Source organism: Lithobates pipiens, unplaced genomic scaffold (assembly GCF_037356315.1).
Source record: "Lithobates pipiens isolate NorthernLeopardFrog02 unplaced genomic scaffold, aLitPip1_a1.2 Scaffold_27, whole genome shotgun sequence".
Taxonomy (NCBI): domain Eukaryota; kingdom Metazoa; phylum Chordata; class Amphibia; order Anura; family Ranidae; genus Lithobates; species Lithobates pipiens.
Window position 1 is genome coordinate 190,311,383 of NW_027507788.1, and position 63,652 is coordinate 190,375,034.

Here is a 63,652-nt window from a genome sequence, read left to right on the forward strand (position 1 = left end):
CATCACATACAAACTAAATAAAACTCGAAGTGGGCTTTGGTTTATATCACAAGAATGTCTAGTGGTGTTGGGGCAAACAGTTCGAGCCAACCAAAAGTTCGGCCTGAACATTGGCTGTTCGCCAGTTCGGTGAACACCCAAATTGGCAGGGCATTTGACCGTTTGTTCAGTCCGCCGAATGCCCCACAATGCACTGCACACCGCACAATGCTTTCTAAGCCCTGATTGGGTGAAGCAATTAAGTCTTTGCCCAATCAGGGCACAGAGCACTGTCAGAGCCATGATTGGAGAAAGTCATGATGACTTTGCCCAATCATGGCTCATGGTTCATAGACCCACCCCACACTATAAAAGCTTCCTTCCCAGAGGAGCCATTTGCAATATGATGATGGAGTGGAGATAGATAGAACAGGGCTCTGTTCATTGCTACTAGCTAGTTAATGTGCCATAGTGTGGTACTGTGATTCTATTGTGAGTGTAGAGTGTCAGTGTAGTGTGAATATAGTGATAGTGCAATGTTAGTGTAGTGTGTCCACGCAGTTTTACTGTAGTGTCAGTGTAGTGTGTCAGGGCAGTTTTTTCTTCAGTATATTGAAGTGTTTCAGGGCAGTTTTACTGCATTATATTGTAGTTCCTCAGTGCAGTTTTACTGCAGTATATTGTAGTGCATCAGTGCAGCTTTACTGCAGTATATTGAAGTGTATCAGTGTAGTGTGTCAGTGCAGTTTTACTGTAGTATATTAAAGTGCGTCAATGCAATTTTACTGCAGTATATTGAAGTGTGTCAGTGTAGTTTTACTGCAGTATATTTAGTGTGTCAGTGCAGTTTTACTGCAGTATATTGAAGTGCGTCAGTGCAGTTTAACTGCAGTATATTTAGTGCGTCAGTGCAGTTTTACTGCAGTATATTGTAAGGTGTCAGTGGAGGGTATCTGTGTAGTGCAGTGTTTTGCACCTTATTACATAACATTTAGTGCTGTATACAGTGCTGTATACCTCCTTCTATTTTTTTTATCCCGTGCCTGCCCCCTTTTTTGAAATTGTGAGCCCCAGTTTTTCTGACTGCGTTGCTGTTGTTCCCCTTTTTTATTTTTTTAAAGAAAGCTTGAGTCAGTTTTGCTGCAGCAGGTTCTATACATGGTACAGATGCGCCACTTTACAGGCAGACTAAGGGAATCCCCGGGCACTATATTTAAAGGAATTTTTCATTATTATTGTTTCAATTTAAGCATCATTAAATCACTGCTCATTTGAAAATTATATTTTTAAAAAACTTTTTTTGCATTAATACATGTCCCACATGGCAGTATACCATTCTATACCCTTTGTATGCCTTCAAAATGGGCACTTTTGATTTTTCCAGTTTGGGTCCCATTGACTTTAATGGGGTTCGTTGTTCGGCTCTGAACTTTTGTGATGTTCTAAAGTTCTGTCACAAACTGAACCGGGGGGTGTTCAGCCAGGGGCGGACTGACTATTTGGCCAGTCGGGCACTGCCCGAGGGCCCCGGGCCACTAGGGGGCCCCATCAGGGTTGCCAGCCTCAGTAAAACCAGGGACAGTATGTAAAAATCTGTTGTTTTTTTACATCTTTCTCTGAAATGTCCCTTACCGACATCATTTTGGTCTAAAAATCCTGAGATTATAGCTGCCCCACCTCTCCAGTACCTTCTCAGCCAATAGAAACACATGTATGTGTATACTGTGTGATTGTATACTGTGTGGCCCTATAATCTCTGATTGCCTGGGGCACCGATAATCTCCTATTGCCCGGGGGCCCCATGAGTTGTCAGTCTGCCCCTGTGTTCAGCCCATCTCTAATGTCTAGATTATCTCTGTTATCAGCTGGGTGGGCCAAAGACTGTAATCCAAGAAGAATTCGGTCATCACCAGTACACTGTAAAATGAGCTATGGGGTTCCGTATGTGCTGTTTCCAGTACATTGGCCTTGGGTTTTCCTCTTTTATAACAGATGAGATGCAGACAGAAACCTGAATTCTCAAAGCTGATAGAAGGAGGTAATGACTATGAACCAAGCCCTGGCTGGATAAGGCAGCATTTTTGTGTATTGTAATGATATAAATAAGCAGGGTTTTGGGTGGCAACTAAATATTACCATGAGAAAACTGCCCACGATTAGGACAGGTGACAGACAGATGAAGAAATCTAAAGCTAAAGGTCAAAATCTGGAGCAGAAAATTATCAGAACCAAAGGGCAAAAAGCATTGAGAGGACCCTTTTATTCTGGCACCATATCAGTGCACTGCTACTGTTAGCCCTTATACACATGGTCGGATATTCCGACAACAAAATCCATAGGATTTTGTCTGACGGATTCTGTCCGAAACTGGTGTTGCATACACACGGTCGGACAAAGTTGTGGTAGGTAGTGGTAGGTAGTGATGGACGAACTTCCGACGGGACGTTTCGCGAACGCGAAACGCGAACGGACACAAACGTTCGCGAAAACGACCGTTCGCCGCGGGCTCCATTGACTTCAATGGGAGGCGAATTTCGCAAACCTTTAGGTCGAATTTGCGGCCACGGGGTAATTATTAGGGGGTAGCACGTAGTCCCACCACCTGGACAATAGCATAATACATGTATGAGGTGAATTTGGGATCGATAACTACAAGCATTTTTTTTTTATTTGGGAAATTGTTCTGACAATTCAGGACTATGGAGCTAATGAAGGCAATGGAGGAGAGGGAAGGTCAGGGACCAGGGTAGGCAAACAAGAGGGTGCAGGAGATACAGAGCACTGACAGCAGCACCGTAATACAGAGCACTGACATCAGCACCGTGACATACAGCGCTGACAGCAGCTCCGTGACATACAGCGCTGACAGCAGCTCCGTGACATACAGCGCTGACAGCAGCTCCGTGACATACAGCGCTGACAGCAGCTCCGTGACATACAGCGCTGACAGCAGCTCCGTGACATACAGCGCTGACAGCAGCACCGTGACATACAGCGCTGACAGCAGCTCCGTGACATACAGCGCTGACAGCAGCTCCGTGACATACAGCGCTGACAGCAGCTCCGTGACATACAGCACTGACAGCAGCTCCGTGACATACAGCGCTGACAGCAGCTCCGTGACATACAGCGCTGACAGCAGCTCCGTGACATACAGCGCTGACAGCAGCTCCGTGACATACAGCACTGACAGCAGCTCCGTGACATACAGCGCTGACAGCAGCTCCGTGACATACAGCGCTGACAGCAGCACCGTGACATACAGCGCTGACAGCAGCTCCGTGACATACAGCGCTGACAGCAGCTCCGTGACATACAGCGCTGACAGCAGCTCCGTGACATACAGCGCTGACAGCAGCTCCGTGACATACAGCGCTGACAGCAGCTCCGTGACATACAGCGCTGACAGCAGCTCCGTGACATACAGCGCTGACAGCAGCTCCGTGACATACAGCGCTGACAGCAGCACCGTAAGCAGCCCCAGGAGGAAGTCAGCACAGCACAGGGATGGTGTGATCCCCTCATAATAAGAACCCCCAGGAGGAAGTCAGCACAGCACAGGGATGGTGGGAACCCCTCATAATAAGCAGCCCCAGTAGAAATATGACACCGCTCAACCTCTTCAAAGAGGAGGGTAGGGGCATATAGTACGGTGTGCTTTTTTGGGTCAGGGAAGTGAGCCAAATGAATTAAGAAGGTCTGTGTGCTTGATTCCAAAAATTGTTTATAGACATATACATGGTCTACTGATCACATGTGTTGAATTCCTCCGAGATCCATGCCTCATTCATTTTTAGAAATGTGAGGTAGTTAACACTGTCGTGAGCTAGGCGAGTACGCTTATCGGTCACAATCCCCCCTGCTGCGCTGAACGTCCTTTCGGACAGGACACTGGATGAGGGGCAAGCCAACAGTTCGATTGCAAATTGGGCAAGCTCTGGCCAGAGGTCAAGCCTGCCCACCCAGTAGTCTAGGGGTTCATCACTCCTCAGAGCGTCCACATCGGCCGTTAACCCAATGTAGTCGGACACCTGACGGTCTAGGCGTTCCCTGATGCTGGATCCGGATGACACCTGTCGATGGGTCGGCTGAAAGAATGACCTCATATCCGAAGTCACCAACACATCTTCAAACCGGCCTCTTCTTGCAGGCGCTGTTGGATTGGTACCCGCAAATCCTTCTCTGGGAGTGGGAATTGCTCCTCTGCCAGCGCACGCAAAAGCAGAATGCAGCATTTCTCGAAGCAAGGCCTGGAAGTGCTGCATTCTGACAGCCCTCTGCGACGGCGGTAACATTTCCGCCATTTTGTGTTTGTACCGGGGATCTAAGTACGTTGCCACCCAGTACTGGTCCTTGACCCTCATGCTTTTTATACGGGGGTCCCTATTAAAACACTGGAGCATGAAGGCCCCCATTTGCACTCAAGCGGAAGGTATGTGGTGGTGGTGGTGTTGTTGGTGGTAGTGTCTTTGGGGGTGCACATAGCAGAGAGTGAAGAAGAGGGTGCAGATCGAGAGGATGAGGAGGGTGCAGAAGAATAAGGCTGAGTGAGCCACTCAACCAAGTCTGGTGCGTCCTTTAAAGTAATTGAACGCACCTTCTGCAACTTCCCACTTTGGCTCAAGGCTGTTGCTCCTGCCCTACCCCTACCACCCCTGCGGAAGGGCCTGCCTCTTCCTCTGCCTGTCATTTTTTAAATCACCCTGTGACAAAACTCTTAGTCCCTATACCGCTGAAGGACTGCTGCAGTATAGGGCAGCGGTCAGCAGTAGTGCACGTCAACCCTATGTATTGTGGACCGATAGCGGTCCTTACAGAACAGCAGACTGTACTGCACTCAGGCCTATGTACCGTAGCACCCTATACCAAGTTACCAGTCCTTATAAAAACTTTTGTGGACCAAGCAGGTTGTGTGTTAGTGTTTAGCAGACTGTGCGTCAGTCCCTATACCGCTGAAGGACTGCTGCAGTATAGGGCAGCGGTCAGCAGTAGTGCACGGCAACCCTATGTATTGTGGACCGATAGCGGTCCTTACAGAACAGCAGACTGTACTGCACTCAGGCCTATGTACCGTAGCACCCTATACCAAGTTACCAGTCCTTATAAAAACTTTTGTGGACCAAGCAGGTTGTGTGTTAGTGTTTAGCAGACTGTGCGTCAGTCCCTATACCGCTGAAGGACTGCTGCAGTATAGGGCAGCGGTCAGCAGTAGTGCACGTCAACCCTATGTATTGTGGACCGATAGCAGTCCTTACAGAACAGCAGACTGTACTGCACTCAGGCCTATGTACCGTAGCACCCTATACCAAGTTACCAGTCCTTATAAAAACTTTTGTGGACCAAGCAGGTTGTGTGTTAGTGTTTAGCAGACTGTGCGTCAGTCCCTATACCGCTGAAGGACTGCTGCAGTATAGGGCAGCGGTCAGCAGTAGTGCACGTCAACCCTATGTATTGTGGACCGATAGCGGTCCTTACAGAACAGCAGACTGTAACGCACTCAGGCCTATGTACCGTAGCACCCTATACCAAGTTACCAGTCCTTATAAGAACTTTTGTGGACCAAGCAGGTTGTGTATTAGTGTTTAGCAGACTGTGCGTCAGTCCCTATACCGCTGAAGGACTGCTGCAGTATAGGGCAGCGGTCAGCAGTAGTGCACGTCAACCCTATGTATTGTGGACCGATAGCGGTCCTTACAGAACAGCAGACTGTAACGCACTCAGGCCTATGTACCGTAGCACCCTATACCAAGTTACCAGTCCTTATAAGAACTTTTGTGGACCAAGCAGGTTGTGTATTAGTGTTTAGCAGACTGTGCGTCAGTCCCTATACCGCTGAAGGACTGCTGCAGTATAGGGCAGCGGTCAGCAGTAGTGCACGGCAACCCTATGTATTGTGGACCGATAGCAGTCCTTACAGAACAGCAGACTGTACTGCACTCAGGCCTATGTACCGTAGCACCCTATACCAAGTTACCAGTCCTTATAAAAACTTTTGTGGACCAAGCAGGTTGTGTGTTAGTGTTTAGCAGACTGTGCGTCAGTCCCTATACCGCTGAAGGACTGCTGCAGTATAGGGCAGCGGTCAGCAGTAGTGCACGTCAACCCTATGTATTGTGGACCGATAGCGGTCCTTACAGAACAGCAGACTGTAACGCACTCAGGCCTATGTACCGTAGCACCCTATACCAAGTTACCAGTCCTTATAAGAACTTTTGTGGACCAAGCAGGTTGTGTATTAGTGTTTAGCAGACTGTGCGTCAGTCCCTATACCGCTGAAGGACTGCTGCAGTATAGGGCAGCGGTCAGCAGTAGTGCACGGCAACCCTATGTATTGTGGACCGATAGCGGTCCTTACAGAACAGCAGACTGTACCGCACCCAAGCCTATGTACCGTAGCACCCTAGACAGACCAAGTTACCAGTCCTGATAAAGAGCTTTGTGGAACAAGTGAGTTGTGAATGATTAGCAGACTGCAGCAGAAGGGCAGCAGTCAAGTATAATATTCTTTCTATATTTGGAAGAAAGAATATTATACGTGTACAAGCCTATTACCGTACCACTGATACCAGTCCTGAAAAGAACCTTTGTGGAACTAATAGTAACAGCAAGTCTTTAAAATTATCCTCACTGCCTGACACACTGCTTCCTGCCTGTCCCTATACAAATTGGCAAAAAAGAGTAGGCTGGAACGATTAGCTGGAATAGCTCTTTTGTGGACCTGATAGTAACAGCTAATGATGATGATGATGATGATGATGAAGAAAGACTAATCTGGCTGAGCTGTCCCTAAAATAGCAGCATACAGCGCTCTGTCCCTTTATCTAAACTGACAAAAGAAACTCAGGCTGCTGACCTAACACCTATACCAGTCCTGAAAAGAACTTTTGTGTACCAAATAGCTAGCGTTTTCTCTGTCCCTACTCCACACAGGATCCTTTCCCTACAGTGACAGAAGAAAGAATGTAAAATGGCCACCGGATCGGGTGTATTTATAGGTTAGGGGGAATGTCCAAGTGTCCATGAGCTGTCATGTCTCAATTGGTTGTCCTGTAACACATGATAAACGTGTCACGAAAGGTTAAAGTTCTTGTATACATTAAACACGTAAGTCCGCCGGGGCGAACGACGGAAAAAGGCGTTCGAACCCGCGGACGGCGAAAGTCGGAAATTCGCCGCGAAACGACCGCCGGGCGAAACGTTCGTCCATCACTAGTGGTAGGTTGAAGGACCTTAACTTTGCTGTTGCTTGAATAGTTTTGGAGAGGTAACATACTGTTGTACTTTTTACACATCTTCTTTTATGCTCTTTTCCACAGTAAACAATTTAATTTCAGAATTACAGACCAGCATGCTGACTGTGCAAATTTTGTTGCGTGCCAGACGAGTTTGGGAAGTTTTTTTTAGTCTATGTGAAACTAACCATCAAGATGTTTTAACAGCAGGGACAAACATTATAAAATATTAATCACTGAAAAGGCACTGAATAAAGCCAAAAGCAGTGGTGAGACTTGCATAACCACTAAGTGTAGTATTAGGAACAATTTATTATAGCCCCCATATTGGGTTACTCGCAAGAGGTAGGTATAATACAAGCTCTTAATTAAGGTAATGGCTGGGGGGTCTGTCCGTGTTCTGCTCGTGCATTGGGTAGACTGGATGTCTCACGCTGTGGGGAAACGCAGCTTGTGAATGGAGGAAGCCCTCTAAAACCCTCTAGCAGTTTTGGGATCAAGAATGGACCGCAGCATAGCGCGGATGGTACGATAGGTGCTGACATCACAGGTCCCAGGATGCTGTGTGAGCATGCACACTCCTTTGTCAAGCTAAAGATAGAACGGGGAGCCTGGTGTTTATAGTTATGTTGTTCCACTCAAGTTAATTGCAGCACATCAAGAAACACAATATTAATAAATAAAATAATGTATGCATATAGAAATTAAATTAAAGGGAAAAAAGTATATATGTATATATATATTGTGGCAGCAGGCAGGTAAAATCACCTGGTTGTATCCAGGATGGAAAATATGTATGCCCTAGATTCAGGCTTTATGCGGACTTGTACAACTAGAGGGGAGTGCTGGGAGTCCTATAGGGGAAGAGTTAATGAGCCCAGCGGAAGTAAGTGGGCTCATTAAGACCTCTACAAAAAAAACCAGCATGCTTAGGGAGATGCTCCATCCTGGAACCAGTTTTGTGTTTGTATAGACTGGGGAGTGTGACACCTGTTCTGTGCGGTGAGTTAACTCCTGTGTGGCAAACCTCTACAACAGAGACAGGGACTGGTGCAGCACAAGGCTGCACTCAGTTGTTAGACAGGGAATCTATGTGTGTAATTAGAGGTCAAGCTGACCAGGATTTATTTTCATGTTTTGTTTTTTTGGGGTTTTTTTTGTGTTTGGTTGTTATATTTTTCACTGCATGTAGCATAAATAAACCGCACCTTTTGTTTTTTCCACCTACAACGCTGTCTGCTGTGCCTGATTTTGTGTTGTGAACCCATCCAGGGGGGTCACACACACCCGCTGCCGAGCTAACCCCTCACAGTTGTTAGAGAATGCGGGCAGTTTTTTTTTTAAGGCCAGCATGGAGGAGATACTAAGACAGCTGGCTCTAGCAAATGCAAATCAGCAGCAAACAAATGCGGGTTTACAAAAGAGCCTTGCAGCCCAGCAGCAGACAAATGCAAGCTTGCAGCAGAGTCTGGAAGCTCAGCAACAAGCCCAGCAGCAATCTGAAGCCCGCTTCATAGACCTGTTGCAGAAGCAAGAGCAGAGTTTTCAACAGCAAATATAGACATTAATACAGCAACGTCTGCAGATCAATGAGGCAAGTGGTTACACTAATACCGCATCCTTTGGTGTGAGCCGTTTACTGACAAAAATGACTGGAGAGGATGATCCGGAGGTGTTTTTGACCACATTTTAAAGGACTGCTGAAAGGGAAAAGTGGCCTAAGGAGCAGTGGGCTGGACTGGTGGCCCCTCTGTTAACTGGGGAATCGCAGAAAGCTTATTATGACCAAGCCTGACCAAGCAAAAGACTATGTGGTGCTAAAAAAAGAAATATTGGCACGGCTGGGTGTCACCCTGGCCGTCCGGGCTCAGCGTGTGCATACTTGGACTTTTCAGGTTGGAAAACCCCCCAGGTCTCAAATGTATGATCTCATTCACCTGAGCAGGAAGTGGCTGCAGCCAGAGACTTTGACCGCATCAAACATTGTGGAACGTGTTGTTATGGATCGTTTCCTGAGAGCTCTTCCTACTGCCATCCAAAAATGGGTAAGCCATGGAGACCCAGAAAATGCAGATAAACTTGTGGATCTGGTTGAGAGGTACTTAGCTACAGAGAACCTGACCACCTCTTCCAGGGACTCACGGACTTTCCACCCAGGCTGCAAGAGGCAGCGAAAAAGATTATTTGCTACCGCTGCCGGCAAGAGGGACATATTGCAGCCAATTGCCCAGTTGTGGATGAGCCTATGCAATGTGACTTTATAAGGGAGAGACGTCAGTCGCTGTTTGCGATAGTTGCATGCACTGCCATTCGGGGACCTGAGAAACATTTAAGTAAAATGTGTATTAATGGTAGAAATGTTGATGTGTTGCTGGATTCAAGTAGCCTGGTAACATTGATAAAAGCTGAATTAGTTACTACAGAGGTCTCTGGGAAGAACAAGGTGGCTGTTATTTGTGTGCATGGGGACACCCGAGAGTAGCCTGTAACTTCAGTGTTTTTTGAGACCCCCAAAGGTAACCTCTCTCATCAGGTGGGGTTAGTGTCTTACTTACCACATGATGCTATTGTGGGAAGGGATTTTCCAAAGTTCTGGGAACTCTGGGATTGTCCTGAGCCCCTCACTGGTGCCCCTATAGACCAGGAAGATGACCAGTATTCCTCTGGGAGTGATGAGGACTCTCCTGAATTTCCCTTGTCGGTATTGGCGGGGGAAACTCGAGAAACTGGGGAGGAGCCAACATCCTCAGATGAAAACATGCCATCTGTGGAGTTTTCGGATCTTGAGGTTCACAGGGAAAATTTTGCCACAGAACAGTTAAAAGACCCCACCCTAATAAAGGCACGGGAAAATGTGGTGAAAATAGATGGCGAGTTAGTGAACCCAGATAAGATTTGCACTTACCCGTACTTCACTATAGAAAGGGACCTGCTGTATCGAGTGGCTCAAAGGGCAGAAGAAACCATTGAGCAACTTGTGGTGCCCAAACCTTACAGAAGGTTGGTGTTAGAATTGGCCCATGGGCACATTCTGGGAGGTCATCTGGGGACCAAGAAAACCAGAGAGAGGGTATTGCAGAGATTCTATTGGCCTGGGGTCATAAAGGAAACAGAAAATTATTGTTCCTCCTGCCCTGTGTGTCAGAAGTCGGCACCTATGCCACATTTCCGTAACCCGCTGGTACCTCTTCCTATCATTGAGGTCCCCTTTGAGAGGATCGCAATGGATTTGGTAGGTCTGATAATGAAGTCCGCTAGGGGGCATCAGTACATTTTGGTTATATTGGACTATGCCACCTGTTATCCGGGAAGCAATTCCTCTTCGAAATACCTCGGCCAAAACCATAGCCAAAGAGCTATCTCTTGTTTTTAGCCATGTGGGTATTTGTAAGGAACTGCTTACGGATCAAGGTACACCCTTTATGTCCCGGGTTATGAAAGAACTATGCAAGTTGTTCAAAGTGACACAATTGCGTACATCTGTGTATCACCCCCAAACAGATGGGTTGGTTGAAAGATTAAAAAAAAACCTAAAACAAATGTTAAAGAAGGTGGTGGATAGAGATGGAAAGAATTGGGACTGTCTAATACCCTATCTGATGTTTGCCATTAGGGAGGTACCCCAATCCTCTACGGGTTTCTCACCCTTCGAGTTGCTCTATGGGAGACAACCAAGAGGGCTGCTGGATATCGCCAAGGAAACTTGGGAAAATTAGAGTTCTCCTCACAGGAGTGTGATTGAGCATGTCGCCCTGATGCAAGATAGAATTGCACAGGTAATGCCAATTGTAAAGGAACATTTGACCCAAGCGCAGTTAGCACAGCAGAGAGTGTACAACCGTGGGGCCAAGACCCGTACTTTTTCCCCGGGGGATAGGGTCTTGGTGCTAGTCCTTACGGTTGAAAGCAAATTTCTGGCCAAATGGCAAGGTCCATACGAAGTAATTGAAAAAATTAGTGAGGTGAACTACAGGGTTAGACAGCCAGGAAGGCGAAAGCCGGAACAGATCTATCACGTCAATCTGCTGAAAGCCTGGAGGGATAGGGAATCCCTAGTCGCAGAGACTTGGTCACAAGCCCAGTCTGATTGCTTAGTTCCTGAGGTTGGAATAGCAGTCACCTTATCGAAACCCCAACAACAGGAGGTTAAAGAGTTTGTACTTCGTAACAAAGAGATTTTCTCTGAGCTGCCGGGACAAACATCTGGTGTAGAGCATGACATTATCACCCCGCCAGGAGAAAGGGTAAAACTAAAGCCTTATAGAATACCAGAGGCCCGACGGGAGGCAATACGTGGGGAGGTTCAAAGGATGCTGGAATTGGGTGTGATAGAGGAGTCCCAGAGTGACTGGTCCAGTCCTATCGTACTAGTGCCCAAACCTGATGGGAGCTGGCGGTTTTGTAACGATTTTCGACAATTGAATAAAGTTACAAAATTTGACACCTACCCCATGCCGCGTATAGATGAATTGATTGACTGTCTGGGAACAGCCCGATATATGACAACTCTTGATCTCACCAAAGGGTATTGGCAAATTCCCCTGGCCAAGTTGGCCAAGGAGAAAACTGCGTTTGTAACCCCAGATGGGGCATTCCAATATAAGAGAATGCCGTTTGGGTTACAGAATGCACCGGCAACATTCCAGCGGAAAATGGATACGATTCTGAGGCCCCATCAGAAATATGCTGCAGCTTACCTGGATGATGTGATTATCCATAGCACAGACTGGGTCTCACATTTGCCAAAAGTACAAGCAGTCCTAGACTCTATCCGGGCAGCTGGGTTTACGGCCAATCCAAAGAAGTGTACCATTGGACAGGAGGAGGCCAAATATCTTGGGTACACTATTGGGAGGGGGGTGATAAAACCCCAAGTCAATAAAGTCGAGGCCATACAGAGTTGGCCACGTCCCAACAGCAAGAAACAGGTACGAGCCTTTCTGGGAATCGCTGGCTATTATCGACGATTCATTCCCCATTTTGCTTCTCAGGCTGTGCCCCTCACCAACCTGACAAAAGGGAAAGAGTCTGTCATGGTTAAATGGTCCCCAGAGGCTGAAGAAGCATTTCAGTCCTTAAAAACAGCCTTATGTAGCCAGCCAGTGTTGTACTCACCAGACTTCTCTAAGGACTTCGTTGTACAAACTGATGCATCAGACGTTGGGTTAGGAGCAGTGTTATCCCAGGTCTGGAACGGGAAAGAGCACCCAGTCATTTACCTCAGCAGGAAGTTGAAGTCCCATGAGGTAAATTACGCCACGATTGAGAAGGAATGTTTAGCAGTGAAGTGGGCTCTAGATTCCCTTCGGTACTATCTGCTAGGTAGGCACTTTGACCTGGTGACTGATCACGCTCCTTTAAAGTGGATGGCTCAAAACAAGGAGACCAATAGAAGGGTAAATAGGTGGTTCCTGGCCCTACAGGAATTTAACTTTACAGTTAAGCATCGCCCTGGTGTTAAAATGGGGAATGTGAATGCTTTGTCTCGGATACATGCGTGTCTGACTTCTTGTGTTACAACCCCAAGGTTGAAACAAGAGGGGGGGGGGGGTATGTGGCAGCAGGCAGGTAAAATCACCTGGTTGTATCCAGTATGTAAAATATGTATGCCCTAGATTCAGGCTTTATGTGGACTTGTACAACTAGAGGGGAGTGCTGGGAGTCTTATAGGGGAAGAGTTAATGAGCCCAGCTGAAGTAAGTGGGCTCATTAAGACCTCTACAAAAAACCCCAGCATGCTTAGGGAGATGCTCCATCCTGGAACCAGTTTTGTGTTTGTATAGACTGGGGAGTGTGACACCTGTTCTGTGTGGTGAGTTAACGCCTGTGTGGCAAACCTCTACAACAGAGACAGGGACTGGTGCAGCACAAGGCTGCACTCAGTTGTTAGACAGGGAATCTATGTGTGTAATTAGAGGTCAAGCTGACCAGGATTTATTTTCATGGGTTTTTTTTATTTTTTTTTGTTTCAAACATTTTATTAAAGTATAAGAAGTATCACATTACAATATCAGCCAGGTTCATGCATTACTGATACAATACAATATGCCAAGTACAATCACAGTCGGGAATATCATCCATCAGATAATAACATCAAGTTTGTAAAGAAATACAATCGGAGTCAAACAGTATCATTATCAGAAGCATTTATATGTTTATATCTTCATCAACTGAGTCATATAAGTCAGGTTAAGGTGGGATGTGGAGTAGGGGGTCAAGGGTAACAACACGGGGCGAATTAACTAAAGAAGGTCTCGGGAACCTGATTACCACTGGGAGTATTATGTGTATCTTTCAACCATCCACCCCTTATGGGAACTCGCTGTGGATGGGAAAGACACACTGTAGGAGACCTATCGGAGGTAGGACAGGATTGTTGAACATCACTGCATGGAGTCATAAACCGCTTATTTCGTGTTATGAAGGATTAGGTACAGAGAGGTTGGAATAAGCAAAAAGTTTTTAACTTAGGGGTTATGAGGGAGAAGTAGGAGGAGAGGGCAGGTGAGGAAGATAAAAGGGGTGTTTAAAGTGCCAGGGGTGACGGAGTCACGGAGGTGTAGGATGTCCCTGGTCAGAATGAGAAGGAGATGTAGTAGAAGTTGATCGAAAGTGTATCCAGCAAGACCAAATTTGGGTAAATTTATCATGTTTGTCATGTGATTGAAAAATGAGTCTTTCCATTTCTTCAGTCCTATTAATCTGTCGGTACCAGTCTTCCAAAGTGGGGGTTAATTTTGACTTCCACCATCTGGGAATGCACTGTGTAGCTGCGTTAATCAAATGTAGAATTAGTGAGCGTTTATAGCTGCGGAAAGGAATGGGAGTGTGATGTAAGAGGTATTGGGCTGGGGAGAATTCTAGTTGATAAGTCGTTATTTGAGTGATTTGGTCGTGAACTTTTTTCCAAAATGTTTGTATTGCCGGGCAGTCCCACCAGATGTGGAGAAAGGAGCCTACCGCTGAGTCACATCGCCAACACACTGGGGATACATCTGGGAATATCTTATGTACCTTATCTGGGGTGCGGTACCATCTCGAGCATAGTTTGTATCTGTTTTCCTGTGTGGAAACACTAAGGGATCCCTTATGTGTGTGGTAGTAAATAGATTCCCAGTCTTTATTGGACCAATTAGCACAAAGTTCAGTCTCCCACAATTGTCGAGTGGGGGCGTGTGACACACTGTCTGTAGTGAGTAGAGCCACAATCCGAAAGATAATATGCGTTTGGGGTTCCTGACTATTGCATAAATTCTCAAAAGGGGTTAAGTCTCTGCACCAACTCGAAAGAGGCCTAGCGGAATAGAAAAAGTGTCGGATTTGTAAATATTTAAAAAAAGGTAAATGTAATTCTGGAAATTCAGCTGTCATCTCCGGGTAAGAGAGCAACATTTTACGTTTAAAAAATTGGAATGCTCTATAAGAAGGTTGGGGCTGTGGAGTTGAGGGGTCGGTAGACATAACACCCGGTGGAAAGGCCGGGTTGGTAGACAAAGGAGTCATTGGACCATTAGGAAGGTGTAAGCCAAGAGTATTGGAGGTTTGGTGAACTGCCCTAAGCGAGGGTCCAATCAAAGGGTGTTTTGTGCATGATTCGGGGATACAAGATTTGGAAATCCATGGTAGATTAATCAATGGGAGCGGACTCAGTGCTTGTTCTAATCGGACCCATGCTTTGGAATCCAGGTGCAAATGCCAATCTATTATTCTCTGTAGGAGGTTGGCGTGGTAATAAGTGTGAATGTCTGGCAATCCTAGGCCTCCTTTTGTTTTAGGAAGAATTAGCTTCGCTCAACTTAGACGAGGGGATCTATGAGACCATATAAAGGCTCTGCACATCTGTTTGTAAGCGTTGAAGAATCTTTTGGGGAGATCAATGGGTATAGCCTGTAAAAGATACAACAACCTCGGGAGCATATTCATTTTTAAAATAGCAATCCTCCCATACCACGAAAAGGACATCCTGTGCCATTTCAGGAGGTCCTCTTGGATGTTTAGAAGAGCTGAATCGAAATTACAGTCATATAATTGGGAGAGCGTATTTGGGAGTTTAATTCCCAAGTATGTCAATGTGTTACGTTCCCATTGGAAAGGGTAGTTACCTTTACATTGTGTTACAAGGCGTTCCGACAGGGTGACCGGTAATGCTTTAGATTTGTCAAAGTTGATTTTCAAATTGGATATGATATGATAAGAGTCCAAGTCTCGTAGGAGGTTGGGGATCGATATGACCGGGTTGGAGAGAAAGAGCAGAATATCATCCGCGTAGGCGGCTAGTTTGTATGTATGATTGTTAATCGATATCCCCATTATGTTTTGATTGTCTCTGAGCATGTTAAGGAGTGGCTCCAGGGTGAGCACAAAGATGAGTGGGGAAAGAGGGCAACCTTGGCGTGTGCCATTGGTGATAGAGAAGGCGTTCGACAGGTGGCCATTATCTTTAACCCTCGCAAGACGGAGCTGAGTATAAAAGCTGTATCATTTGTAGTAGTCTATGAGGGATTCCAATATACTGCAAAGTGGAGATCATATAATCCCAGGCCACCCTGTCGAACGCCTTCTCAGCATCTAGGGATAGAAAAAAGCCTTCCGATTGGGACGTGGTGAGCCAGTGGTGAATATTAATTGCTTTAATGGTATTGTCCCTGGCCTCTCTACCAGGGACAAAGCCTACTTGGTCATTGGATATCAGATCAGGGAGTAGGGGCGATAGGCGATTCGCTAAAATTTTGGCGTATATTTTCAAATCTACATTAAGTAAAGAAATAGGGCGATAATTAGTGACTAAGGAAGGATCTTTACCTGGTTTGGGAATTAAGGTAATATGTGCTTCTAGGAGGTCCGAATTATTTCTCGTGGATTGTGGAAGGGCATTAAGGGTCTCAGCTAAGTGTGGGGACAACAGATCAAGGAAGGATTTATAGTATGCCGTCGTTAATCCGTCCGGGCCCGGGCTCTTCCCGGACTTCAAGTGCTTAATGGTTTCCTTAATTTCTAGCAGCGAGATAGGGGCCTCTAGGGAGGAGATGTCTATGGTATTCAAGGGGGACGGGGCATATTTCGATAGAAAGTCATGAATCATGTCAGCCCGGGGCGCGGGGTCAGCAGTATAGGAAGCTCGAGGCAGATTATATAAAGATTGAAAATAGTCAACAAAGTGTTTAGCTATGGCATCAGGTGCGACAACAGGAGTCCCTGTGGGGGTCACAATCTTATGTATAGTATATAGCATTCTCTTATTCTTTAGAGCTTTCGCTAAAAATTTGCCAGCCTTGTTTCCGAATTCATAAAACATTTTGTGTGTGAGAGCAAATTTACGTTTAACTGACAATTGTAATTCCTCTAAAAGCTCTTCCCTGGCTTTGGTAAGTTCGGTGAGACTGGAGGACGCAAGGGTGCGTTTATGTGTCCGCTCCAACGTGCGTATGCGACGATGTAACTCTGCGATACGAGCTTCTCTAAATTTTTCCGTTTAGCAGCTAAAGAGATGAACAGTCCCCTCACTACACATTTGTGCGCAGCCCATATGGTTTCCATAGAGGAATCAGCACCGGAGTTGTCTGAAAAGTAGTTTTGTAAGCATTCCAGGATGGCTTGTTTGTGGTCAAGATCTAGGAGTAATGAGTCATCGAGTCTCCATATCAGCGGACGTTGGGGTGTAGTCGTCAGGTTAAGAGTGATAGTAATCGGATTGTGATCTGAGAGAAATGCTGGTTCTATGGTGGCTTGCATCAAGCAGCCTACATCGGTTTGTGTAAGAAAAAAATGGTCTATGCGTGAATATTTATTATGAGGTGGGGAGAAAAATGTGAAGTCTTTAGTGCTTGGGTGTAACATACGCCAGGTGTCATGTAGCGTAAGAGATTGGAGTTCCATTTTGATGGCCCGCAATGCTCTGTAAGTGATACAAGAGGTACCGTTAGACGTATCGATGTCTGGGGAAAGCGGGATATTAAAGTCTCCCCCCAAGACGAGCATCCCATGGTGGAAAGTGGTGAGTTGAGAGAGTGCATCTCGGAAGAATGGTACATGTCTAGAATTTGGAGCATAAATGTTAGCTATAGTAACAGGTCTATTGTACAGGTATCCTTTGAGGAAGATATATTGGCCCATCGGGTCCGACAGGACTTCTGTGACAGTGAGGGGGCAATGTTTAGAAACTAAGATAGAGACTCCTTTAGATTTCGATTCAGCCGTCGTGGCGTGATATACCGTCGGATAATTTGTGTCATGTAGTTTGGGTATAGAATTAGTCCTAAAATGCATCTCTTGGACAAGAGCTATTTGTGCGTGTGCTCTATGTAAAGCAAGAAGAAATTTTGATCTCTTTTCGGGAGTGTTTAAACCTCTAATATTGATCGAGTAAAATTTAGTACCGGCTGTGAGGTCAGGTGGAGAAGTACGGTCGTCCCGAGAAGAACGTGCTTCCGACATGTTCAGAGAGGTGCAAGTAGATCAAAGCAATGGGAATTGGGGGGGAGGGAAGCTAGGAGGGTGAGCACAGTCCGATAAGTAGTTAGAACGGTTCTGAGTGCAAAGGGGCTAATTGTTAATGCTGCGGAAAGAGGAAGGGCGTGTGTGGGGAGGGAATGAGTGGGGGAGAGGGGGGGGAGGGCAGAGAGAGTCAGACCACTTGTTCGGTGGTACGAGAAAAAAAAAGAAGGGTAGGATGAGGCAGGGAGTCCCCAACACTATACGAAGGGGGTCCCAGACGACACCCTACAGTGGGGTTGGCCAAGTCTCAGCCCAACAACGGATCACAGAAAATTCATCGAGTGGACGTCCACACGGCATCCCAGGACTGTGAGATGTGCGTGATGGGAGCAGGTCTACAATATGAGTGGTGTGCACTGAAATGAACTAACGAAGGGAGACCAGTTAACAGAGGGTCCTGATGTGCGAATAAACTAAGTAAATGCGTGTCTTTGCATAACACAGTTCGCACCAGAGGATCATTTAATTACACACATATATAAAGTTGAGGATAAACAAACTCAAGTTATAAAGGTACGACCGTATATTCAACATTCATAAGAAACCCCAAGATGTTCGTTGAGCACGTCCGAATCCGCAGGCGACGTAGGAACAAATAGTCGCCTTCCGGAGTCGATCGCAGAGAATGGTAAAGTAGAGAGAATAAGCTCGTGAAACACAACAACATTACCGCAATATAACAACAACAAATCAGGATAATAATACTTATCCACTGGAGAATCTGTGAAAGAAATAAGAAGTCCAGTCTTATGCGACGAGTGTATAGTGGGGACTATTGTGGGTAGAAATCTTCTTCAATCCGGCATTGTCACTGAGGGAAGCTTAAACGAGTGGGTTCGGGAACTGACGAAAGATTCCAGGATATGTAGCAGTCAGCAGTTCTGCGAGGAAGACATTACGATTAGTCTGCTTAGGGCACATATGGCAGACAGCATAGGGAGAGATGTACAGAATGATATCGTGTAAACATCCAAAGTGGGATGGCAGGGAACAGACTCGTCGGTAACCTGTAACGAACGGTGTCCCGAAGGAAGGCAGGATCCAAAAGTTCCTCTTGTAGAATACGAGCTGTCGCACGATTCTATATCCTGAAAGCAATACAAATCGGAGGGTATTGCGAAGAAGTAGCACAGATCGCTTTGTCATAAACAGAGTAGTGACTAAAAAGGGACATGGGGACCAAGTCTGTACCCGATCTAGGGTAGGTGATCTGCAGGACTAAAAGTGTTCGTATACCGCCAACGTGCTGAAGCAAAGAGCATAACAGGGAAAAAAATAACAAAAACCGATGCATCATGAACGTAAGGTAACAAGCAACTCACTGCGGACAGTCACGAGTAGAGAAGACAGTTCGTTCTGGCGGGAAAGTAACAGATAACATAACTATGTGTAAAAGTCCGACCAGAAAGAAAAAGTGAAGAGTAAAGGACGGCAACTCATTCAGTATTCTCTTCTCGCCCGACGGGCGCGTGGAGAGGAGGAGGGACTGTGATCCCCGCGGGCGATATCAGGTGGACGCCGACCCCTCGGTCCCGAGGGGGATCTTCGTCTGCGGAAAGAGGCATCGTGAGTATCCATCGGATCCGCGTGTTGTCTGGGCGCTTTAGGTATCATCGGGCGGAAGGAGGCGTACCAGTTAGGGAGCTCTACCATGGGGATATTCAGAATAGAGCAAAAGTTCGGTAAGTCTTCCGGCACCTTAAGGTGTGCAGTACGGCCGGAGTCAGAAGCTGCGAGGCAAAAAGGGAACTTCCACTTGTACTGTATGCCGTGAGTCTTCAGAACGTCCAGCAGGGGGCGCAAATCTCTGCGGTGTTGTAAAGTTATACCAGAGAGATCCTGAAAAATCTGAATAGGGGTAGAGCCAAAAGTTATGGTTTGTCTTGTTCTGGCAGCTTTTAAAATGTCCTCTTTGAGGTGGTAGTTGACCAGGCAACAAACTATATCCCTTGGAGGATCATTGTCTCTTCCCTTCAGTCTTAAAGCGCGGTGAATACGTTCAAATTCAATGTTAGATTGAGGCTGTCTTCCCAGAATATCATTAAAGATGGAGGTGACTGCTGAGGTGATTTGTTCAGCTTCAACTGATTCAGGGAGGCCTCTAACCCTCAGGTTGTGACGCCTCCCCCTGTTGTCCAAATCTTCCAAATGTCGCTGAATATCTCTCATTTGTAGAGTGTGTGAGTCCAGCTTCCTTGTGGTCTTGCGGAGCGATATTTCATGTTGGTCTGTAATCTGTTCCACAGTATGCATACGATCCGAAAGGCCTCTAATGTCTACCCTGAGTTCTTTTTTTTTTTGTTTGGTTGTTATATTTTTCACTGCATGTGGCATAAATAAACCGCACCTTTTGATTTTTCCACCTACAGCGCTCTCTGCTGTGCCTGATTTTGTGTTGTGAACCCATCCAGGGGGTCACACACACCCGCTGCCGAGCTAACCCCTCACAATAAATATATATATATGTATATACACAGTGCCTTGCGAATGTATTCGGCCCCCCAATCTATTGGATATTTTAAACTTTTTTAGCAAATAAAAAACTGAAAGGTGGTGCGTGCAAAATTATTCGGCCCCTTTACTTTCAGTGCAGCAAACTCACTCCAGAAGTTCAGCGAGGATCTCTGAATGATCCAATGTTGTCCTAAATGACTGATGGTGATAAATAGAATCCACCTGTGTGTAATCAAGTCTCTGTATAAATGCACCTGCTCTGTGATAGTCTCAGGGTTCTGTTGAAAGCGCAGAGAGCATCATGAAGACCAAGGAACACCCCAGGCAGGTCCGTAATACTGTTGTGGAGAAGTTTAAAGCCGGATTTGGATACAAAAAGATTTCCCAAGCTTTAAACATCCCAAGGAGCACTGTGCAAGTGATCATTTTGAAATGGAAGGAGTATCAGACCACTGCAAACCCTACCAAGACCTGGCCGTCCCTCTAAACTTTCAGCTGAGGTGGGAGAGTCTGTCCATAGGACAACAATCAGTCGTACACTGCACAAATCTGGCCTTTATGGCCTTTATGGAAGAGTGGCAAGAAGAAAGGCATTTCTCAAAGATATCCATAAAAAGTCTCGTCTAAAGTTTGCCACAAGCCACCTGGGAGACACACCAAACATGTGGAAGAAGGTGCTCTGGTCAGATGAAACCACAATGCAAAACGATATGTTTGGCGTAAAAGCAACACAGCTCATCACCCTCAACACACCATCCCCACTGTCAAACATGGTGGTGGCAGCATCATGGTGTGGGCCTGCTTTTCTTCAGCAGGGACAGGGAAGATGGTTAAAATTGAGGGGAAGATGGATGCAGCCAAATACAGGACCATTCTGGATGAAAAAATGTTGGATTCTGCAAAAGACCTGAAACTGGGATGGAGATTTATCTTCCAACAAGACAATGATCCCAAACATACAGCAAAATCTACAAAGGAATGGTTCACAAATAAACGTATCCAGGTGTTAGAATGGCCAAGTCAAAGTCCAGACCTGAATCCAATCGAGAATCTGTGGAAAGAGCTGAAAACTGCTGTTCACAAACGCTCTCCATCCAACCTCACTAAGCTCGAGCTGTTTTGCAAGGAAGAATGGGCAAGAATTTCAGTCTCTCGATGTGCAAAACTGATAAAGACATACCCCAAGCGACTTGCAGCTGTAATCGCAGCAAAAGGTGGCTCTACAAAGTATTAACGCAAGGGGGCCGAATAATTTTGCACGCCCCACTTTTCATTTTTTTATTAGTTAAAAAAGTTTCAAAAATCCAATAGATTTCGTTCCACTTCACAATTGTGTCCCACTTGTTGGTGATTCTTCACGAAAAATAAAAATTTTATATCTTTATGTTTGAAGCCTGAAATGTGGCAAAAGGTTGAAAAGTTCAAGGGGGCCGAATACTTTCGCAAGGCACTGTGTATATATATATATATATATATATATATATATATATATATATATATATATATAATAAATGGCAAATAAAAATATAAAGAAATATATATATAATATTATAAGCCACCCTGATACTATCCAATAGTTGTGTGGGGCCAAGTGTACAGTAGTACATATCTATATGTTGGAGCAACTCAAACACTATACATATGGGTGTTTTTAATACCATATATTACCATATATTATACCAAATATAATACCAAATATTATTTTGGGGATATAAAACACCCTATGAGGAAAATTATTAATTATGAGCACCAATTAGTGTTATATTTCAATATTTAATTAATAAAAATGTATAACTAAATACTCAACTAAAAACCTAAATATAACATAAAAATAATTAGATGTAATAAAAAATGAATTGTAATAAAATGTATTTATCAGCAAAAAACAGCTACTAGATCATTATGGGATATATTTTTATCATTATCAATTTACTTACTGGTATCGAGGTCCCGACCACCCCCAAATACAATTTTATGCGTATATATAAAAAAATAGAATAATTCTTGTGGGTTGGGAAAGAAAAATGAAAGATTGGTCACAGGGCATGTATATTATATTACAGCTTAGTGTGTGTATATCTCTCTAGAGAGAGAGAGAGAGAGAGAGAGAGATAGCGCTCAGCCAGGCCTCAAAGGTTACTCGCCACCAGTGCCTCACTCAATCCCTACCCTGCCCCACCCCTAATTCTGCCCCTAGAGACGCCCTCATAAATTTTCTCATGAAATGACACTTAAATGTTTTATACAAAAATAAGTTACAAAAAATATTATAAATATTAACAACAACTTTATCAGTGCAGCCTCATCTGTGCCCACCATTGCAGCCTCACTGTGCCCACCATTGCAGCCTCACTGTGCCCACCATTGCAGCCTCACTGTGCCCACCATTGCAGCCTCACTGTGCCCACTATTGCAGCCTCACTGTGCCCCTTGCAGCCTCACTGTGCCCCTTGAAGCCTCACTGTGCCCGTTGCAGCCACACTGTGCCCATTGCAGCCACACTGTACCCATTGTAGCCACACTGTACCCATTGCAGCCACACTGTGCCCAATGTAGCCCCACTGTGCCCATTGCAGCCTCGTCTGGGCAGAGGAATGCATGGCTGGAAGAAGAGGAGAGCCGTGGGGTTGCATGCTGTTACCAGTGCTTACATTATTATTCTCACTGCTCTGCACGACACAGCCCTGCCTCCTCCTGACCTGCGCCTGTGATAGATAGAATGCATCACAGCATTGGATCGGCATTCTGTCTATCACAGGCGCAGGTCAGGAGGAGACGGGGCTGTGTCGAGCAGACAATTGTAATGTCGAGTGACAATTATAATGTAAGCACCGGTAACAGCGTGCTATCCCACGGCTCTCCTCTTCCTCCCCGGGGCGATCACTGAGAGAATGGCTCCCGATCAACCCCGCCGGTGGTATCAAAAGTAAATGTCCAGAAGGCCTTCCTTTGGCAGAGCTTGCGAAAATGCTCTGCTTCGAGGAGATGCCTGGACGTGGCCTCCACTATCCAGTAGATTTATTATGGAAATTAAGAAAGTTCGTGGAACACTATGGGGGTTATTTACTAAAGGAAAATCCACTTTGCACTGCAAGTGCACTTGGAAGTAAAGTCGCTGTAGATCCGAGGGGGACATGCAAGGAAAATTAAAAACAGCATTTTAGCTTGCACATGATTAGATGATAAAATCAGCAGAGCTTCCACTCATTTCAGATCGAATAGAACTAGTTCCCCCACAAACGGGGTTTTTAGGCAGCAAGAGACAGTAATAGAAGCCAATAGAAGTAGTATAAAAGGTATTTTAATAATAATAATTGGTAAAAACAAACATGAGCTTCACCTGAGCACTTGGATAACAGACAAAATCATGTATATAAAGTACATATAATGTCACATGGAAGTAAAATAACAGACACAACTATGTTACACTGTATGAGTAGATAACAGTGAGAGCATAAAGCTAACGCGTTTCGACCCCAAAGGGGGTCTTCTTCAGAGATGGTGGTCTGTTAAAAGAAAAACAAGATTACACTGAATAAATAAATCCGGTGTTATACATATAAGGGATACCCAATATTAATTTAAAAATGGTTTACCCCATAATGTACTTCCAGGTAGGTAAGATGGATTGTAGTGCTTCAGAAGAAAGGTTCTCCCATAAGGCAATGTCTCAATTTCCTTTACGCATCTTGAGTGGTACCTGGTCCGTATGTATTGCCAAGATGCCAGATGGAAGAAGAGGCAGTGTCACACACCCACTGGCGTGACTCACGGGAGGTCACACTATTGCCTTGCCCCCCAGAAGAGGAAACTCCGGGGGGTAGGTACGAGTAAGGGTACACCGAAGATATGGCGGGTCACACCTGCAGCAAGATCCCAACAATGGCAAAAAATTAATTGATTAAATAATTGAAAGCGAGGATTATTTAATGTTGGAAACATGGAGTGCATACATGATATGGGGATAATGATATCATATCCCCATTATGTATGCCAAAGGTTGTGCACATGTACACATATACATATACACACTTGCACCCCCAATTGTCCAAATATCCATATAACATGCTTTCTAAAACCCGGACAAAGAAAGAGAGGAAAAGGGGGGAAAAGGAACCACGCCTGGGAGTCCAAGGAGCCTAGGAAAGAGGGGAACGAAGGAAGAAATAGCCTGGAATGAGTAGGTGTGCAACTGTGTGTCGGTGTGTCAGCCATGATACGCAGAAGAAGGGGGACGGGAGAAAAGAAAATAGGGAAAAAGGAGAAATAAAGGTGATGGGAGGTGGGCTATGTGAAGACGGTGTGAGTATACGTTTAAACAAAGAAAGAAAAAGTGCGCAAAGGAATGGTGAAAAAGTGAAAACATGAATAAATGATGATATATGCGGGTCATATAACAAACAAACAAGAAAACACCACATGTGAAAGTGTGCAAAAACAAGATGCGCTAAGCTAGGTGACAGTGGTGGGGGACATAATCAATAAAAGTGTCAAGTGCATGATGATATATACATATAAGAAAAGTGTGTAAATGTGGTGTGTGAGAAAATACCACACCGGTGTATTAGCGTCATTGGAATAGCCAGGCAAGTGGTGAGATTATTACCTGAATTGTAAGACCTAATGGGAAACTGTTCCAGAAGGTAAAGATGAGGGACGGCGACTTAGGCGTTAGTCCACAAGTGGTAACTGGCGCAGTCCCTACAGCGTATTTCCTGAAGTCCGATCTGTAGATTAGTTTAGATCAGTCCTCATATTAAACAGCCAGTAAAAAGGGCTTGTTTTGGTGCAGTGTATCACCAAATATAGGTCAAATACAAAGGGGAAATAAGTGCTCACCTAACCACGGGTACAGGTTTCTTTCCTCCTGGATGAATATACACCTCCTATGAATGAAGGTTCGTATATAAAGCCTGGAGATTGGCTGCAGGTGCAAACGCCCACCAATCAGTCGGTGTATCCAAACGTGTTGGCTGCCTGAATAGGATCAGCCTCGTGTGGCCGCCCCGGCGTCCTGGAAGGCCAGAAACCGGCCCCGAAATTTCGTCACTTCCGTCGCAAAAACGTGGCGTCACAACGTCGCGCACGTTCGCTCGATCGAACGGACGCGCGCGAAGTATATATCACGCACGTTCGCCCAAACGAGCGGATGCGCCCGAGGTGTGCGCCCGGAAGTGTCCGAGGATGCCACCGGCAAGGGAATATATGTCCACCATCCCTCCACAAGGGGGGAGGGGAAACCAATGGAGAGGCCTGTCCGTAAAATACAGGCAGAAACCCCTCCTACCCTTGCCGGGGAGTCAGAGCAGGGGGCAGACCCATTATCCCCTCCTCCCCTCTGCAAATCGGCAAAGGACCATTGGAGATTTCGAGGGAAGAGAGACATATTCTCAACGGAAGAAAAAAAGTTGTTATATTATAAAATAAGAATTAGGCGATGTCAAAAAGCCGAGACTAGCCAGGTACCCCCTGAGCACCCACCCGGGATCTTCGGGACTGGTCAAGGGATGGGAAGTGTAGGGGTGAAGAGGATGGAAAAAAAAAAAAATATATATATATTATTATAATAAAAAGTGGGTTGTGCTCGTGAAGGGGAGGAAGATCAAGGGGTGGGGGAAAAGGAGAGGTAGATGGCCGGTCGGGGCATATCATCACAAAAAGCCAAGTAGAAAAAAAATAAAAAAAAATAAAAAATTATAATGTAAGCACCGGTAACAGCGTGCTATCCCACGGCTCTCCTCTTCCTCCCCGGGGCGATCACTGAGAGAATGGCTCCCGATCAACCCCGCCGGTGGTATCAAAAGTAAATGTCCAGAAGGTCTTCCTTTGGCAGAGCTTGCGAAAATGCTCTGCTTCGAGGAGATGCCAGGACGTGGCCTCCACTATCCAGTAGATTTATTATGGAAATTAAGAAAGTTCGTGGAACACTATGGGGGTTATTTACTAAAGGAAAATCCACTTTGCACTGCAAGTGCACTTGGAAGTAAAGTCGCTGTAGATCCGAGGGGGACATGCAAGGAAAATTAAAAACAGCATTTTAGCTTGCACATGATTAGATGATAAAATCAGCAGAGCTTCCACTCATTTCAGATCTACCCCTTAGATTTAGAGCGCCTGCCCTTCCAAGTGCACTTTCAGTGCAAAGTGGATTTGCCTTTCGTAAATAACTCCCAATGCTCATTGTTCCCTTTTTCTATGTACCGGCGATGATCCCCAAGCCTCTGGCGTAATGGTCTAATGGTGTGACCTATATAATATAGGCCACATGGACAAGTAATGCTGCTACACACGACCGGACTTTTCGACACCAAAGGTCAGACGGAACGAATCCACCGGACAATTCGATCATGTGTGGGCTTCATCGGACCTTTGCTGTCTAAAAATCAGACGGACTTTAGATTTAAAACATGTTTCAAATCTTTCTGACGGACTCGAGTCAGGTCAAAAAATCCATTTGTCTGTATGCTAGTCTGACGAACGAAAACCGACGCTAGGGCAGCTATTGGCTACTGGCTATGAAATTCCTTATTCTAGTCCAGTCATCACGTTCAAATCTGTCGGAATTTGGTGTGCTTGTGTGTGGCCAAGTCCGTTCTTTCGGAAAGTCCGTCGGAACTCCGCTGAAAGTCCATCGGGAAGACCATTGGACCTAGTCTGCCGGAAAGTCCGGTCGTGTGTACGCGGCATAAGACAATATACTACAAAATCTGTAGAGAAACAGAAAAAATCCTTGATGTTATAGGTTTTGCCTTTATGACATATTGTTGTTTGCCATGCTCTACAAATCTGCATATCCTTTGCCCTTAATTTTTCTCTTTAGAAGCAGGCTCTGTTCCTTATAGTTATCATGGTTTGTGCAGTTTTGTCTGAGACAACAAAATTGCCCTACTGTAATGTAGAAATCTATGTCCAGCTGTAGGCTTTGTATATGCATATATATTAATTTCAACATATATTTGGTTAGGGTCGTTTTCCCATTGTTTGATTTAATATATATATATATATATAAAACACACGACCGGACTTTCCGGCAGACTAGGTCCGATGGAATCAGTCCATCGGACAATCCGATCATGTGTGGGCTAATCCGATCGTTTAAAAAAAAAAAAATCAGACGGACCTAGCAATAGAACATGGACTCAATTCCTATCAGGAAAAATGTTCGTCTGTGTGCTGGTCCAACGGACCAAATACGATGCAAGTGAAGGTATTGGCTACCGGCTATTGAACTTCCTTTTTTAGTCCCGTCTTACGTCATCACATTCAAAACGAACGGACTTTCGAATGGACTTAGTCCGTTCATGTGTGGGCAAGTCCGTTTGATCGGAAGGTCCATCGGAACTCTGCCGAAAGCCTGTCGGGAAGACCGTCGGACATAGTCTGCCAGAAAGTCCGGTCGTCTGTACGTGGCATAAACAGGTTACCTGTAAAAAAAAAAATTAAAGGGGTACCTATGGAGATATTTAAGTACCATAATTTATCGCCATTCCACGAGCATGAGCAATTTTAAAGCATAACATGTTAGATATCTACTTTCTCAGCTTAACATCATCTTTCATATTTTACAAAACATTAGGGTATATATCGTGTTTTTTATTATTCATTAAAGTGTATTTTTTCCCCCAAACAATTGCAATGATCGCCATTTTATTTCCCAGGGTCTCTATGAAAAAATATATATAATGTTTGGGGGTTATAAAAAGCCTGATCTTCAAGTGAAACACATAAATCCCTAGTAAACAACAAATTGCATCCAGGAAAATAAAAATATTCAAAAATATTCCACTGCGCATAGTACTACAAAATGTACATCTAGGATTATATTAACAATATGCTTTTCCGTAAAACAATGCAGAGGCTAGTAACACCTGTATAATGAGGTAACATAGCAGTATGGTCCACACAAGATTCCAAGGGAAGGGAGGATGAATGGGCCAGGGTCTCAGGATCGAAAAGAAGTTAAGGGGTCCGGAGCAGGAAGGGGTTTGGGGAAGAGTATCAGAGGGGTCCACATGGGGACCAAGAATTATACTACAATATCGCCACTCAGGAGTATTAAAAGAAGGGCTTGACCCACCCTTCCACTCCACACCACAGAGTAGTAAATTGTGCTCCAGCTAAATTGAACGTGAATAGGTCCAGTGTCATAGTCCGAGCCTCCACCCAGTCAAGGTCCGAAGCCTCCACCCTGTCAGCTCAGATGTGATCAAACATTTTAGTGCATATACAGTTGTGCTCATAAGTTTACATAGCAGTGGCGTCTGGTGCTCAAAATTTTTTGGGGGGGGGCACAAACAAACAAAGAAAAAAAAAAAACATCAATTGCAGCCACTGTGTCCATCAAACGCAGCCACTGTGCCCATCAAATTCCGCCACTTTACCATCAAACACAGACACTGTGCCATCAAACGCAGCCACTGTGCCCAGCCACTGTACCAAACACAGCCACTGTGCCATCAAACGCAGCCACTGTGCCCATCAATTGGTGCCACTGTACCATCAAACACAGCCACTGTTCCCATCAAACGCAACCAATGTGCTATATCAAATGCTGCCACTGTGCCATCAAATGCTGCCACTGTGCCCCATCAAATACAGCTACTTTGCCAATCTTATACAGCCACTGTGCCCCATTAAATACAGCCACTGCGCAGCATCAAATGCAGCCACTGTGCTCATCATATGCAGCCTCACTGTGCCCCATCAAATGCAGCCTCACTGTGCCCCATCATATGTAGCCTCACTGTGCCTCATGATATGCAGCTTCACTGTACCCCATGATAACCAGCCTCACTGTGCCCCATCAAATGCAGCCTCACTGTGCCCCATCAAATGCAGCCTCACTGTGCCCCATCAAATGCAGCCTCACTGTGCCCCATCAAATGCAGCCTCACTGCGCCCCATCATATGTAGCCTCACTGTGCCCCATCATATGCAGCCTCACTGTGCCCCATCAAATGCAGCCTCACTTACTTACCTTACAGGCAACTCCACTCGGGCCGTGCGTTCCACAGAGCTGCCAACTTCATTTCCGGTTTCCCTCTGGACCAGGGAGACCAGAAGTAACCTCTTACCTTGAACAACAAAGCTCCCGCCCATAATATCACTACTGGCAGAAGCTATACGGCGCTTTGGATTGTGCTGCAAAGCAGGTGAAAAGCCTGCAAATGAAGCACCTCGTCTGCAATCTGGTGATTGCATTGACATGGTGCTTCCCATAGTGCACAATGCACTTAAAGAAGATTTTATATATATAATTTTTTTAAGGGACCTTTTTAAAAAAAACATTTTTTGTGACTGCTTGGTAGGGGGGGCACTCGTGCGCCTCCTATGGACGGGCTACCACTGTTACATACCCTGGCAGAATTTATAATTTCTTGACGATTTTTTCGAGAATATAAATAGCACAAAAACTTTTCTTTCACTCATGGTTAGTGCCATTTATTATCAATCAACTGTGTTTACTCTTTTTAAATCATAATGACAACAGAAACTACCCAAATGATCCTGATCAAAAGTTTACATACCCTGGTGATTTTGGCCCGATAACATGCACACAAGTTGCCACAAAGGGGTTTGAATGGCTATTAACTGCATGCCGACCAACCGCTGCAGTTGTACTGTGGCAGCATGGCTCAGCTGCGGGAATAGCCGTTATGCTACGTCGGTAGCATAAACGGCCACTAGGGGGCACGCTCCCCAAGCCGATGCCAGTGTCTCGATCACCATCGGGCTCCCGCGATCGCTCTGGGCACATGAAGAACTGGCAGCTGTGTGTGTAAACACACAGTTTCCGGTTCTCTGCGCAGAGAACTGACAGCTCGTCTGTCCATACAGAGTCTCTTAGTTTCCCTGCAAAATCCCATCCCCCCTTCAGTTAGAACACAAAATAGGAATATATATTAACCCCTCCCCCCAGTGTTAACCCCTTTACTGCCAGTGACATTTTTACAGTAATCAATGCAATTTTAATCGCACTGATCGGTGTGCTAATGTCAATGGTCCTAAAAATGTGTCAAAATTGTCCGACATGTCTGCCATAATGTCGCAGTCATGATAAAAATCGCTTATTGTCACCATTGCTAGAAAAAAAATAAAAAAATAATAAAAATGCCATAAATCTATCCCCTATTTTGTAAACGCTATAACTTTTGCACAAACCAATCCATATACGCTTATTGCATTTTTTTTTTACCAAAAATATGTAGAAGAATATGTATCGGCCTAAACTGAGGAAAAAAAATGTTTTTTTATATATTTTTGGGAGATATTTATTATAGCAAAAAGTAAAAAATAATGTGCTTTTTTCAAAATTGGCGCAAAAAATAAAAACCGCAGAGGTGATCAAATACCACCAAAAGAAAGCTCTATTTTGTTCGGGAGCCACGTCCCACAACCGCACAATTGCCAGTTAAAGTGACGCAGTGCCGAATCGCAAAAAGTGGTCTGGTCTTTGGCTAGCCAAATGGTCTGGGGCTTAAGTGGTTAAAGGAAACCATCCTCATCTGTGATCTGTTTGCTGTTTGTTATTGGGCGAGAAGGCCTGGCTCACAGTTTCTGCTCTAATTCAACCCAAAGGTCTTCTATCGGGTTGAGGTCAAGACTCTATGGAGGCCAATCAAGTTCCTTCACCCCAAACTCGCTCATCCATGTCTTTATGGACCTTGCTTAGTGCACTGGTATGCAGTCATATTGGAACAGAAAGGGGCCATCCCCAAACTGTTCCCTTAAAGTTGGGAGCATAAAATTGTCCAAAATGTCCTGGTATGCTGATGCTTTAAGAGTTCCCTTCACTGGAACTAAGGGGCCAAGCCCAACCTCTGAAAAGCAACCCCACACCATAATCCCCCCTCTACCAAATGATTTGGACCAGTGCACATAGCAAAGTCTATAAAGACATGGCTGAGTGAATTTGAGGTGGCTTGACTGACCTGTACAGAGTCCTGACCTCAACCAGGCAGCGCTCCTGGCTCCTCATCAAGTGCCTCCACGGAGAGCCGCTTTCCATGGGGGCACCCGTGTGGGTGCGCTCCTGAGTTCTGCTGCTGCGTCCATTGACACAGACAGCAGGACTTAGCCATGTCCCATTTCACTGGGTTTGATTAACAGCGGCGGGAGCCAATCTATCCAGTGAGGACGGAGAGAGCGGCTGGAGCTGCTGGGCTCGTTCTCATCGCTGAAAAAATCGGGGTTACCACAGAAGGTTTTATACCTTAATGCATAGAATGCATTAGGGTGAAAAACCTTCGGACCCTTTTCACACTGGAGGTGTTTTTTAGGCGTTAGCACTAAAAGTAGCTACAATCCCAGTATGAAAGCCTGAGTGTTTCATACTGGGGCGCTGCGCTGGCAGGACATAAAAAAGTCCTGCATGCAGCTTCTTTGAAGCGCTGTAGGAGCGGTGAATGCACCACTCCTAAAGCGCCCCTGCCCATTGAAAGCAATGGGCAACGGTGCTTTGCCGGCGGTTTTAACCCTTTTTTTGACTGCTAGCGGCCAAAAAGCACTACAAAAACGACAGTAAAGCGTCGCTAAAAATAGTGACCTATGACCGGGCACTGGTAGTGTGAAAGTGCTCTGAGACTTTACAACTCCTTTAAGTTTAAGTGTTCTTCAAATAAAACCTTTATGATATATAACATATAGATCGAAATCTAGATGACTATCACTGCTTAAATAGGTAATGAGCACACACAAGGTGTCCTATAAACTTCTGTCTCATTTTGGAGTGGTGATCTGGGGTCTTTTAGTAACTGTGTATTGAAACACACGCTCAAACACTGGTACACATTTCCTTTGGCACACAAAGCAGCATTCATGAACTGGCAATGTGCGTGGCACCATTGAATAACACACATCTCCCTACAGCTCAGTCTGCACGTCTGACCACCTGTGACAGACAGCACCTCACTTCCGGTCTGTCTCTGTACAGTGGCACGAGCGCCTCCCAGCCAATAGCGTTCAGCCATGGAGCCTCCAGCGGGAGGGTGTGTCGGCCGGGAAGGGGGCGTGTCACGTCACTGGGCTCGATCTCTATAAAAGCAGATCGCTGCAGTAATCGCTTCTCGTTTTCTCATTCGGAAAGCAGAGGGTCCAGGTAAGAGCAGGTGCAGCCCCGTCAGCTGCTTATGTTCTATATACATATGTACTGATCCATGTCTGAGATATTTCTATTGCTCTATGGAGGGTGATCGCAGCTTCTAATGGTGGACTTCGTTCTGTATATGATCAGAGCTGCCTTGTTTATTGATGCATTACACAACAGTGCAGAATCAATGCGGAAGGCTCTTGCTGGGCTTCTGCCATGTTGCTATGTGATCAGAAATGAATGCAGGCCTGTTCATGCGCAATAAACATGGTTGCTTGGTAATGGATGTCTTAGTATTAGAGGGGTGCCCATCTTCCATCTACTTGGTAAAGGTGTCACTACCTCTGATGGAAGATGAGCCTATCAGTGACTGCACAGCATGCCTGCAACAGATGGAGGTCCCAGCTGCTGGTGGCCAGAAATAGATGTCTCCTTGCTCAGGGTGGGATTCTGATTCCTTACTTAGTCCTTTTTTACCTTTAACCCCTTGCTGTCGTTATACAAGCAGCGTTGTGTAACAGTGGGCAGAATCCGTCCCATTCATTACTGCTCAACTGAAATCCAATGAGGGGGGGTGTGAGCTGTTCTTTTTATTAAAATGAAATTCTAGCATGGCTTCAATTTCCTGTTGTAAGATGGCTTGCAAGCCTCCTAGATGACTGTCAAAGGAACTGAGTCATCCTCTTAAAATGGATGTGGTCTCGGTGGATTTGCACACTGCACCATTGCTTTCCCTTGGGCGCTTGTTGTTGCTAAGCCTTTACTGGAAGATGCTAGAATATCTGGGATTAAATGGGTTAACTTGCTAACGTTCGGTTTGGCTAATATTGGGTGCCTGCACTAGGTAGGTGGGTGTGGTACGTGGAGGCGTCTACTAGTGGTTGCCAGGTTTTATAGCTGGGAGCGCAGTCTTGCTTCATAGGATAGCTTTATTATATAAAGGAGGGCACTTCTGTGAGTTTGGGGGGTCATTTGCACCATGTATGTTGAGCTGCAGTAATCTGCATAGATTGATGTAAAGGGCAACTAGAAAAATGTTGTTGTCTGTGACCTGTTCACACCACTATTGTGCGCTTTATCTGCATTTTAATGGCTTGGTCACATAGCAGCCATACTGAACGCACAGCCTTGTGTGCATCAGAAGAAATGGTGCCGATCCCAAGGTATTAAAAGGTTTCCTTTTTTATTTTATTTTTATTTTTTTTATAGCACTCTATATGGAATCAACAAATGACCTTTCATTAAACTTTATTGGCTGCAGTGTTAACTGAAGGCTTTTTTGTTGTATACCTGCCATGGATGCGCCCCCTATGCAGCAGAGTCAAATCAGTAATTTTGCCTTTAATAATGTTACAATGACTGTAACAATGCTTTGCTCCCCCTTAGATAACAAGCATCCCCCTTAGACAATGTTCACCAGCATGTATGCTTTATAGCTTGCAGGCTGGTGTGAGTGAGCCCTTAAGGATCAATGCGTATCAGCGATTGACGCCATTTTGACAGTAGTATTGTCAATTCTCATTAACTTGTTGCAGGCAGATGACAAGCATCAGTTAAATTTTGGCCTGCTTAACAATTGGTGGCAGTGGAGTACAGTAGATGTCTAATGTAGATGTCTTGGCAGCCAACGGTAATTACACTTACAACCAATGTAGCAGTCAGCTACTGAGCCTTTAACGTTATACTGTATGTAGCAGAAATAAAATGATTCCTAACAAGAATTTCAGGCCGGCTGTAAACTCTGTTTGGCATGAAACAAATTAATAAAAATGGTTGCTAGGGTAGGCATATGCTGACATCAGAGGTTGTTGGGGCTGGCATGTCCATAAAGAATGCAGAAGCCAATCCGAATTCAGCTTATTGGGAATTAAACTTAAATCTGAATTTAATTACTGCCCTTTGCATGAAGTCTGGTCCTGGTGCCCCTCGTGGGTGCTCAGGTTGATGACTTTTCCATTTGTTCGAAGACCTCATATTTCACATGTGAGAAACTGCACGTCCACACAGCAGACATTTTCTTGAAATGAGCAATACTGCTGCTTGATTCACTGGGTTTTCCACATCTCCGTTGCCAGGGCCTGTCTGTGCAAGAAAGGAAGTGATTTTATGAGTAATGCACACCCCCTCCTACGGAAATGAGGACACAGCTCTCAGGACTTTCTCTATAGCTGAGTGTTCTGATGCAAATAATCCTTTTTAAGGGAAATAACCTGACCAAACACATCGGTAATGAATGGGTTAAAGGCAGCCATAGAACGCCATTCTGGATTAGGATGGATGTGCGCTGCAGATCTCCAGGCCTTAGAAGTGGGTCATTGCTGACCAGACTGGGATTTGATGGCAGAGAATTGTTTCTCAATCTGTCCTTTCACTTTAACCTTTGTACTGTCTGTGGGAATAATGCGTAACATTGTACGTTGATTTCTGGTGTGGTGTAAGATGTGGCTGTTTTGCAGAGCATAGTGCAAACCGTTCAGTGACACAGCCCCTTAACATTTACATTTTAATGGATGTGTCTAAATTGCCTGTAGTGGTTTTTCCATCTTGTTCTACAGTCCATGCTCCAAAAAAGCTACTACAATGAAGCACCTATAAATGCATAGATCTAAATAGGTACTTATGAAATCTAAATGGTGGTTGCATTACTAAATAATTTTAAGGTACCTGGCCTAAGGAATCTGACAATTGGGCTACATGTTTCTTATTGCCAGGTGCGCCACACCTGCTGCATAGGGGTCAATTTACTAAAACTGGAGTGCCAAATCTGGTGCAGCTCTCCATAAAAACAAATCGGTTTCCAGGTTTTAGGCCCCTTACGTGCAAACCGTATTTCATCCATCCGTTCTTGGATGAAACATGGACATACATGTATCTCTATGGGATAGTGGATGAACATCCGCTGACACACGATATCATCCGTCACTGCTATGGTCTGGTTCTGCAGACGGCAGAAAATCCTATTTTTCTATCCGTCTGCAGAGCGGATGGGCTGAACACGGACAGACAGTCTGTGTTCATCTGATCCCCCCCCATAGAGGACAGTGGAGATCTGACAGGGCGGTCCCTACAGTATGCAGGGACTACTGTCATCCGCTGTCACAGTGGGAATCAATGGAGTGATCCCACGCTGAGCAAGTGGATGTTCACAGGGTGGATTATTATGGATCTGTCCCATGTGAAAGGGGCCTTATTGTCAAAGCTTAATTTAACAAGCTGAAGTTAAAGCTGATTGGTTACCATGCACAGCTGCACCAGATTCTGCACTCCAGTTTTAGTAAATCAACACTATAGTGCAGTGATGGTGAACCTTGGCACCCCAGATGTTTTGGAACTACATTTCCCATGATGCTCAGGCACTCTGCAGTGTAGTGGAGCATCATGGGAAATGTAGTTCCAAATCATCTGGGGTGCCAAGGTTCGCCATCACTGCTATAGTGTCTAATCCTCTAGTTACTTCCTATGAGGCAACAAATTGAGGTGCAGATTATTGCTGCTCATATCTGCTTTCTCAGCACACATACACTGGAAGGTCATAAAAGTCCTCTGCATCAATGCTAGTCTTTGCTGATACAATAGTTCTCCATACATGGGGTGACTCCATTGATTTCTGGCAGTGAAAGGAAGTGAAGTACAATAATTGCAATTGGTACCCACAAGATTTAGGAGGCTTCATTCCGACAAGCTACCTTACTACAAACTACTTTTGTGGAAAGTGTAAAAAAAATGCTGTCTACAATTTTTTTACTGAGACTTGGCCTTGTTGGAAGGCTTCCCCCCCCATCATTTCACCAATGGTGCTTTTGGGAGGGGGGGGGCACTGTGAGTGCTTTATCTGCTGAGGCAGCCATCTTGGATTCACTCTGTAAAATCATACTAGGGCCAGTTAACACAAGGGGCAGCTAAAACTGGCCACAGGTGATTTGTGTTCTTTCGGCCAGCGCAATGATTGAAAAATAAGATTCATCCATCCACAAGTAAGGTGGTTAGGATTCCTCCCTGCTGAGACATTGTAGTCTGACAGCTGGACTCTCCTACTGTCAGAGTACACTGATCCACAAGTTTTCCAACCTTCTGAAGTATGCAAACTATTTGTTAAATGGGGACGGCCACACATGGTCTGACATTCAGCTGGTCCCTCCTGAGCTGGTTGCTTTAATCAATGGCCAGCTTAACCTATCATTGTTTGGGGTTTGGGCAGCCCCAACAACATAGGGAGAACATGAAACTCAATACACACGATGTCCTGACTGGGAATTGAGCTGAGGACCCCAGTGCTACAAAGCAGGAGTGCTAACCACTAAGCCACGGTGCTTCTCTAGATGTTATATACTGAATCATGAGGCACTCTTTGGTTACTTTATGGTTCAAATTGGTCTGTTTAAATGGTGGGCAAAAGGAACGGCCTGTTAAGCCAAGGTGGCACAGCTTTTTAAATATTGGAAGAAGCCATGTGTTTTTATGCCTTTTACATTAATTTGACATTGTAGCTCCTGGTCTAACCTTGTGGCGTGGTCCATCGTTCATGCTTTGTCCTATGTGTCCTTGAAAACTGACTTTATCTCTGAGCATGCCCTGATGATGCTATGGAGATGTCACATGAGCTGAAGAGATGCTACGTGTGAGCAGGCGTATTAATGAATGGAGACTGTGTTCAGGCACCCAGCTCTTCTGCCAAAGGAGAAATGTGGCAATAGTTTTACATGTATTTTTAATTGGCAGATATCCCTGTGAAGCTATAGTGTTGGTTTGTAAGGTGTAAAGAGAAGATTTACAGTCTGAACCTAAAGAGTTAACACAATGCTGCATTTCTGACGTTGCAGGGAAGGCAGGGCTCGGCAACCCAGGACAATTCATAGTCAAGGACGTTGCTAGCAGGGTTTGTGTACAGGGATTTAACAGACTGCTGTATATAAAGCGTTTCATCCGTCACAAGTCTGATAGGTGACTAGTACATATATGTTGGGTTTAAGCATCACACATTAAGAGGAAAGTCCTGGCAATGCTCTGACCTTGGTGAAGCATCAGGCTCTGTGAAGCCACTCCTTTAAACAATGGTGGATTAACCCCTCCTTCCCTAGCGCAGGATGCTCTCTATTAGAAATGTATGTTAATTTCTGCTTGGGCTATCCTGCTAAATTCTTAATCCTTGTAGGAACCTACCATCTTGAACATTATATAACAGCTAAAGATCATATCAAACGACCATGCATCTAACCTATTAAGTGAGCACTTATTAAACCAGACAGTGATTTGCAGTATGGCTGAATCTCTAGGAAGTCTCCCAGTTTCCTGAATGTGGCCGCCTGCTGCAGCTATAACCAGATGATTCATCACTACACTCCCCTGTTTTACAGTGTGGCACCTCCATTCATCAATATACTACCTTTCATGTAGAGCAGGGATATGCAATTAGTGGACCTCCAGCAGTTGCAGAACTACAATTCCCATGAGGCATAGCAACTCTGACAGCCACAAGCATGACACCTAGAGACAGAAGCATGATGGGACTTGTAGTTTTGCAACAGCTGGAGGTCCGCTAATTGCAGATCCCTGATGTAGTCTCAAGTAGCACCAACATCTGGGTGTGCCTGGATGGCAATTAGATGGGTTTGAGAAGGGCTGAATGAATGTAATTGGGCAATATTAAAAGCATGTTAACTCAATTTTTTTTTTTTTTTTTTTTTTTTTTTTGGGGCTAGACTTGTTTTGTAAAATAAAGCATAATTAACTATGCTACTGTTTTTTTTTATTTTAGGTAAACCACCATCATGTCTATCCAGAAGATTCACGCAAGGCAGATTTTTGACTCCCGTGGTAACCCCACTGTGGAGGTTGACCTCTTTACAGCTAAAGGTTGGTAACAAAATATTGCCTCTAGAAAAGGTGGTGTAACAATATATTGGGTGGTAATTGGGGTATCTGGATAATCCAGGGGCAGGTGACAGGTTCAGCAGATGGTAATAACAAATGCTTGTAGCCTTATTTCTAAGGCTGGGTTCATATATGTGAAATGGATGGGGTTTTTCCCACATCCAAGTCGCATGACAGGCTAGTGTGAAAGCTCTTATTGAAGCCAGTTCACACAGGTCCATGGTGGTTGTGGAGCAGATTGCAGAAGGGTCCTGTTCAGGTATGAATTCAGGCAAGCATTTAGATGTGAACAGACATGCAACGGACCCCAGGCATGAATCCATGGCCACACATGTGAACCCTACCTAAAATAAGGGACTTGGCAGAAAAGCAAATCAACTAAGCATATAAAATGTCAAGACCACTTTGAATATACACTAAAAATGGGCTATTTGATCAATGTTTGAAAATTTGTGTCGCTATGGTTGTTCTTACCACATCTGTGGTCCCAGCAGTCAACTGCTAAGGGAACCCATATGCTGTGTGCTTGGGTTAGGCTGTGTTAACACCTATAGTGTTTGGGGGGGGGGGGGGAGGGGTGGAAGAAATGACTTCTGCATCTTTAGTTTGCTTTCATTAAAAAAAGCATGTTGGAGTTCAAAGGTAACACGCCTAACGTACACCATGCCAGGGGCAACCATACCACAAACCTTTTCTGTAGGTGCTCAATGACAACTGACACTTGACAAACATCTTTTAAAATGGATGAGTATAGGTTTTACTATTCAAATAGTCATGTGTGTAGGCTTGGTGTAAAGATTGAAGACTAAACTTGAGCAATGTTTTCTGGGGAGAAATGGTTTAAGGCCGGGTTCACACCGCTGCGATGCAGGAACGCCGCGAATCCGTGGCGTTTTCCCGCATCGCACACCTCCCGCCGGCAGTTCACACTGCCCTATGCGGACGGCTGGGAGTGTCAATGTTATGTTAATGACACCCCCAGATCCGTCCGCATATGGCAGTGCGATCTGCCGACTCGCACAGGAATCGGATCGCATGGTGTGAACCACCATGCGATCCGATTCTGTTGCGGACCAAAAAAAGGGTCCCGTGCGAGTTTGCTGCGGGAGCGCTGCGAATTCAGCCATACTCTCTGTATGGCTGAACTCGCATCGCTACGGAGATCGGATGTGATTTGCGGTGCGAATCACATCCGGATCTCCCCCCCGCAGCAGTGTGAACCCAGCCTAAAAGCTATTCTGACTTGTATGCTCCTTTATAGTTTCAGGCAGCATCTTTCTTCCACTAGGTATAGCTTGGGATTTGGGGCATGACTTTCCATAAAATGCTTCTGGGATGGTGTGAGGAGAAACATTCTTTGGGTTTTGCCACTGAAAGAAGGTACACTGAATGTAAATATTCATCCAAGGTTTGCATATTCTGGCTAAACAGATTATGCTTGGTAATCTTCCCTTTTATTTCCCCTGCCCTATTATACTTGACTGATCTAGCAATAGATTGGAATAAAAAAAACAGCTGCAGGTATAGCGAACAGGTGTCTTGAGTTCTTTGCCATGCATCTATGTTCAATATGAGATGGAGGTTGAGCTGTTGAGGTCAGTCTCTGGCAGAACCACTGAGGACTTCATCTCTACATACACGTGTAATATGGTCATTGCCCATATTGTTGGGGGCCCATTCCCACATACACTGCATTGTATTTTTATTTTTTTCTGCATCAAACGCATGGAAAATGGGTTATATGGTTTCCAATGTGTGCACTATTGATGCAGCCCAGCTAAAATTGGGGTGACCCCATCCAGTGGCATTGCTACCCCATGCAAATTTGGGGAATTGCTGCTAAATTTATGGTAACTGTTATAATGCCATTGTTGGCCACAGTTGGCTAAATCTCTACCTCCTGAGTACAGTATTCTGATGAAGATGAGATGGGGTACTTTTGGCAGTCAGTGGAAAAACATGTTTGATCGCTATATCAACTCCGTCTTAGGTTTTAATTGGATATGACATGTATTGAGACTGCCCAGTGAGGCTTGATATGTTGAGATGGGCAAACAAAGTTTTAGTTGAATTATGTCTCTTGTTAAATCTGAACTCTCAGCAAGGTCATCATGGTAGATTAAACTTTTGGGCACATTAAAGCCCCTCATTGTGAGTTTATTCACTGTTGACCACTGTTTTCTCTTTGCAGGGTTGTACCGTGCTGCTGTACCCAGCGGTGCCTCCACTGGTATCTATGAGGCACTTGAGCTCCGTGACAATGATAAAACCCGCTACCTGGGAAAGGGTAAAGTCTTTACCTTCAGAGCTTAACTAAATACTGTTATGGTGCGGGGAGGTTTTCTGAGGGTCGTGTGCGTTTTTTCTTCTAACTGGCTTCAGACGTATAAACTTAAAGTTCAAAAGTAACAATTTTTCTTGAAGAGCCCAAATAAGGTGGTAATTCCATACCCTGTATGCCTGAAGGCACTTTTCCCTCAGCCCCCAAACCAAGGTGTATTTGATTTAAATTAAGCCAACTTAAATAGCTAGTAAACGCTGGATTTAAATCGTATGTTCTGCAACAGCTCCTCCTGACCCGCTGTTGACTCACTGACGGTACCATTCACATTAATGGGATGGCTGGTGATGTGAAAGTGAGGGACCTGGCGGCAGCAGGTGGATGAATGCCTAACAAGTGCCGCCATGATTGATCTGAAATGACAGGTGCTCTTTAAATGTAAGGACTTATTCTTACTGGTAGTTAGAATCTTTAATATTTGCAAACAAAATGAGGGTTTTGCATTTAGAATAAGCTGTCAGATTAATAAAATGGTTATGACAGATTCACCAATCGTTTGTAGTGTAATTAGTTAATACAATGGGATAAAGGAATATTCCTGAACTTTTATCTCATGGTTAGTGTGAAATTGTGTGAATGCATCAATGCAGTGCGTTATCTCAGCTTTCAGAGCTTGGATTCATTGAACAGGTTTACCAAAAATGTAAATATTGCAGAAAATACAGCCTCATTCATTATAACGAAGTTCAATTTCATGCTGAATAAACTATTACTGTATCCTAAATAAACATCTTTAAATATATTTACTCCAAAAGCATTTTTAAAATTTGATCAGGAAAAATCTATTTAATTTCTCTCATTGATTTAGATCCACCCTGCCCAAACCATTGTCATGGGTTTTTCCTTTGTTTTTGTAAAAAAGTGTCCGTAAACATCTTATGGCAAAATGCACACAAATACAGGCTATATAAATCTACAAGTTACTGTAGTTTGATCAATGGACCTCTTTAGGATTGATATGGCCTTGCAGATTTAGCTGTTAATGGGGGAACCGTTCCAGGAAATTGCAATCGGTCTGTTTTCTTACCTGTCTTTTTATCCTTCACTCAGGTGTTAACAGAGCTGTGAAATATATAAACGAATTTCTGGCACCTGCTTTGACCACCCAGGTAATGGGAGCTTGTGCCCTGCACTCCTCCCAGCGCATGGGGTTTGACTAACTTCTCCAAAGTGACATTCCTAGAAGGCCTACTGCTGCTTGCCTAGTTAGAAATGCATGAATTGTAAACTTATAACCACACAATTTATTACAACAGGCCTAAGACTTCTGTCCTGTTGGCACACTACATGGAAAATGACTTAAAAGCTGTTCACACTAAACTTGTGGCAGAGAAAGACGTTGGTCTTCTGCTTTGTGGTCCACTGATCTGCAGTTTCTCAATTCTGTGACCCTACCAAAGGCTCATAGGAAATGCAGATGTCTAAAACAAGTCTGGTGTGATGGCGTAAAGGCTTTTTAGCAGGAGTTGTCAGTCTAGTAATGTCACTGGAGCATGCAAATGTGTGATATGTGCAGTGATTGAATGTGCTTGTCCTTTCTAGGTGTCTGTAAAGCCGTTGAGCACATCAATAATACCATTGCACCAGCACTGGTTGGAAAGGTATGGGATCTTGTCTTGCTAACTCTCTAACCTTGTCTTAACATTTTTGTCAGCAAGCATAAGCGGGTTGGTTTATAGAAGCTTGAACTTTTGTAGAAAATATTGACCTAGTACAACTTTGAGGCTTTTTTAATTCTTCAAGGGAATACTACAATGTAGATGGTCATTTCTTGTGTCTGCAAGGTTTTAAGCTTCGGTTTTTTTAATTGTATATTTATCTTGCAGATGTTTAGACTAGATAGCCAAAAGTTTTGAATGTAAAGCAGCCAAAGCTTTCTTGCTCACTTATAGCAAGTGAATCTCCACTTCTGCCCTGGGCCAACAGCAAGTTGTAATCCCTTCTTGGTTGTTACCAAAACAAGTGTCCTATGGTTTTGCTTTATATGTACCTTAATACAGGTGCCAACATGGTGTATTTTCAGGGCATATTGGGCTTCCTAGCAAAGCCAAACTATCAGAATTTGAGAAGGATGCCCCAGTTGTTGCAAACGGCCAATCCAAGTTGATAAACACCTTTTTTTTCCTTACTACTTTTCCCAGAAGTAAGCACTAAAGGCAGATTTTGGGCATCCCCAACAACAATGTGCATTTTGGTGAGATGCTCAAAAGTAAATCGCATCTAAGATGCAGACCCTGTCACTTCATTAGAACCCTGTGAGTGCAGTAGCTGATAAAATTTCTCCTTCCCATTAATTTTGCACTTGGACACAGCCATTTCCTCGCAATATCAAAAGGTAGGAATCTGCAACAAGGTTTGTTAAAATACCTGTAATGTACATTGATCATCCAGAGGGGAACGTTTTCTGAGCAAAAGAGTTGCTCTTTAAAGGGTAAAGTTCCCTTTTCAAGACCTGAACATGGTTAAACATAAAACTGGTCAATGGAATTCTAGTTAAGAACTACTGCTGTAAACTTTTTTGCAATGAATCTGTTAGAGCAGTGGTCATCAATCCTGTCCTCGGAGCCCACTAACAGGCCAGATTTTATGTATTACCTTGGGGAGATGCAGACTAGAATACTGCAATCACTGAGCAGCAAATGAGATCACCTGTGATGTATTTCAGTTATCTTGCAAACCTGGCCTGTTAGAGGGCTGTATGGCAGAATGGTATCTGCAAGGGAAACCTATAATTTTTCAAGGTATGTTTTTATGTCAGGAGATCCCACAGCCCCTTCAAATGGTTATCCCTCTAAGGGTTGTATATTGCAACACTGAACTGTCTTTTAGTATTTGACCTTTGCCTTTGCAATGGTCTTGGCATTGAAAGATTCCAGAAATAACACTGAACTCTGATTTCATGGTGGCCATTCACAACTTATTATTTCTCCTCCTGTAAACTTTGGCCCTCCAGGATCTTGGATCACATTAGACTTTAGGCCTCATTCATGCAATGGCGTGCATGGGTTTTTATCTAAATGCATTTTTACCACTTGGGCACGTAGAAACAAGCAGCACTGCTGTACAGTAACATGATCAGTAACACTGATGCTTCAAATTTGGTGTGCTGCTTCCTGCTGCTGGTGCTCTTCATTAGCCTGCAAAATGCTGTCTTGCCATGCAGGCTTGTGTGAACCTAGCCTAAGGCTGGCCAAAACTTGGGGGGGAAAAAAATAAAATAAAATTGTACTTTTTTTTAGATTTACCAAAACCATGAGGTCAAACCTATATGCTTTCAATTTGTATGCAATTGGGCAGACCTTTGTATTATGTAGTTGAAGGTAAATCTAAAGAAAATTGTATAATGTATTGCCAGTTTAAGGAACACATTCTTATTAGTAAACCTCCCTGTATGCTGGGGAAGGGCAAGTTTTCACTGTAGACATACGGGAACAGGTGTGCTTGGAAACTTGATAGATGGCTGTAGGTTAATGTAACAAGTGCACAGCTTAACTTGCAGATGACATCAGTGTTTAGCTACTCGGCAATGCATCTTCAGCTGCAGTTTGGTTTCAAAGGTTTTTTATCACGCTAGAGATTTTATTCCTCAATCTTGGCATGCATACCATACAAAATATTATTCTATCTGATTAATCTGACCTCTGAAGCTGTTTAATCAAGAGTTGGGTGTTGTGGGGGTTTTGCTAAACAAGTGGGAAGTCTTAGTTGGCTAAAGCTGGCAGTAGGGGAAATATGGCACACAGAGGGCCGAAAACAAGCTCACTGTGCAGAACATACCCTGATTCTGGGGCATGTGCAGAAGGGCCCCTCTGCCCCCCCCCAATTACCAGTTAAGAGTAGATGGTGCTGTCTCGGCCTCTGACTTTCAGTTGTAGTTGAGACTTGAATAAACATTACCTGATTAGAACCCTGATTCTTGCACACTGCGATGCTGCTATAGGGGAAAATGGCGACTCTACTGGTTGCCTACATATTTAGGTGTGGGTTTTTTCATCACTTATTTGGCTTGCCTAGGCTTAATTTTTTAGCTAGCAATTAAAAGCTTTCCTGCTCCTACAGTACCAGTTATCGCTGCTACAGGGTGTTGCCACCTGCTTAAAGTATCACCATGGGCGTTAATGTAAACCTTTTAGTACTGGTTCACACTACAGCGACTTGGGATCCTACTTGTCAGACCTCAAGTCGCTGGAAATAAGAAATTCCATTGAAGTGAATGAGAGCTGCCTTAATGTACACTACTCAAGTTTCTCCTACTTCAGAAAAGGTTCCTGTACTACAAGGTGACTTCTAGCCGACTTGTACCAAAGGAAGTTGCCTCCAAGTCTGATCCTTATTTTGATGAGTTGCCTTGCAGTTGTAGTGTAAACCAGCACTTAGTGCAATAACTCATTAAATGTTTTTTTAATTGCACCTTGATCCCAACAGCATCCACTAACTCATGTTGTATATGAAGGTGGAAGCTTTATGATCTCTCTTCTTGCAGAATGTAAGTGTTGTGGAACAAGAGAAGGTTGACAAGCTCATGCTGGATATGGATGGAACTGAGAACAAATGTAAGTATTTGAACGGTGCAATACAATGTGTTCATGTATGCTATAGAATATTTTAACTTGCACATTTGTCATGACTGGTTGCATTATTGCCACAAAGATCATTGAATAGTATTGCAGACTGTACTGCAGTGGTAAGAATCTATGATCCAAGCTGGCCTAAACTTGGGGAGCTTGACCCAAAAGGGAGCTCTGCTTGTCTGTCAGCTTGGTGGTGCTTATCTGGTCACCATGGTGAACTGATCTAAAAGTTCGGGCCCCCCACAGCTGGTCCATTCACAAAGCATGTGTGAGGGAAATCGGATGTGAAGCCACAAGGACAGATACTTGCCCTAAGTCATCCACTACAGGATTTGTAGCTGCTGACTTAAATTTTTCTGAAGGAGCCTGGAGTGCCTCTTTAACATTAATGTTTTGAATGTACAATGTTGGTCACTTTCTAATGCAGTTAGAACTATGCAAGCACTAGCTACTTTAGCTTAGTTTCAGAAATGCTTTCTTGTAAGTTTTAAAAATTTCTGTCTTGCGACTATGCTTTGGTCAGGTTTGCATGCGCGGGAGTGACTTGATCGCTGCTCCGGCGCTGTGAGTGGCTGGAGCAGCGATACCTGGAAGAAGATGGACGCTCCGTACTACAGGGGACAGCGGTGACAGTGTGCATATTATAGTCTTGGCCTAATGCAGGGTGTTTAAATGGCAGCCTTTGATTCAGAGAGGGCATGTGCCAGAGCCTAGCTGTAATTAGGGAGACTTGACTAACTATCCAATGCAGGCAGGCTGTGGGCTTGCACATTTGACTAACTATCCAATAGAGGCAGGCTGTGGGCTTGCACAGTGTACTGTACTTCTGAATGACCAACTAAAGGATAAAAACTGACTGCACAAACACAGATCGGCTTCTACGCTTTGTGTGGACAGTTCAGAACAAGAACAGCAACTGGCAGGATCAACCTCAGATTAAAGTACATGAAAATGATATACTATAACTTATAAATGCACATGAGCATGCACTGACAATTTTTAGGATAACTGTTTAAAGTAAATGGTATTTTGGTTTACCTTGTCCACTCATCTCTCCATAACATTTAAATGGCTACCCATGGAGAGGGAGAAGGGTAATGCAATGTCACTTGTGAGGCTAACATCCCATCAAAGGTGGTGCCTACGCAGTTTAAAGGTTTGGAGGTCTACTACAAGGGTTGCTTTTACAAGTATACTATTTTAAATGCACATGGGTCTTTTGGAAGACTTTTGTGGTGACCTGGTCTTTTAACTACCAATGGTCTAGTCCCATAAGGAAATGTGGTGCAATTAAGTCACCTAATCGACCTAGAAAGAGGTCTAAACATTTATCTTGGTGTTCGTGTGGCATTCAAACAGTGTTAAGACTGTAAGCTTTATAGGCATGTACATGGACTGCCAAGGACCTGGTTTCTTTCTCAAATTAAATTGGAGAACTATCTTTAAAACTAGAGCTAGCCCTGAATGCTTTAGGCCTTTCACACGAACAATCCATTCAGGTCTGCCTGTGCTTTTTTTATTTTTTTTGCCGACCTGAATGGATGCTCCATAGAACTCTATGGAGCGTCGCTTGTCAGCAGCGTTCATGTCTGCTGACATCCGACCCACTCTGAAAAAGTGTGACTGAGGGGGGAAAAAACCTACTCTTCCATCTATCATTGGATGACAACTGACTCTGCGGTCCATCATCCGATCTCCCATAGGGGAGAGCGGTGCTCTGACAGGTCCGTCCCTGCAGTGTGCAGAGACGGAACTGTCCTCTTCCTGCTCAGCGGGATTCAACAGAGCGATTCCCCACTGAGCAAGCAGATGTTCACAGGGCAGATAATCACTGACCCGTCCCGTGTGAAAGAGGCCTTAGGCTGTTTCCTCTTGCAAACAGGTGCCTTCTTCTCTGCAGTATTGTAGAACAATAAATGTATTTAGTAGGCCCAAAATAACTCCCGCTCACAAATAAGAATTTACTTTAATTTGATTTAAGGCTTTGATCATGTGATGGCTAACTACTCACTCCTATTTCCTCGCTATGCTCTATCCAAACTAGTACTGCTATGAAAGTTGGAGCAGCTTTGCGAGGCAACATTCTTTTATTCAGGATTCCTGTGGATAATGCACTAGCCTTAAAGCATTTGTGACCCTAAAAATAAAATTGGATCCTGTTCTTTAAAGCATGTTATACAGCACAGTGATTGTGTTGTGTAATTTAACCACTTCTATAGCCTGAAATACTTGGCTGGTGCTGCCTGGCTATGCCCTCCCCTCTGTAAACTGACCATGGTATATCATAGCTGCTGAGCCCTGACACTGGCCAGTTTACATGTCTCCATTATCTGCAGCTCTTCTGTGCATGGTCATAGAGCCAAGACTGCCTATCTGGAGGGGTGCTGTGTGACTTTCCTCCAATCAGCTGAGACTTTCAGAGCTGTCCTGTGAGGGTGCTCCAGACCAAGAACTGAATGATCAAACACTGCTGATTGCTTAGCTGTCTTCAGGCTGCAGTCACCAGCTCTCTGCCCTGCCCCTCCAGTGCTCATTGGGGTGCTGGACTGTGCAGGGGGTGGGAACAGCTGGCTCAGGCTTGCAGAGACTGAGCCAGGTGCCAATCCAGGCATGTGGTTGATCTTTTCAGATTATAAAAAATGAAATTGAACATGGGACCAATTTGTCGATTCGACAGGACCCTTCTGAAGCTACAAAGTCAACTGCAAAAACAAGGGCCTGAGACAAAGGTCTCCCAAAGAGTAGCAATAACTACAGTCCTTTTGTTTTTGCAAGAGATCTTTTCACAGCCTGTTCTGACTGATGCCAGCTGGCTTTAGCCTGCTGTCAGTTGAAAATGGGTCTCTGGTGTGTAGAACGTACTGCAACCTTGTCATCTATTAGGAGTATAGCCAAAAAAGCTTTGGCTTTACTTCTCATCTAGTGTCATTGAAAGGCCTTTGTAATGTAAAATCTAATTGTATTCAATGAACTAACACTGTGACTGCTTTTGCATTCTAGCAAAGTTTGGTGCTAATGCCATTCTGGGAGTGTCCCTAGCAGTGTGCAAGGCTGGTGCTGCTGAGAAGGGAGTTCCCCTTTACCGCCACATTGCTGACCTAGCTGGGAACCCTGAGGTCATCCTGCCTGTTCCAGTAAGTTTGAGGTTTTTCTTTTTATGTATGCTATGCAGGTCAACTAATACACTCCTCCCTTGCAGAGAAACTTCAAGAGGGTTTAAAGTAATGTTGCTGCTTAAAGTGGTACTTCATAGGTTTAGTAATCGAAGACCAGCTTAACCTTGCATTGCAGTAATGCTTGTGCTACAGTAACATAATAGGCATATGTTAGTGCCATGCTATTAAAGTGTAAACTGTTATACCACTTGTACCTACAGGTAAGCCCAAGAGGCTTATCTGTAAGTACTGTGAATGTCCTATACTTGCTGATCTCATCAGTGTATGTGCTCTGAAGGTCCTGCTTACAGTGCCAGAACTTTAGAGTAGGTGCCAAAACCTTCTTCTGTGCAAGTGTGATGTCGTCAGATCTGGCCACTCACATAGCCAGAGCTTGCAAACCAAGAAATGCCAGAGGAACATGTGAGTGGGTGCCACTGGAAGGGCTTCATTCTAAGGCAAGTAATTCATGTGATGCACATTATGCCTTTGTATTCAGCGGTTTACAACTGCTATAAAGGTTTAATCCAAACACTAAAACGCATTACATGGCATAACACTATCGTGCACTGTATTAAGACTGGTTTGAAGTGCATTGGCCAGGCAATAGGTGCCTAATGCATCACAGTGGAGAAAAGCAAACCAGGGTGCCAAATTTTAGGGAGACAGGGTAGTGCTGCATTAAGTGCACGGTTTTCACACTTAAACCATAGAGGGTACCACTGGAGTTATAGCAGTTTCAATAAAATAACGAAAGTCTGCATTTTGACAAACCTAACTCTTAAATTGTTAGCCAAAGGATAGTGTGCTAAAGCCCAGTGCTGATTTCAGTGTGCCCCTTACCCCCTGTACTGGTTTTCTGTCTCGTGGTAAAACTCCCTACAGCACAAGCAGCAAAGCTTGAGTCAGATCAAGCCTCCAGTGAGGGCTAATGGTAGGAAGAAATATTTTGGCAAAGCACTAGAATCTGTGGGCTGCAGTTACCAGATTTAGAGAAGGTACACTTGTATTTTTATCAGTAAGTAGGATCATGGGAAAACAGAACCTGTAGTTTTGACACTGGTGCTAAAATCTCCAGTTCAGTGAATGGCACACAAATGCTTACCAGTGGGCAGTTTTTTTTATGGCCTCTAAAGGCCCCTCCGTGTTGACCTACGTTTATGTGCACAAACTGTCAGGCATTTGGCGCCATAAGTGTTTAGGGGCAATAGACTAACACCAGGAAAAGTTTTCCCTGCTCCTGGAGGCAAAGTCCTGTGTGCATGAGCCCTAAGTTTGCAGATTAGCTGCACCATCCCTGAGCTTGTAGAAGTTCAGGGCATAGACTTCAGTTTTAAGCAGTCTGGGGAAAATCCATCCCTGGACATCAAAGGTCAAACCTAAGATGTTTCACTAAAAACGAAGGTTATTGAACTGACTACTTGGCTGTGGTTGTTCAAAAATCCATTTTACATATATGGAGAGGTTTTATAATAACAGTATCTGGCCTTATGTGCTGAATCAGGTTTTCAACATGATCTACTTGTCATTTCAGGCATTCAATGTGATCAATGGTGGATCTCATGCCGGTAACAAGCTGGCTATGCAGGAATTCATGATCCTGCCAGTAGGGGCATCAAGCTTCAAGGAGGCAATGCGCATTGGTGCTGAAGTTTATCACAGCCTGAAGAGTGTGATCAAGGAGAAGTATGGGCAGGATGCCACTAATGTTGGTGATGAAGGTGGATTTGCACCAAACATCCTTGAAAATAAGGAAGGTAAGGATGTCTGGGTTCTTTAGGCCTTAATCAAAATTCTGGTTAGCCAAAAGTTGAAATGGCTCTGCCCTACCATAGTAAAGGGAACTTTGCAACATTAGGTCTAACTTCAGAGCTCATAATTGAATCATGTGGCTAGTTCTGCCCTCTCAATCTTGCACCATATTTTGGAGGAAATGCTGGTACTGTGCTAATGTTACTCCTAGTTCCTTGACAGGGGTGCAGTCCTTGTTCTACGCTCCTGTGATCTGGTTTCAGCCTACAGCAGTAGCCACAAAGCTGCTCTGAAAAGATCCCCACAATATGTTCATTATTCCCCCCCCCCAGAGGCCTGGATTGACACCTGGCTCAGCCTTGGTGAGCCTGAGCCAGCGCTCCAGTGAGTGCTGTTGGGGAAAGCAGAGCCACTGACATTCACAGCTCTGCTCAGCAGAGGGAGAACTGAGCAATTTCTGGTGTTCACTTCATTCTCACTACTGAACCAGCAGGGCACAGATGCCACATCATTTTAATGCTGTGTCCACTTAGATGAGTAAAACCTGCCACAGTCTGTGGCCACCTGGCTAGAGCTGTCAGTCAAATCCAGTGAGCAAAAGACAGTGCTAAAATGCACTGCATGTCTATAGACTCACAGCCCAGCTTGGGAATGAGCCTGCACATTGGCCCCCATAGCAAGCGGCTTACTATGGGGCAGATTGATCCCAGAGAAGAGGTTTGGGTTGGATGGATCCCAAAGAGGTTTGGGGCTGCTCTGTGCAATTCCATTGCGCAGGCAAGTATAAATCTGTTCTTTTCATAAGAAACTCGTTTTTTTACAACTGCTTTAACCATAAGCTATTAAAGAGAAGATGGTTATAATATGTCGCAACACAACCAAAGAGCTGATATAGAAGGCCTATATACATGCTCACAATTCTTGGTATGACAATTTAGCCGTTTATGTATTCCAAACATGGGTAATATAGTTCTAACTTGGCTTATTAACAGATTACCAAGAACTGCCTGAGGTTAGGGGGATGTGTATATATAGGATGACCGGGATGGCCGTAAGTTCGTGATGCGAGTCGTAGAGGTGGTTCTCTAAACTTTTAGGTAGAGCCATAGCATCCCCTCTCGACCTCTGCACCCCTAATGGGATCATACTGTGCAGGAGGAGAGGGGAAGTGGGATTCTCGTAGCATTGGTCTACAATTTTGGAGTGGGACTGGCCTCTACCCACACCTGAGCATTTTCAGCTCTTAACCACTTCAATACAGGGCACTTGTACACCTTCCTGCCCAGGACAATTTTGCACTTTCAGTGCTGTCGCACTTTGAGTGACAATTGTGCAGTCATGCTACACTGTACCCAAACTAAATGTTTATCATTTTGTTCCCACAAATAGAGCTTACCTTTGGGGGTATTTGATCAACCTCTGGGCTTTTGTTTTTTGCTAAACAGAATTTTGAGAGAAAAATTGTTATGTTTGTAAATTTTCTTGCACTGATAAGTGGCACCAATGATGGGCACTGATGGCTGGCATTGATGGACAGCACTGATAGGTGATACTGCGCACTTATGGGTGGCACTGATGTGCATTGATACATGGCACTGGGCACCCCTGGTGGCAGTGGTAGGCGCTGATTTGCAGCTGCCTGAACAGATGTGCATTCCCTCCTGGAATCAGCAGCTGATCACAACAAGAGTCTCCGTCAGACTACCTAGATGGGTGTTGCGTGGTGTTGGACTGACCCACCGCAACAATTGCCATGATGCCTGCGCCCTGGTGGGTTCGCAGCAGCTTGATATCCTGAGGACGTCAGGATATTGAAACCACTTTGCTGCAGTCATTCTGCTATATGGCGGGCGACAAGTTTTTAAAACGGCCAACAAGCAAAATCCCATTAATTTCAGTGGCACTGGTTTGAGCGTTTGTCATCTGAAGCTCAAAGTACATGAGCTTCCTTTTGGGCAGAATAAAGGTGCTTTTATTTATTCTTCTGTGCAAAATCGCACAACTTTCTGCCTGAAAACTAAAGTGCTCAGCTGTGATTGCAACCTAATTGCTTTGGGGGCCTACTTGCCATGCTTGAAAACCCGATGCAAGCTCTAGATTAACCATGCAGTAGCATTCCAATTTCCACTTCAATCTATTTCACTTTAATGTAAAATACCTTTTTTAGTTCAGAGTGATTATCTGAAACATCTGTTTATAAGTGCTCTATTCCATGACTGTCTTGCCGAGGTCTAGTGAGACTTTAATACTGCAAAAGTGGTAACAGCCTGTTACTGTAACTGTATATTGGCAGGATGATGTGCTGTGCCAGTATCTAAACATAGCTCTGCTACTCCACTATGCAGGAGAGTGGAGGTCATGGAATGTTAATTGAATGAACAGCTCCACTTTTGTTGGAATAGCGCAGATCAGCTGTACATGCTGAAACTCTCTATCCTTGGGCTATGGGAAGGCTTTAAGTTCTCATGGCCTCTTAGATCAGAACACCAGAGTAGTGTTTGTGGATGGTGTTAATGCCATTGAGATTTCTGATCTTAAATTTACTTCCTAGTAATATTTGTAGGGTACTGCAGTAAATCTAGCACTAGAGATGTTTGGTATACTGCAGGCTAGTGTGGTAGCAGTTCTGGATCGACTAAACTTGCTTTTTAATTGAATGCATTGTAAAGCCTTGCAGAACATGTTAAAATAGTGGATTGCATGTACGCATCTATACACAACACTTCCATAACCTGGTTACCGATTTAACCTTTTTACTCACCTTTTTGTATTACTATACCTATTATAAAAGGTCAAACATGCCCATGGCAGTAGAAAGGTAAATCCTTAAGTACTGTTGGTCACTGAAAACCTGAATGAGAATTTTCCCAAGATAAGACACTCCATTTTTATGAAGATATAAAGCTGGCCATGCAATTTGTATTTTACAAACTTTGCCAACTAGTGAACTTGCCAGTTTGAACATTTTTAAGAATCTGCATGTGGTGGCCACACATTAAGACCAATGTAAAGGCCCACCTAAACAATTATCCAATTTAAATCCAAATTCAGGTTTGGAACAATTGACAATTCTTGGTGGTCGCGTGCCTATTGAGAATAGCCAGATACTTATTGCATAGTATGCTTTGAACTTGGTAGTATAATAAAGGCTGGTTACAACCACCAATGCAAAATGGCCACATAGTATTGGGGTCTGCTTCAGCTGGTAAGCCCTGTATTTGGCCATGCTAGATTAGCTCCAGCTGCCACACCTGAGCCTTTATAGAATGGAGTAAATGGTTTTGGTAGATGGCTGCTGGCTAACAAAATGGTACAAGTGTTCAAATTGGCAGATGTAACTAGTGCAGACTTGTCCTTAACTTCTTCATACAAGGTAATGTCTGAAGTTATGACGAGTTCACCTTGGTAACATGTTACAATCGAGTTTAGGGTGTAACATGTTGCCAAAGAGCACCTACCTTTGCCCCTCTAATCCCCTGCCATGACGGCAGGTGGTGATGGTCTCCCTGCACCCATTATCGCACTTTAGAAAGAGCGTGGTTATACAGGGCTCCACCCACATGGCTGTGTCACTCCTTCACAGCGATCTGAACTAAAACTGCCATCTTCCATGGTGGGAGTCCATCCATGAATGGGAAAAAAACTGCAAGGCTCAAAGCGGAAGATGAGACCCCTCGTGAGAAGATGGAAATTGCAATCCACTGGTAATTCTAGGTGGACCCCTGAATTAACAGGTCAAAAGTGCTTGTATCCACAATGGGATGATGGTATTCGCCAGCACAGCAGTGGAACTGGAACGTCCAGGGCAAGTGTGAAAAAACAAGGATGTTCTAATTGCTCTCCGTTAAATCTTTCAATAGTAAAAGATCCACAAGTGGCATAACGTGATGGCTCCAAAATCACGCTTCATATAGAAATAAGCCAGTGTACAGATGAAACACAGGATCCAGAGATGGCAGCAAGTGACTTCTGTAAGATGCTCCTCCCCCATATGTGTTGCATCCTGATAGCCCCACCAAGTACCATAGGATGTAATGCGTATGGGGGAGGAGCTATCTTACGGAAGTCGCCCACTGCCATCTCTGGCTCTTGGGATCCTGTTTCATCTCTACACCAGCTTGTTATATGAAGTGCAATTTGGCACCATTGCATTATGCCACTTGTGGATCTTTTACTATTAAATTACTTGATGGAGAGCAATTGGAATGTGTCCCCTTGTTCACACTTGCCCTGGATGTTCCGTTTCCACTGCTGTGCTGGTGAATACCATTATCCCATTATGGAGGGGTCTCATATTCCAGTCTGGGACTTGTAGTTCCTCTACATTTATGGATGGACTCTTCTTTAGATTGCACTGCACTCATTTTTTATTTTATTTTTTTCTGTATGAATCAGGAAAATCCCATACTTAACTTTTTTAATTTTTAAATAACTTGAACTTTCCTATTCCCAGCTCTGGAGCTCCTGAAAACTTCCATCAGCAAAGCTGGATACACAGATAAGATTGTGATTGGAATGGATGTTGCTGCATCCGAGTTCTACCGTGATGGAAAGTATGACCTGGACTTCAAGTCCCCAGATGACCCTTCCAGATACATCTCACCTGACAAGCTAGCTGATCTATACAAAGACTTTGTTAAAAATTATCCAGGTAATGTGTGATTTCAAACATTGTAAATGCCAGTGAGCAGTGTTGGGACAATGTTTTTAAAGTGGAATTTATCTGGGCCAAATTTTCTTCCTCTAGTTGTGTCAATTGAAGATCCATTTGATCAGGATGACTGGGATGCTTGGTCAAAGTTCACTGCTGATGTGGGAATCCAGGTTGTTGGTGATGACTTGACTGTGACCAACCCCAAGAGAATTGAGCAAGCTGTGTCAAAGAAGGCCTGCAACTGCCTTCTCCTGAAGGTTAACCAGATTGGAACAGTCTCCGAGTCTCTACAGGCGTAAGTAGTGCATACTTGGTGAATTGACTCAGTGCCTCACTGATAGGAAAGACCCTTGCTGATAACATGTGCAGGACTTCCCTGTTAACTAGGTTTGGTTTTATTTTATTTGTTCAGTATCCAGTTATTTGTGTACATTTAATCTTTAAAGCAGAGGATGGACTATTTTGGCATGATGGAGAATATATATAAAACATTTTTTTTCCTGGGAGTGGGTACCCAGCTCCTGCTTCTACTTGCGCCACCAAGGCAACTCCTCTCCCCCCTCCAATTTTCTGGAACATGTTGCAGGTCCCGGAAGATTGCTTGGCCATTCAGGATGTGCAGCTTGACCTGTGCAGTGTGAATCAGCAAGCTGTTACAGCTGGGGTGCTCACACTAGTGATGTGGGGAGAGAACCGAGGCTTTGGGTGGCAAAATCAGTGGACTGTGGGACAGGAGAGTTAAATCAGCAGCTACACTTTTTGTAGCTGCTGACTCTTACTAAGCAGAAAAACAAGTGGAACAAGTTGCTTTTTACAAATGATCACTTCAGAATGTTTTTGGCGTTGGCAGTATTTTTATGCCAAATGTGTATAAGTGAACCAGCAGCAAAAGGGTTTAATCTTGTAGTGTTGGCCTGATTTTTTTTTTTTTGGCTTGGTCCCCTTTTTATAGCATTGATGTCTTTCAGGCCATTGCAGAGAATAGTGTTACAATGGCAGGATTTAAAATAAGACTATGTAGAAATGAGACTGCCTTGCTGACCAGGATTATGGCCATTCGTATAACTTCCACGGTGGAGAAAAACTGCCTCTAGTCTGTTCAGTTTGGATATTTTAAAAATCTAAGCTTTAAGAGTAGCATTGTGTAAAAATATATACATTTCTTACAGATGCAAGCTGGCCCAGACCAATGGCTGGGGAGTGATGGTCAGCCATCGATCAGGAGAAACTGAAGATACCTTTATTGCTGATCTGGTGGTTGGCCTTTGTACCGGACAGGTAATTCATTTGGATATTGGCTTCACGGTTTTTGTTTTTATTTTATGGACCATCTAATATCCTCTTTACCCACTTCTAGATCAAGACTGGTGCCCCATGTAGATCTGAACGACTTGCAAAGTACAACCAGATCCTCAGGTATGCAAGAATACTCTTTTCCTGTGTTCATAGAACCCCCTCCAGAATTCAAGTATTTTCTTCATGGTCTTTTGTACCCAAATGTTAACAGTTCCTACCACTCATCTCGGTTGATGCATGTAATGTCCCCCTGTGACTGCTTTATAAAAATAAATGCTGTTTTATAACCAAAAAAGCTATATACCTGTTTTAGAGGGCTGAACGACACTCGCATGATGGCTGCGTCTGGCAGGGATGCCTCCTCCTGAAGCTGTCATGCCAAGAGGGGAGAGCCAGTGGGTCATGTGAGCACCAATCTGTAAACTTTACATTATAAAGTCACAGGTGGACATTACACAAATTAGCTGAGGCTAATTTTAAATAACCCTAATTTTGAGCAGGTGGAGGGGTGGGTGCACACAGAGCAGGCAGAGGGGACATAGTGGATGACAGAGGTGCTAACTGACCAGTGTCAGGTCTCAGCAGCCATGCTATACTATGCTCAGTTTACAGGGAGGAGGGTAGAAACTGGCAGGATAAGCCAGATATTTCAGATAAGGGGCCAAATTCCACAGTACAAGCACTGTATCACTAGACATGAGCTTTTCCCTTCAGACTTAAAGGTGGTTGTAAACCCTTGTTTCACCTTAATGCATCCTATACATTAAGGTGAAAACACCTGGCAGTTACTGGTCCCTGAGCCCCTTCATCTCAGTGAGGATGTGCTGCCCCTCTCCACGGGGTCCCGGCTCTTGATTGGACAGATTGATAGCAGTGCAGCCATTGCCTCCTGCTGCTCTCAATCCAATCCAGTGACATGGGTGGAGCTGAGTCCAGCATTCGTGTCTGGACTTAAGAGCGTGCCCACGAGAACCCCCTTTGGGAGAGCGCATCTCCTAGAGCAGTGATGGTGAACCTTGGCACCCCAGATGTTTTGAAACTACATTTCCCATGATGCTCATGCACGCTGCAGAGCATGAGCATCATGGAAAATGTAGTTCCAAAACATCTGTGGGGCCAAGGTTCATCATCACTGTCCTAGAGGGTTATCTGATGTGGGGAGGAGCTGCTGGGTTACCCCAGAAGAGTATGTTCAGGGCCACTCTGTGCAAAACAAGCTGCACAGTGGAGGTAAGTGATAAGTTTAAAAAAATAAAGATCCTTTACAATCACTTTAAACCATTTTTAGGCTATGCTCTTAAAGGCATTCACAACTTTGTGGTTTAGGCAGTGCTCTAACTGAACTCAATATCCCAACTTTGCTTGCTCGACCTGTTTAATTGGACAATTTATTTAAAAAAACTGGTACTTTGTGGTCAATAAGGATTCATGTTCATTTTTCTTTGTGTAAGAAGTTTCTTTCTTTGGAAAGGGTGTGGTAAAGCTAAAACCACTATTGGCTGTTTTACCCAGTGTGACCTTTTAAGCAATTGACTACCACTCCACATACTTTTACTGCAGCAGGGAGCGCTGCTGTGATTGGACACAGTGGGTGCCGGCCGATGGCTATCTGCTGATTGGCGAGGACAGAGCTCTGCCTATATAAACAAAACGGAGCTCTGTTCCATCAGCAGGGATGGTGATGGATTATATTAAATATTTTTGTAGTGCAAATTGTTTAACCACTTAACAACCGTTTTTAGTACTTTCTGTGCCTGGCTCTGCAGTGCCTGTGTAACAGGAGAGAAGACTGAAGTCGGCAGTATGAGTTATTGGTTCCTGCTGCTGTCAGTCAAATCCAGGAAGGTGGGAGTTAATATGGGCTGCAGTGAGTGAATTCGCACAGCCCCACTTGGGAGCAAGCTAACGGGTGCACCCCCATAAGTGGCTTCCTATGGGGGTGCACCTAGAGCATAAGCAGAGGTGGTTTGGGGCTGCTCTGCAATACATTTTAAGAGCAGCTAAGTATGTGTACTTAAAAAAAATAATAATTAAAAAAATCTAAAAATAAAAAAACTTGTAATTTCCCTTTCCTGTCAAATTTTCTGTCAGCCATTCATTTGCAAATGCTGGCAAGTGGAAAGTCAGCAGTGTTGAAGGTGTGGATTAGGAAATGCAAATCTGCCAAGACAAAGGTCTATAAATGTTTTATATATATATATATATATATATGGCAATAACTGAGCAATTTTCTTTCTTAGGATTGAAGAGGAGCTTGGATCCAAGGCTCGTTTTGCTGGTAGAAACTTCAGGAAGCCAGTCATCAACTGAGCAATTGCACACGGAGCACTTATTCATCTTTATGTAGTCACCATAAACCTAGTCTGCAGGCAATGGCCTAAAAGTTTCACTGCTGTAGAGGCCTGATTTGCAGTGCAGGCCCCTCCAACAGTGACCAAGGTGTTCTAGGCCTAATCACAACACTGCGGTTTCTGACCTTCCAATCCCAGAAGCTTTGCTGCTTAGGATGATTCCTTGTCTCACTCTGAGTGCCTGCATGTTTGTTCCTTTTGTATTCTATTGTGACTTTGGTCCTGAACACTTCAACCTTGTCTATTCGTACATTATGTCTTGCAGTCTTGTTGGGAGGCTAGCTAACGGTTTATGTGCAGAGTTGAGATGTAGTTTTATGAAGAGGTAATAAACTCTTAAGATGACGATTGTGTGGTGTTTTTTTTTTTTTTTTTTTTTTACCTTCCAGAATCTACAGTCCAGCTCAAAGTGATTTCTAAACATTCTATCACTACATGAAGGATTGACTTTACTGATATGCAGTTTAATTAAGCTGCAAATAACAAATTGGTTCACTTGGCACCACCCTTCCCAGCAGTGCATTATTCTCCCTACAGCTATGCTAACTACCAGGAGTGAAGAGCTTGTGTAAGCACGGCCGCTGTATTTGAAGCTTACACAGGTAGTCATGTATGCATGAATGTCTTCCACTTTGTCTTGCCTCCACTGTGAAATTCAGGGTATATAAACATTACACTGAATTCTTAAAGGGACCAGAAAATCCAATGCCCTTTAAATACTTTCCTTAGGGAAAATGTTAAGTTTCAAGCCAAAGTCACAAATCCTAATCTAGGGATTAAAGACACATGGGTATGACATAAACTGATCTTTCCCCCTCATCTTCCAGGACAGCTACTTGAGGGATTGGCTCCGCCTTCTAAAGTAAACACAAATCAGACACAATTTAAAAGGCCCCTCCATCTCGCCCTCAGTTTTGATTCCAGACCCTCCAGGAGCTTTTATATCTATATCGTAACTGGTTGATGGACCCCCCCCCCCGTGGTGATATCCAGGACTGGCTGTGGCCATGTCTGGGGTGTCTATCTTTAGATGAAGATGGGGCCCCGATATGTATTGCATTACTTTCCTCCCTGGTGGTTTAGCAGTGGAAACTCCCTTCCAGGTCCAGCATCTAGCAGTGTGGAGAGGCATTCCTCATGTCTTCCCCATGTTGGGTGTACCAAAATGGTGTGGGACTTCTGGTGATGTGGCAAGATGGCACCGGCAGGGACATGACTCACTTCCGGGATGCTGCCTTAAAGGATCTCTGTGTGGTACAATGCAGGGGACTTGCTGCTTTGGAAACAGTCTGCCAGATGCAGGGCAGGCTAGTTTAGCAGTGCAGCGGCTGTCAGTCTTGCCAATTGATGCTGCAATTGCCTCAGTAAACAATCTCACATGTCCGGTGGATAATGCGCCGATGTGAAAGGATCCAACAGATAAAAAGTTGGAACATCTTTCTTAAAGCGATATGTCTTTAGCAAGTTCAGTAGGGCAGCTGGTTCTTGCTGCATTGGTGTATCCCAGTCCATTAAGGAACAGTTTGTGGAGATACTTAAAATTCTGCCTGATCAGCCGACTCAGTAATGGGCTGGGGTATTGGACACACTGTTTCACAGTAGATGCTATGAAAGATTCTATCATTCAAGCCTCACGGCTTATGCTTGGACTGGTGCATTCTCACAAAGTTCTGTGACTGGAAAATTGGTTAGCCAAAGCACTGTGTAAAAGCTCTTAGCCAGTTTCCTTTCATGGTGAATGGCTATTGGAGATCTGGATAAATACATCCAAAGGATCTCTAATGGGAAAAGTTATTTACCAGTAAAGAGGATATATATATATATATATATATATATATATATATATATATATATATATATATGCAGCCTCTACTGTGCCAGGGGCATCAGCCTCTAGGCAGTCTCGATGGCCTCACCGTCAGGTTCAAGGGAAAGATCCCAAGGGCAGCACCAGGGTCAGAAGAGATCTTGAGGCAGCCAACAAAGCAGAATCCTATAGCCTCTTGAAGGGGTGCTCTGCTTGCTTGGGTGGGGGAAAGGCTCCTGCAATTTTTTGAAGATCTGGCAGGAACAATGTCAAGATGGGTGGCTTCTGCAATTTTTGCTAGGTTACAACTAGAGTTCCGAGAGTTTTCATCTCATTTTTTCTAAGGTCAAATGTTCCCAAGGATCCCGAGAAGTCTTTCTGGTTCTGGATCATCTATTCCAGTTGGTGATATCGGAGGTTCCCTTAGTGGAACAGGGCACAAGATCCATTCTAGATCTCAAAGATCTGAATCGGCACTTAAACCTGCAATCCTTTCGCATGGAGTCAATCCGATCGGTTGTGTCCATCCTGCAAGGAGGGGAGTTTTTGGCTTAAATCGATATCAGTTGCATATCTCCACGTGCCAATATTTCCCGCTTGCCAGAAATTTCTGTGCTTTGAAATAAAAAAAAATCATTTTTAGTTGGGGCCCTGCCATTAAGTGTAGCCACAGCACCACAGGTGTTCTCAAAGATTCTGGCACCTCCTTGAGCCAGATTAAGGGCTCAAGGCATAACAGTCCTAGCCTATTTAGATCTACTTAATAGATCATTCAGTCTCAAGTCTAAACCAGAGTCTGATCACAGCTGTAAACTACCTGGAATCTCTGGGTTGGATACTCAACCTAGGAAAAATCCTCCTTTAAAACCATTGGAGATTATAGTACTTGGGGCTGGTTATAGATATTGTACAGAAGAAGGTATTACCCCAGACAAGAATCAGTTCATTGTAGGAACGAATTCAACTTATCAAAATCCTTCCATTCGGCTGTGCATAAGATTGTCAGGGGAAATGGTGGCCCCTGAGGCCATCCCTTACATGCAGTTTTCACTCAAGACTGCTTTAAAACCCCATCCTGTCAGTCTGGAATAAAAAGATTGAGGCCTTTGTTTTTTTTTTGTTTTTTTGTTTTTTTCCAATATGCTTGGCTCCTGACAGAAGTCAGAGCCTAAAATGGTGGTTGTTATCCAGCAAAAGGGAAAATCTTTTCTACCTGGATAGTGCGAGCCTTCTAGGCTAGGGGAGCAGCCCTGGAAGAAGATTCTGTCCAGGGGAGATGGTCCAGGTTAGAGAGGACCTTGCCCTTTTAACATTTTTGGAGATTTGGGGCAGTACAACTGGCCCCAGAATCTTGGCCTGTCAGGATTCGGTCCGACAAGGCCATGGCTGTGACTTGCATCAATCACCAGGGAGGCACGAGAAGTCGTGCAGCCCAAAAAAGTGGTGAATCATGTTCTAGCTTGGGCAGAACACAACATTCCTTGCCTACTGGCAATTCATCCGCAGGAACAAAAGGAGGTGATTCACGGGGCCCAGAAGATCTTGATTTACGGAGATCATAAAAGATGGCAGTAGGAGTCCTTTGGACTCTACCATTATAGCCAGACCTTCTCGCACAAGGTCCAGTATTCCCTCCTACCTTACAAACACAAATTTTTCTCCCTTCTCCCTTCGTCTTTCAGGACAGCACCTGGAGAGAGCGCAGCTCCACCCACTTTCCCAGGAAACACTGCAGATCACTTTAAAAGACCGGACACTTCCACCATGGCCTCAGTTGTAGTGTTTCCTCCGGCCATGGTGGAAGCGCTGCAGGGAACCAAGGGGTGCTGCGCTCTCTCCAGGTGGGGAGGGTTTGAGGCATACCACTGTTGCGCGGTTGGTACAGACCTGGCCAAGCTTCCTCCCTTCAAGCGCGGGGGTCGCTTCGGTGCCCGCTCTCCTTCATACCCAGGGGGGTCAGGCTGTGGAGGTTCCTCCTTCTTTAGACCGGCGGCTGGGTTTGGTACGCGGCCGAGATTCATATCTCACGCCGTTCGTCAGGCTCATGCCTTCCGGGTCCGGATGGCGAGTGCGTCATTTCCGGCCGGGGGCGGAACTTTCGTCGGCGCGGCTTCCGGTTCCGGCTGCTGGAACGCAGGGAGAGGGGGCCGGTCTCCTCGGCTGACATCACTTCCGGGAGGCGTGAATTTCAAACAAATGGAGCGCCCAGACGCCATTCGATCCTTTCTGACGATGGAGGAGGATCAATTGGCGGTGGCAGGAGCAGGAGCCACAATTGTCAGCCAGGCTCAGGTAAGCAGAGGCAGCGGTCTCTGTCATTACTGTTAGAGCTTGTTTGTTTTTTCTCCCTTCCTGACTTGGGGAAGCCTGCAGCATTGTTTTCCTAGAAATGTTATTTAGGAATAATGCTTTTAATGTTTGTTTAGTGAGTCTGTGGGGGGATTCACTGGCTGAGGAGCAAATAGAATGTGAAGTCAGTTAAAATCTGTTCTATTTGGCAGCATATCTTCTTGTGTCTACTTGGTGTTTTATAACTCAGGTTTGGCATCCTTTTTTTCTTGGTATATTTCAGAAAGTAAAGAAAAAGACCAAGCATGTGTCCCCTCCTAGCAAGAGAAGGTGCCCATCATGTAGAAATGTTCTAAAGGATTCTTGGACTAAGGTGCTATGCAGGTCCTGCATAAGCGACCTAGTCAATGAAGAAGCAGCCTCCGTTACCCCTGCGGCTCAGCAGGGAGAGTTACTAAGTTCTTTCAGGAAAGAATTATCAGACACTTTCAAATCTTTCCGGTCTTATTTAGACAGACGCCCAGCTGCGGGTCGTAGCTCAGCGCCCTGTTCTCACCCACCAGCACCTACACCCAGGGGGGGCAGTGACTCGGAGGAGGAGGAGCACGCTTTATCCTCTGTTTCAGAGGAGGAGGCAGAGGAAGCAAAGGAGGCTTCCGATTCTTCATCCCGGTATAAGTTATCCTTGGAGGAGGTGGATGACTTACTGAAAAATATCCACACGACTCTAAATATCACAGAGGATAAGGCCCAACTGTCACTACATGACAAGATGTTTCAGGGTTTGGGCGAGGTGAAACGCAGAGTTTTCCCTGTGCATAAGTTTCTGTCCGAAACTGTCAAGAAAGAATGGAGAGATCCTGAGAGGCCTCCTTTCTTTTCTAGGTCTCTAAAACGCAGGTTTCCCTTCGAGGAGGATAGTTCACAGGTGTGGAACAAGAAACCTAAGCTCGACGCAGCCTTTTCCCAGGTCTCAAGGAATACGGATCTTGCGTTCGAGGACATGGGTATCCTCAAGGATCCCATGGACAAAAGAGCTGATTCCCTGCTAAGGAAGGCCTGGGACTCAACATTAGCAAACCTCAAGCCAGCAATGGCTTCAACTGTAGTAGCCAGAAATTTAGAACACTGGCTAGAACAGCTAAAAGATCATATTGAGGCAGGAACACCTAGAAAGGATCTGCTTGATACTTTGCCTGTTCTCTTAAAGGCAGTAGGGTACATGGCGGATGCCTCAGCAGAGTCAATTAAAATGTCAGCCAGGTCCTCAGCCCTTATAATCTCAGCCCGTAGGGCCTTATGGGTTAAGACATGGGCA

The 63,652-nt window shown here is 44.6% G+C and overlaps 1 protein-coding gene across 2 annotated transcripts; it reads left to right on the forward strand.

The window, feature by feature from the left end:
• Window positions 1-32,106: 32,106 nt before the first annotated feature.
• ENO1 (enolase 1) lies at window positions 32,107-58,583 on the forward strand. 2 transcript variants are annotated; one of them, XM_077458059.1, is made up of 12 exons: window positions 32,107-32,256; window positions 38,003-38,100; window positions 40,310-40,405; window positions 41,510-41,568; window positions 44,943-45,012; window positions 48,031-48,164; window positions 49,720-49,942; window positions 54,391-54,588; window positions 54,685-54,886; window positions 55,761-55,869; window positions 55,949-56,007; window positions 58,128-58,583. In XM_077458059.1, exons 2-12 carry the CDS (start codon window positions 38,016-38,018, stop codon window positions 58,195-58,197), a joined length of 1,305 nt encoding a protein of 434 aa, XP_077314185.1. In that variant the 5' UTR covers window positions 32,107-32,256; window positions 38,003-38,015; the 3' UTR covers window positions 58,198-58,583. The 2 variants fall into 2 exon arrangements, with proteins under 2 accessions (XP_077314185.1, XP_077314184.1); XM_077458058.1 differs by lacking the exon at window positions 41,510-41,568 and adding an exon at window positions 42,002-42,060 and having other exon boundaries at window positions 32,108-32,256.
• Window positions 58,584-63,652: the final 5,069 nt, after the last annotated feature.

Coding starts and splice junctions, on each gene's coding strand:
- ENO1 (XM_077458059.1), top strand. CDS start 38,016: ATGTCTATCCAGAAGATTCACGCAAGGCAGATTTTTGACTCCCGTGGT. Junction 40,406..41,509: donor AACCCGCTACCTGGGAAAGG/GTAAAGTCTTTA, acceptor TCCTTCACTCAG/GTGTTAACAGAGCTGTGAAA. Junction 55,870..55,948: donor TTGGCCTTTGTACCGGACAG/GTAATTCATTTG, acceptor ACCCACTTCTAG/ATCAAGACTGGTGCCCCATG.